Source organism: Camellia sinensis, chromosome 3 (genome assembly GCF_055761805.1).
Source record: "Camellia sinensis isolate YWXY chromosome 3, ASM5576180v1, whole genome shotgun sequence".
NCBI classification, from domain to species: Eukaryota; Viridiplantae; Streptophyta; class Magnoliopsida; order Ericales; family Theaceae; genus Camellia; species Camellia sinensis.
Window position 1 is genome coordinate 145,736,768 of NC_138963.1, and position 60,948 is coordinate 145,797,715.

At 36.4% G+C, this 60,948-nt stretch overlaps 3 protein-coding genes and 1 long non-coding RNA gene across 47 annotated transcripts; 2 read left to right on the top strand and 2 right to left on the bottom strand.

Annotated features, from left to right (window-relative positions):
• Window positions 1-24,383: 24,383 nt before the first annotated feature.
• Window positions 24,384-43,708, top strand: LOC145821897 (uncharacterized). The gene is made up of 6 exons (XM_082918470.1): window positions 24,384-24,417; window positions 24,675-24,814; window positions 24,978-24,996; window positions 25,400-25,484; window positions 25,992-26,082; window positions 43,479-43,708. The coding sequence occupies exons 1-6, from the start codon at window positions 24,384-24,386 to the stop codon at window positions 43,515-43,517; spliced, it is 408 nt and encodes a 135-aa protein (XP_082774596.1). The 3' UTR covers window positions 43,518-43,708.
• LOC114302591 (uncharacterized) lies at window positions 29,611-32,506 on the bottom strand. 44 transcript variants are annotated; one of them, XR_014364598.1, is made up of 7 exons: window positions 31,926-32,504; window positions 31,731-31,828; window positions 31,075-31,263; window positions 30,891-30,988; window positions 30,745-30,810; window positions 29,984-30,081; window positions 29,611-29,864 (listed from the first exon to the last, which is right to left on the bottom strand). It is a non-coding gene; the product is annotated as an uncharacterized LOC114302591 (long non-coding RNA). The 44 variants fall into 44 exon arrangements; XR_014364596.1 differs by having other exon boundaries at window positions 31,930-32,502; XR_014364595.1 differs by lacking the exon at window positions 29,984-30,081 and having other exon boundaries at window positions 31,075-31,320; window positions 31,930-31,999; window positions 32,082-32,498.
• On the bottom strand, window positions 40,212-48,856 carry LOC114304814 (calcium-transporting ATPase 8, plasma membrane-type-like). Its single transcript, XM_082921100.1, has 12 exons — window positions 48,735-48,856; window positions 48,585-48,649; window positions 48,269-48,312; window positions 47,683-47,787; window positions 47,071-47,416; window positions 46,877-46,910; window positions 46,666-46,775; window positions 46,519-46,574; window positions 46,105-46,147; window positions 45,915-45,998; window positions 45,004-45,082; window positions 40,212-42,425 (listed from the first exon to the last, which is right to left on the bottom strand). Exons 7-11 carry the CDS (start codon window positions 46,744-46,746, stop codon window positions 45,038-45,040), a joined length of 309 nt encoding a protein of 102 aa, XP_082777226.1. The 5' UTR covers window positions 46,747-46,775; window positions 46,877-46,910; window positions 47,071-47,416; window positions 47,683-47,787; window positions 48,269-48,312; window positions 48,585-48,649; window positions 48,735-48,856; the 3' UTR covers window positions 40,212-42,425; window positions 45,004-45,037.
• A 1,222-nt stretch (window positions 48,857-50,078) lies between these two features.
• LOC145821898 (wall-associated receptor kinase 1-like) lies at window positions 50,079-52,241 on the top strand. The gene is made up of 3 exons (XM_082918471.1): window positions 50,079-50,640; window positions 51,078-51,359; window positions 52,222-52,241. The coding sequence occupies exons 1-3, from the start codon at window positions 50,079-50,081 to the stop codon at window positions 52,239-52,241; spliced, it is 864 nt and encodes a 287-aa protein (XP_082774597.1).
• Window positions 52,242-60,948: the final 8,707 nt, after the last annotated feature.

The following is a 60,948-nucleotide window of genomic DNA, read 5'->3' on the forward strand; positions in this document are numbered from 1 at the left end:
GGGTGCCCAGAAAAATTCGAGTCGGGCCGGGGCGGGCCCAGCCCATTGACAATGTGAATATTCATATTGATATGTTAACATTCACATTAATAGGAGTGTAAAATTGGCCCGCGTCCCGTGGCGGCGCGAAACCCACCCGCGGCCCATGGGCGGCCCAGGGCGGGCCTGATCTGGCCCGTTAACAATGTAAATATTCATATTAACATATTAACATTCACATTGATAAGAGTATAAAATTGGCCCGCGACCTATGGGCGGCCAAAAGCCCACCCACGGCCCGGAGTAGGCCCGGCCCGACCCGTTGACAATGTGAATATTCACATTTACATGTTAACATTTACATTGATAGGAGTGTAAAATTAGTCCGCGCCTCATGGCTGCCCGAAACCCACCCACGGCCCGTGGGCGGCCCGGGAGGGGCTCAACCCGGCCTGCTGACAATGTGAATATTCACATTGACATGTTAACATTCGCATTGATAAGAGTATAAAATTGGCCAGCGGCCCAGGTCAGGCCCGGCCCGGCCCGTTGACAATGTGAATATTCACATTGACATGTTAATATTCACATTGATAGAAGTGTAAAATTAGCCCATGCCTCGTAGCTGCCCGAAACCTGTCATGGCCTGTGGGCAGCCCGAGGCGGGCCTGGCGATTTTTTTTAATTTTTTTTACCAAAATTTTATTATTTTTCACAAAAAAAAGACACTAGGCTTCGGCACGGGTCGGGCCTCGGACCGAGCCTTGAATGGGCCTTAACCGAGCCGATGGGCCGGGCCGGGCTTCAAAGTGATAGCCCAAGCCCTAGCCTAGGGTCTCGGACTAGGCTCGAGCCTGGGCCCAAACGAGCCTTTCCTGGGCCGGGTCGGGCCGGTCCACGGGCCAAAAAATTAGGCCCAGGCCCTAGCCCTAGCACAAGGGTATTCGGGTTTTTGGACGGGCCGATGGATCGAGCCTCGGGTCGGACTGGTGGGCCTGGGCCTAGCCATTTTTTTTTAATTCTTTTTAATTTTTTCTACCAAAATTTTATTATTTTCCACAAATAAATACATTGCGCCTCGGGCAAGCTGGGCCTCGGACGGAGCCTTGAATGGGCCTTAAGCGGGCCGATGGGCCGGGCCGCGCTTCAAAGTGATGACCTAAGCCCTAGCCTAGGGTCTCGGACATGCTCGGGCTCGGACCGAAACGAGCCTGCCCCGGGCCGTGGGCGGGCTTCGAGCAGCCCACGGGCCGCTGGCCAATTCTACATTCCTATCAATGTGCATTTTAACATGTCAATGTGAATATTCACATTGTCAACGGGCCGGTCCAAACCTACCCCGGACCGCGGGCAAGCTTCGGGCAACGGAAAAATTTTACACTCTTATCAATGTTAATGTTAACATGTCAATGTGAATATTCAAATTGTCATAGGTCGGGCCAAGCCTGCCTCGGGTTGCGGTCGGGCTTCGGGCCGCCCACGGGCTGCGGACCAATTTTACACTCCTATCAATGTGAATGTTAACATGTCAATGTGAATATTCACATTGTCAACCGGCCAGGCCGGGCCCGGCCTGGGCCGCCCATGGACCGTGGGCGGGTTTCGGGCAGCCACGAGGCGCAGGCTAATTTTACACTCCTATCAATGTGAATGTTAACATGTCAATGTGAACATTCACATTGTCAACAGGCCGGGCCCGCCCGGGGCGGTGGACGGGCTTTTGGCCAGCCATGGGCCGCGGGCCAATTTTATACTCTTATCAATGGGAATGTTAACATGACAATATGAATATTCACATTGTCAACGGGCCGGACTGGGCCCGCCCCGGGCCGCCCATGGGCCGCGGGTGAGTTTCGCACCGCCATGGGACGCAGGCCAATTTTACACTCCTATTAATGTGAATGTTAACATGTCAATGTGAATATTCACATTGTCAACGGGCCGGGCCCGCCCCGGCTTGCGGGCGGGTTTCGGGCCGCCCACGGGTCAATTTTACATTCCTACCAATGTGAATTTTAAAATATGAATGTTCACATCATAAAATTGCTAACCGTTCAAAAAATATTTATAAGGGTATCAAAATTAAATATTAGGGCATAAGTGTCCAAGAAAATAGTGTAAATTAAGAAAAATGACTTTATGGAATAAAACTATACATACATGGGACTAAATGGGTTAAAAAATTTCTTCATGGACTTCTTGGGTTAAGACACTTCTAAATGAGATTTATCAATAATTTACCCTTTAATTTGGTTTAGTTTGGTAAGGTAATGATACATACGGAAGATTTTTTAAAATAAACGGTTTGATTATCGAAATAAAATCCGTGGTGAAGTCCATAGACCTTATCATAATGGTAAAGTTCAAATTTTTATCCTACTCATCAAAAACTAAACCGGAAAATTTGATCCAATAGAAGCCCTTAAATCTTGCAAAATTCCAGTTTTCCCTTAATAATGGATTGTGTTTCAAGTAAATTAGACCAATCTCTGCTCTTATTAAAAAAATCAAAATTTTCTTGGTACAATAAACGGTTATGGCCTCTCTCTCTCTTGACTAACGAACTACAATTATTGATCATATTATTTGAGAGGGTAATTTATATGAAAATTGGGCCAAGCTGGGTAATGGGCCGTTATGGGCCACAGTACAAAGGGCGGAGTAAAAAAGGCCATGAAGTTACTCCGGTCCAAAAGAGGCTTGAAGTTACTCCGGTCCCAAAGAGGCTTAAAGTTACTCCGATCCCAAAGGGCTTATGGTAAGCTCGGTCGTCACACATGAAGTTATCCCGGTCGGGACCACGGTGTTGGTTATCCCGGTCGAGACATACCATGGTTAGCACCAGGTGAAACTGGGGTAAGAGCAGTGAATGGAAGAGCCGAGCTAAGGTTAGCTCGGTCTAGTCTGCGGTTTAGCATAGCCATGCTTACCTCGATCATATTAGAATCCGACAATGGTAGAACCATCTCACTTGGTTTAAGCAGTGAGGGGGGGTGTTGAAGGATAATCATTATCTTTCAGGAGTATGAATCCTAGAAGGACTCTACATGGAGGAGTAAAAGTCCTACTAGGATTGTGCCACGCGGAACCTATAAAAGCTCACAACATCACCTGTGGAGAAGTAACACAACTTTGATTCTCGAATACACAGAGCTTTTGTCTATTTGTCTATTTTTCTGACTTAGGCATCGGAGAGGTATCCGGCACACACCCTCTGACTAGCTCACGTTTGTGTTTTCAGGGAGTACAGCGACGTCGTACGAAGGAGCACGAACTTGATTAACAGGATTATATGAGAAGGTTTATTCCTTTCCCGTACAATTGGCGCCGTCTGTGGGAATAACAGACAGAGCATAACCTCTTGATCAAGTTTCCCTCACCAAGTTGAATGGCGCACAATGAAGATTTACCGTAGTCCCCCATCAACGGACAAACACCAGAGGGGGGTGCAAGGCGCGAAGGCCTACCTATTGTCCCTCCTATGGCGGACTTAGAGCCACAGCGACAGAATCCTAGGAGAGATGCAAGGGGGAGGAGGCGGACTAACAGTCCCCGTCACTCTCGTTCACAAAGTCCTGACAGATAAAGGGGGAGGATTGATCCTCAAGTTCAAGAAGGCCGCGTGAAGGAGTAGGACGAATTGATACGTCGGATGGCGACGGACATGAAGATTATGAAGCGCCAGATGAAGGGAAAAGAAGTGGCGACAGGAGAGGGGCGCAAAAGCAAAACGCCCCCTTGCCACTCAAAAGACCATGGTAGGCATACCATACCATTACAAGAAGAAAGTAGAAGCCTTAGAAAGTAGAAGCCTCAGGACAGCGCGATAGTCAATCCAAAACCTCCAGGACTCGTTGCTCCAGGTCTGCGAGAACGAGGATGGAGAGGTCGTATACTGAGGGAAGCACCTATCGACCCTCGCACACGCACCAGACATCATCCAGGCAGTCGGAGATGCCTAGATCGTCCGACTTGCGAACTATGCTAGAAGAAAGGGAAGAAAGGGCACGATAGAAGGAGGACGCTAGGTCGCGCGACCCTCGCAGAGTTTCTGCCCTTCAACGGTTGGCTCCTCGGACGCATGGAAGCGTCGAGGTTGGAATGCCATTACCATGCCCTGCCTACGAACCAACAGACAAAGCATTAGCAAGGCTGCAGACCTCGCCGTTCGTCCCGGCAATTGAAAACGCACCCCTACCTTCAGGCTTCCTTCAGCCCAAATTCACCACATACGAGGGGAAGACGGACCCCTATATTCACCTAAGCCACTTCCACCAGGTTATGGCGGTATATCGGCGAAACGAGGCTTTAATGTGCATCCTCTTCTCGTCGAGCCTTGGCGATCTAGGCTTGACTTGGTTCGAAAAACTTCCAGAAGGCAGCATAGCCTCCTGGGCACAATTGGCGGAGGCGTTCGTCACAAGGTTCAGAACAAACACCAAAACCCCGGTGGAGATTGACCAGCTACTCTCCATCGACATGGACGAAAAGGAGACACTAAGATCTTACAATAGTCACTACTGGGAGACATTCAACCAGATTGGGAACTGCCCCACCAATCTCGTCATTGCACAATACAAAAGAGGCCTTCCAGTCAGGAACAGGCTAAGGGACTCAATCACCATGACACCGCCCCTCACCATGGAGGCCTTGATGGAAAGAGTGCATCAGCACATTAGAGTGAAAGAGGATAGCGCCCGTGCCAAAACAAAATCCGGCACGACCGCAATACCAGAGAAAAAGGCCTTAGCTAAGGTCAACGCGGTAGACCGTCCGAGTAAAAACGGACGCGACAGGCGAGACAATGGAGAGGACCAGGATAAAAGATGTTTGAGAGTCCGCACTGCCATAACCACAGTATTCAAGAAATTGATCTATCGGATTCTAAGTGAAATACGCGATGAGCCTTTCGTCAAATGGCCAGCTAAGCTAGGAGAAGCACAGAAAGACTACGACGAAAGATCGCGATGCACTTTCCACAAAGAAAAGGGGCACCGCACTGAAAATTGCATGCCATTGAGACAGCATTTGGAGGAGTTGGTGGCAGCCGGTCACCTGGATAAATAAATTGAAGAAGGGACGCAACCAGCCTCCCAGGACCATAATAGCCCCAATGGAATGCCAATTGACGCCCCACCTCAAGGCGTGATCAATGTAATACATGGAATATTCGAACTTGAGCGTGTATGTGAGCTTAGAAAGTCGATCAAGAAGGCTGAGCACTTAAGGGATGTACTAAGTGCTCAACCTACCACCAAAAAGGAGAGAACAAACCCTACGAATGTCATCTCCTTTTCAGACAAAGACTTGGAAAGAATTTTTTGCCCTCACAACGATGCACTAGTCGTCACCCTCCGCATCAATGGTTACGACGTCAAGCGAATTTTAATAGACCAAGGTAGCTCGTGTGAAATAATGTACTACGACACCTTCAAGCAACTGAAATTTGAGGACAAAGACTTGGCATCAGTTGTATCCCCTCTGATCGGATTCAACTCAATGCCAGAGTGGCCAGTCGGCAAGATCATCCTTCCAGTTAGGGCAGGAAGCGTGACAAAACAAATGGAATTTTGGGTGTTGAAAGTCCCTTCCACTTACAACATAATATTGAGAAGAACATGGCTGCATGCCATGCGAGCAGTAGCTTCATCCTACCATCAAGTAATGCGATTCCCCAATGAAGCCGGGGTAATTGAAGAGGTCTATGGAGACCAAATTATGTCCAAACAATGCTTTGTCACGGTTAATGGCAGCCGCGCTGTCAAGGGATATGTTTATTCGGTGGAAGAACCTGATAGCAATGAACTGTTTGCAGATATCGGCAAAGCAGCCGATCAAAAAGCGGTGGAAGACTTGGTAAAGGTAAGTATATATGAAAAGAACCCGGACAAGTTCTTTTTGCTCGGTTCGTTGTTGTCCAACACTAAGAGATTAGAGGTCTTGGAATTTTTGACCTTTAACATCGAAGTGTTCGCCTGGACACCATACGATATGCCAAGCATTGATCCCAACTTCATCTGTCACCAACTCAATGTCCACCCATCAGCCAGACCAATCATTTAGCGCATACGCAGATTGGCACTCCACCACGCCGAGATAGTGGCGGAAGAAGTGGGAAACCTGCTGGAGGCAAGAGCAATCAGAGAAGTACACTACCTCAGATGGATTTCCAACATAGTTGTGGTGCCAAAAAAGAATGGCAGATGGCGTGTCTGCGTCGACTATAAGACAGTCAACAAAGCAAGCCCAAAGGACAACTTTCCCCTACCACGGATAGATCAACTGGTAGACCTAACGGCAGGGCACAACCGACTTAGCTTTCTTGATGCGTACAGAGGCTACCATCAGATCGCCATGTACGAACCAGACCAGGAGGTCACGTCCTTTACAACTCCAAGAGGACTGTATTGCTACAAGGTCATGCCCTTTGGCCTAAAGAATGCAGGGGCAACATTCCAGAGAATGGTCACCAAGATGTTTGAGCCGTTGTTAGGCATAACAATGGAGGCTTACATCGACGACATGGTGGTCAAGAGCAAAGACGAGAATGACCATCTAAGGGACCTAGGTGAGATGTTCCAGATTCTGAAGAGGCACAAGTTGCGCCTTAATGTATCCAAGTGCGTGTTCGGTGTAGGATTTGGCAAATTCCTGGGCTTCCTAGTGACCAACTGGAGTATTGAGGCAGACCCCTCCCAGATCAAAGCAATTCAGGATCTGGAAAGGCCTAACTCAGTAAAAGAAGTGCAGCATCTCACCGGCATGGCAACTACACTCAACCGATTCATTAGCCAGTCGTCAGACAGACTACGACCATTTTTTCAAGCATTAAAAGCCAAGTTCCAGTGGGATGAAGAATGCGACTGCGCTCTGGAAAGCTTGCAAGAATACATGTCTTCACCACCACTGCTGGTGACCCCAATACCTGGAGAAGAACTCTTCCTGTACATGGCAGTCTCTCAGCACGCAATTAGCGCAGTGTTGGTCCATGCGGAAGGAATCCAACATCTGCCCATCTATTATGTCAGTAAGACATTGCTGGGTGCCGAAACAAGGTACTTGCCACTGAAAAAACTGGCCTTGGCCTTGATGATGGCCTCAAGGAAGTTGTCGCACTACTTTTACGCCCACACCATAGTCGTCCTCACAGCTTTCCCATTAAAAGCTTTGTTTGAGAGGGAGAACTTTTCTGGGCGAATCTTGAAGTGGGCAGTAGAATTGGGACAATTCGACATCAAGTTCCAACCCAGAACCGGATAAAGGCCCAAGCTTTGGTAAACTTTGTCACAGAATTCACCCCAGGAAGTCATCATATCTGCCTAGTCGACCTGACTGACACAACCAAACTAGGGATAGAAGTTGACGCCGGAATAGCGCAACCCCCGGTGCAGGATACTCAGTCAGACCCCAAGGCAGACCAAAGTAAAGAAAGTAAGGAAGAAGCAAACCATGCTACACCAAGCCAAGACTCACCAACAAATAAAAACTTGGTTCAATCAGGTAACGAGGGGCAAATAGCAAGCATGAACCTTGAAGAAAACACCAGCAACATTCTTGACCCCACGGCATCATCCGATCCCTCCACTTGCTGGAAATTGTTTGTTGGAGAGATGTGGAAGCTCTTCGTGGACGGAGCATCCAACCGGTATGGTGCAGGACTTGGCATGGTCCTCATCTCACTAGACGGCCTAGTTGTGGAGCAAGCAATCAACCTTGGCTTCCCAGCATCAAACAACGAAGCGGAGTATGAAGCACTTCTTACAGGTCTCAAATCAGCATTCTACATGAAGGCCACCGAGCTAATGGTCTACAGCGACTCACAGCTGGTGGTAAATCAAATTTCTGGCGACTACGAAGCAAAGGATGGCAGAATGGCTAAGTACCAAGACTTAGTCAGAAACGAGATCAAAAGATTTGAAGTAGTACGGATAGAACAGATTGGCAGGGAGGAAAACAGCAGAGCAAACGAACTAGCAGGCTTTGCTTCAATGGCAGATACATCCATCCCTCGTCCGTTGCTAATTGACTACTTACCAAGACCAAGCATTGAAGACCCCGAAGCAGAAAAGGTATGTTGCGCCGAACTAGGCCCCTCATGGATGGATCCCATCATACTGTTCTTAAAAGACGGCGTCTTATTGGAAGAAAAGAAGGAAGCCAACAAAATTAGAGCAAAGTCGCAGCGATTTTGGCTCTCCCCTTCTATGGCATTATACAAAAAGTCATTCTCAGGACCTTATCTAAAGTGTGTTCACCCCAGCAAAGTGGAAGCATTCTTGTTCGAGATACACGAAGGTGTGTGCGAAAGCCACCAAGGAGGAAGATCATTAGCTTACAGAGCCATTTCGCAAGAATACTGGTGGCCATACATGCAGGCAGACTCGGAGAAGTATGTGAAGAAGTGCAAGAAATGTCAGAAGTTCGCACATCAAATACATCAACCAGCCAGAGAGCTCCTACCATTGACCAGTCCATGGCCCTTTGCAATGTGGGGCTTGGACATAGTAGGACCACTCCCAACAGTACCCGGAAACAGGAAGTTCTTTCTTGCAGCAACAGACTACTTCACAAAGTGGGTGGAAGCAGAGGCACTGGCATCAATCAAGGAAAAAGATGTGAAGAAGTTCGTTTGGCAGAATATCATCACTCGGTTTGGCATACCTAAAGCCCTAATATCAGACAACGGCACTCAGTTTGATGACAGAATCTTTAGAGGCTTTTGTGAAGAATACAAGATAGAGTTCTATAATTCTACACCGGCGTATCCCCAAGCAAATGGCCAAAGCAGAGGCATCAAACAAGGTTGTCTTGGATGGATTGAAGAAGAGGTTAGAAAAAGCAAAAGGCAAGTGGGCTGAGGAACTGCCTCATGTTCTGTGGGCTTACCGTACCACACCTCGGCGATCAACTGGAGAGACACCATTCTCTTTAGCCTATGGCATGGAAGTGGTAATCCCACTGGAAGTTGGCCTCCCTACAATTAGAAGCGAAAATTTTGATCCAGACTTGAATGGAGAGGCCATAACATTGGAACTCGACCTCACTGAAGAAAGAAGAAAAAGAGCGCTAGTTCACATTGCCTCATACCAACAAGTGTTATCCAGGAAATACAACAAAACAGTGCATCCAAGGCAATTCAAGATCAGAGATTGGGTGCTACGCAAAGTAATGGGAAACACCGTGGTTCCGGGAGATGGCAAGTTAGGGCCCAATTGGGAAGGACCTTACAAAGTGGTCGGATTAGCTGGCAAGGGGGCATACCACTTAGAAGATAAGGACGACAAAACAATTCCCAGACCATGGAATACTGCAAATCTCAAGTTATTTTATTTTTAGCTTTTTTTAAGTATGTGTAATTTTTCTCTTTCTCAATAAAACAAGTAGTTTCTTTTCAGTATAGTTGTTTCCTTCTGTAAAAGATTGTTTTAGTTAGGGGCATTAAAAACATAGTTGGCTGGAAAAACCAATCTAGAGGTTGGCTGAAAAAACCAACACCCCTCCTAAGCCCAGGATAAGGATCCAGGTTGCAGGACGTTTGGTTGGAATAACCAAACACTTTACTCTAGGTTGGCTAGAAAAACCAATCTAGAGGTTGGCTGAAAAAACCAACACCCCTCCTAAGCCCAGGATAAGGATCCAGGCTGCAGGATGTTTGGTCGGAATAACCAAACACTTTACTCTAGGTTGGCTGAAAAAACCAATCTAGAGGTTGGCTGGAAAAACCAACACCCCTCCTAAACCCAGGATAAGGATCTCGGCTAAAGAGTGTTTGGCTGGATTAAACCAACTCTTAGTACTCTTCAGCCGAAGTAAGGATCTCGGCTAAAGAGTGGTTGGCTGGATTAAACCAACTCTTAGTACTCTTCAGCCGAGGTAGGCATCTCAGCCAAAGAGTGGTTGGTAGCTGTAATAAATTTCAAAGTATAGGACCGAGATATTTATCTCGGCAATGTTAGTCTGTGTACAAAAGTGAATGCAGCAGGTATAGCACAAATCGAACAGAATGACGCAAAGTTTTTTCATTCAAAAGCAAGGAAAAGGTACAATAGTTGGGGACTCAGCCCGGTTACAAACCTTTTTGTCCAACAAAAAGAAGAAAGAAAAAAAAAAACAAAATCAGTCAAACAGATCATCAAGATCAGCATCAATATCAACACGGAGCCCGGTTTCAGACGGTAGCACAGCCTCGGTTGAGAGCTTGGTGTCAGCTGGAAGCATGGTTTCGGTCGGCAGCTTGTTAGTCAAGTCTTCCACCATTGGCTCCAACCGAGATGATTGATCAGTGGGATCATTGATAACCGGGGTGTCATTGGGCTCAGTTTCTTTATCATCATCCGAACCCTCAAGGAATTATTTCTGAAGGGTAGCAGCGTACTCCGCTAGTGAGCTCGGTATGAAGTACTGAGGAGGATTGAACACCTCGGTCTCAGGTCCATGACCGAGCTGCACCACGGCCCAGCGCTAACTGCACTTAAAAAAGAGATCCTTCGCAGCCTCACACTACTGGACGTAGAGGGCTTCGCCTTCCTTAAAACCCCGGAGTTCGGCACCCTTCACACTTTCCTTCAGCTTGGTGATCTCGGTGTCCTTCTTCTTCTCAAGCTTTGCAAGCTGACGCAAATACTTGTCTTTCAGCTCGATTGCAGCCTTTTGTTTTTCAGCTTCAGCCGAGTTAACAAGACTGGTCAGGCGATCGTTCTCAGTTTTTAGCTTGGCTATCTCCTTCCTGGCCTCTTTCAGCTCGGCGTTTTTCTCGGTTACTTCGGCCATGGCTTGCCTTGCGGTTTTTCGAAGCTCCAACACACGCTTGTGAGCAATGTGACTCTTATGCATGGCCTGCAGAGGAATGGGAAGACTTGTAATCAAACCGAGAGAAAAGTTGGGCAAATTAGGAAAATCAGCATAGGAAGCTACTTACAAGCACCATGGATTTTGTGGCCGAACGGATGGCCTTTAGCTCAGTCAAATTTTTATGGTGCTCCATGTCTGCTGGTAGGCAAACACTCTTGGCAAGATTGAATGCCATTAAGTGATCTTTTTCAGTGACCACTGAGTCAGTGTCCTGAATAGCTCAGTTCTGAAAAGTGATTTTGGGTACCCACTTGGAGGAGCTAGCCCGGTCGGACTACTCCGGTTACGAGCTCGGTGGAGGGCTTGGTGGAAGAAGGGTTTCATCTTCATCAACTAGGCGTTGCTCGGTTTGGGTAGTCCGGGCACGCTTGCTTGGGCGAGATGAGGAAGGCTGTTGAGATGGAAGGGCCACCACGGTCTCCTGAGCCTGGTTAGACGGTGGTACCTCGGCTTGGTTGGTTTCGGTAAGAAGGGCCCTTACTCTGTTCCTCTTTGCCATCTCTTCTTCGGCAGTAGTTCGGACCAGGTTGATCTCAGGCAAGGATGGATCCGGTTCTGGAGAGGCTTCCAGCAAGAAATCAGTTACTCTGGCTTTTCATCGACTGCTGTATCTGTACGTCGGTTCAAAATTCAGCAGCTTGGCCCAACTTCTTTCAGGATACCGTAGTGTGGCGCGAAGTGTGTTTAGGTTGGGGTAACTGTACAGTGACTTGAGGTGGGCTGAATCTGCATAAAGAAGACAACTGTCAGTTTGGTTCACGAATAAGAAACCGAAATAAAGGGAGGCAGGCAAGGAAGCCGAGGTAGTTATACCGGGGGTTCCTTTCTTCCAGTTTATATTGCGGCCTAGGATCTGGGCTTGGTGGTCTTCAAAATTCCCAGATACCTAGAAAAAATCGTCATCATTCAAGTCTTTATCCGGTGTGTCCTTTATTATTTTCTCTCGGCGGCGGCGTATTCTTAGATAATAGACCCAGCCATCTTCTTTTGATCCTAGGGAATATTGATGGAATAGTTCGGCTAAGCCGAGGTTAATGCCAGCTCGACGGTTTAGCTCGGCTATACCATTTATTATGCGGTTTGAATTTGTCAAAAGTTGGGTGGGGCATATCCTAGTTTGCCTAAGGAATTCACAAAGTAAAGGGTGTACAGGGAATCTTAGTTCGGTTTCCATAATGGACAGGAGGGTAAAAGGTACAAAACCTTGGTTTTCCCATGGTATGATATTTTGTTTGGCTAAAGTGAGATGGACATCGTCAGGAATATTATACCCCCTTCGGAATTTGGCCAAGCCACCCGGTGTGTCTACTAGAAACCTATATTTACCCATTCTCTATTAAGTTATAAATAAATTAAACTTGTGTTAGCTCGGTCCGAAAAAGGCGTTGAGTAGCTCGGTGAAGCGCTCAAAGGAGGGCCTGGGCAACCTAAAGTCTGCAAAGTGAAAAGAAAAGTGTTAAGCACAGATCATGGGACCGTGCCAAAAGAAATAAAGGCAAGATAAATATAGTCCTAGCTCGGTTTGTAGAAGGGATTTGGTATCTCGGTTTGTGCAAGGGGTTTGTTATCTCAGTTTGTGCATGGGTTTTGTTAGTCCGGTTGATCCTCTAGGGGCAGCGCTCTTAGTTCGGTCTGAGCTACGAAGGCTAGTCTAGCCCCAGGTTATAGCTCGGCCGTGGTCGAGACTATCAAGCACACTATCACGCAGACTTAGTATGGTTTGTTAGCTTGGCAAAATTAAATCAAAAGATGTTTTACTTGTTGAAACTACTGGTACAGTGTTAGTTCGGTTGGTAAGTCTGGCTAAAGTGACGTCAACTACAAACAGCTTTTTAGTTCGGTTATACTGTGATTTTGGATTAAAATCAATGTTTTTCGGTTTATTCATGGAAAATTGGAGGTTCTATTACATGGCTTTTCAACGAAAGAAAGGTATGTGTTTTGAAAAAAAACACACAAAATACATGTATTATAAAAGCAAATGCGAAAAACGACAAAAACAAGGCAGATTTGAGTAAACTTACCAGGTCAAGAGGAAGAAATCGAAGATGGAATCAACGGCAGTGAAGAACATGAACTCAGCAAAGTTCAGGGTCGAGAAGAAATAGAAGCCTAGAAAGAGAGAATGAAGGAAATGAATAGTAGGTTGATAGATTCAAAATGAATAGTGTGTTTTGTGTAGAAGGAAGGACAAAAAAAGAGCGGGACTGTTCAAAAAGCACGGAGTATGAAGACGGCGTGACAGCTGCATTGGGCCAATCAGAGTGGGCCACGTGTCATGGGAATGGAAAACGATTTTGTGGCTGTGATTGAAGAGACATTATGACCAGACAGGTAGAGCCCGGTGTAAATTTAGTTCGGATGGAAAGGCTCAAGTGCTTAGCTCGGTTGTGCGACTATAGTTTTGTAGCTCGATTGGAAGGCTGAAACTTTTTTAGCTCGGCTGGTAACAGGTAATCCCTATCATGCTGTGCAGATGGAATTAAGGGGCAATTGAGAGGGTAATTTATATGAAAATTGGGCCGAGCTGGGTAATGGGCCGTTATGGGCCACAGTACAAAGGGCGGAGTAAAAAAGGCCATGAAGTTACTCCGGTCCAAAAGAGGCTTGAAGTTACTCCGGACGCAAAGAGGCTTAAAGTTACTCCGGTCCCAAAGGGCTTATGGTAAGCTCGGTCGTCACACATGAAGTTATCCCGGTCGGGACCACGGTGTTGGTTACCCCGGTCGAGACATACCATGGTTAGCACCTGGTGAAACCGGGGTAAGAGCAGTGAATGGAAGAGCCGAGCTAAGGTTAGCTCGGTCTAGTCTGCGGCTTAGCATAGCCATACTTACCTCAGTCATATTAGAATCCGACAATGGTAGAACCATCTCACTTGGTTTAAGCAGTGAGGGGGGGTGTTGAAGGATAAGCATTATCTTTCAAGAGTATGAATCCTAGAAGGACTCTACATGGAGGAGTAAAAGTCCTACTAGGATTGTGTCACGCGGAACCTATAAAAGCTCACAACATCACCTGTGGAGAAGTAACACAACTTTGATTCTCGAATACACAAAGATTTTGTCTATTTGTCTATTTTTTTGACTTAGGCATCGGAGAGGTATCCGGCATACATCCGCCGACTAGCTCACGTTTGTGTTTTCAGAGAGTAAAGCGACGTCGCACGAAGGAGCACGAACTTGATCAACAAGATTATACAAGAAGGTTTATTCATTTCCCGTACATTATTAAACCCTTAATCATGCAAAGTCACTTTTTTTTTTCTATTTTTTTAAACCATGGATGATGGGTTAGTAAATTGGAATATTTCCAATGAATCCAAAACCAAGGATCAAACAGATAATTTGTTATTGAAATACAAACAATTATGGCTTCATTTGGCTACATAAATTGGGTTGGATTAAAACTAAATTAGTCATTAAAAAATAAAATAAGTTAAAAAATTAATATAACAAAATATTATATTTAAATCATAATTATTTTATTTTTCTTACAAAAATTTAAAAACTTCAATCCAAATAAATTTTTTAATACCAAATTAAAAAATTCGAACTAGTCAATTCAAAAAAAAAAAAAATTCAAATGACAATTATGGAGTGTTTTAGAAAGTTAATAAAAAGTTGGTAAAAAAGTTAGTTTTATGACTTTTTTTAGTCTATTTTATCTTTTTATGAGTAAAAAATATAAAGAGTGATATGACTCAAAATAAATAAATAAATAAATAAATGGCTAAATGCTTGGTTTGTGTTTGAGAGATGTGTTTTAGAGATAAAAAGTACGAAAAGTTGTTTGGTTTGGTTTTTTTCAAAAGATGTTTTGAAAAATTATTTTGAGAGAGAGTTTTGGAAAAAGTGATTGATTTGATGTGTGTGAGAGAGAGATTTGTTTGGAAAACTTGTTTGGTTTACAAGTTTTGAGAAATTTTTTTGAAAAAATTTGTTTGGTTTGATTACTTTTAAAAATTTATTTGTAGAAAAAAAATTTCAAAATTTTTTTAAAAATACAAACCAAACGAACCCTAACTCTTTTTTTTGCGCTTCTAAAAGACCCCTATATCTGTTGTATGGTTGATGTCATTTCTTATGGATGACCCACTAGTTGTTTAATTCATGGCTGATAGTACAGACATGAGGGGCACTATGGACGCAGTGTACTATCACACCATTGACTTGTTGGAATGGTTATAAAATTCTGGATAAAATCAGAATTTTTTCTTAAGTTCGGTCTATTTTTTAGGTGGGCCCCGAGTGTCGATTTACTCGAGTCAAAGTGGTAACGCGTTCTATGCCGCGTTGTGATTCACGTGGTATATTTGGTTGCTCAAAACCATTACCGAGTGAATGGGAAATTGAAGCCAAAGTGTGCTCCATGGAAATGGAGTTTTGGTGGAAATTCCTTAAGGTTGTAAATTGGCTTGTCCCACATTGATTTGGTGGGAAGTTTTGAAAGGGTTTATAAGGCTTAGGGTGAGATACTTGGGGTGTGCCCCAAGGGGTACCCAAGTGTTTTAGAGGGAGAGGTTATGGGCAAAATGGGCTAAGACCCATTGGACCCAAAAATCACCACGTGCCGCCGTCCGTCCGTCCGGCCGGTCGGGCGGGCTGGGCTTGGGCACGGGTGCGTGGTGTGTGGTTGGGTTGGGCTTCTAATCTTTTTTGGGCCAAAAACATTTGAATTTAATTTTATTTTTTATTAAAATAAAATCCAGAATTCAAATTAAATTAGTTTGGATTTTTTGTTCATCCAAACAGGGCCCTTCCCGGTTTCAAACAGAAATAAACTGTTTTGGAATTAATGCACACCCAAACAGGGCCCTTCCCGTTTTACTATCTGTTTGAATTCAAAACCCAACAGGTATGATACCTGTTCAATTCAAAACCAAGAGCTACATACCTGTTTAATTCAAAATGAAGAGCCACCTTCACATCTATAAATAGGACCACCCTCATTTGATGTTTGCATTCAGAAATTTCGTATTTCACTTCTGTTTTCTATTCTTCATCTTGCTGCATTTTATTTTCAAAAGAAAGAGTGTAAACACTTAGTGTGTTCGTAAGGCAAACAATTAGTAGTGCTGCTATTGTTTGTGGAAGATCATTTCATCCTGGGAGATAGACGTCCGAATTCTGAAAGCACCGTGGAGAGGACGAATCTGTCTTAAGGAGACAGTGTTAAACACTGGACTTGATCAGAAAAATAATTCGAAGAAATTAAATCAAGTAAGTTATTTAATTACTTTCAGTGTTGTTTTTATTTGTTTATTTATTCAGATTTTAATTTTGTTTTTGTAACAAAATAAAATCTGTTTTATTTTTTATTTATTTATTTTTATTTCGAGTTTGATTTTTGTAATCAAACATATTCTCTCCTTTTCTTTATTTCTTTATATTCTGGTTGTTGTTTTGTACACAACAGAATTAAATCTTTTTAAATACAGTGAAGATTGTCCTACAATCTTAAGACAGAATCTTTTTTTGGGTATCTTCATTGTATTTAATTTTCTGTGTTTTCAAATTAATATTCTGGTTGGAAAAACAAATAGTGATTTATGCTATTTGACAGATAGTAGTAATATACTGTCTCTTTTCTTTGACAACTACTAGTAGTACGATACTGGTGTCATTAACAATTCAGAATATTATTTGGTATTACAGAAAATTCTTGTGATATTTTATTTTTCCTAGTTTTAGTAACAAGGAAAATAAAATTATTTTGTTGTTATAATTATTTTCTGGTTTTAGTAACTAGAAAATTAATTTGTGTTTTAATATTTTCAGATTTTTGTAATCAGAGATTATGGCTACTACAACTGAAACTGCATCTGGCAGTGGTACTCCTATTGTTACACCTACATCGGTCCCTATCCAGAACCATGTTCATCATGGAGAAAAACCGGAAAAATTTAATGGTACCGAGTTTAAGAGATGGCAGCAGAAGATGCTGTTCTACCTTACAACTCTTAATTTGGCCCGGTTTCTCCATGAAGAGGCTCCAGCACTTAAAGAGGGTGAAAGTGATCGGCAAGTTGTTGCCGCTGTAGATGCTTGGAAACATTCAGATTTCCTGTGCAGAAACTACATCCTAAATGGCCTTGACAATATGCTGTATAATGTATACAGTCCTCTGAAAACAGCAAAAGAATTGTGGGATTCTTTGGAGAAGAAATACAAGACAGAAGATGCCGGCACGAAGAAATTTGTCGTCGGTAAATTTCTGGACTTTGTTATGGTAGACTCCCAAACGGTAATATCTCAAGTTCAAAGTTTTCAAATAATTTTGCATGATATTCATTCAGAAGGTATGTCTCTTAGCGAGTCATTCCAAGTCGCAGCTTTAGTGGAAAAGTTACCACCGGCTTGGAAAGATTTCAAAAATTATTTAAAACATAAACGCAAAGAGATAACTATGGATGAATTGATTGTAAGATTAAGAATTGAATAAGATAACCGAAAGGCTGAAAAGAGGAATGGGAAAAATCCCATTGAGTCCAAGGCTAATGTGGTTGAACAAGTTCATAAACCACATAACAAAAAGAGGAAGTTTACTGGAGATGGTCCTAAACAAGGCGATAGTAGCAAGAAGTTCAAAGGAAAATGCTATAACTGTGGCAAAACTGGACATCGAGCTTCTGACTGCCGCCGCCCTAAAAAGAATCATGGAAGTACAAGTAAGAAGACCACCAATCAGGCCAATGTAACAGAATTGGATTACATCTCTGACGGAGTGAATGACATCAACCTTTCTGCTGTGGTGTCTGAGGCTAACTTGGTTGGAAATCCCAAAGAGTGGTGGGTTGACACTGGAGCAACTCGTCACATATGTGCGGACAAGAAGATGTTCACTACCTACAATGAGGCTGCAAATGGTGAACAACTTTTCATGGGAAATTCTTCTACTTCTGCTGTGGCTGGACAAGGGAAAGTAATCTTGAAGATGACATCAGGGAAAGAACTGACCCTCAACAACGTACTACATGTACCTGACATCCGGAAGAATTTAGTTTCTGGGTCTTTGTTAAGTAAAAATGGTTTTAGGCTTGTATTTGAGTCTGATAAGTTTGTATTAACAAAGAGTGGTATGTATGTTGGTAAGGGATACATGAGTGATGGTCTCTTTAAGTTAAATGTAATGACAGTTGTACCGAAAGTTGCTATGAATAAGAATAACACATCTTTTGTTTATATTCTTGAGTCAAATTTATGGCATGGTAGATTAGGACATGTGAATTTTGATGCTTTGCGTAGATTAATTGGTTTAGATTATATACCAAAGTTTGAAATTAATCCTAATCATAAATGTGAAATTTGTGTAGAAGCGAAACTAACTAAGGCTCCATTTAAATCGGTTGAAAGAAAAACCGAACCTCTAGAATTAATTCACACTGATGTATGTGATTTAAAGTTTATTCAAACTAGAGGTGGCAAAAAGTATTTCATAACATTTATCGATGATTGCACAAGATATTGTTATGTTTATTTACTTAGAAGTAAAGATGAAGCCTTAGAAATGTTTAAACTCTACAAAACAGAAGTTGAAAATCAACTTGGTAAAACCATTAAAATGGTTAGAAGTGATAGCGGTGGTGAATATGATGCACCATTAAATGAATTTTGTGCACAACATGGCATTATTCACCAAACTACAGCCCCTTATTCTCCACAGCAAAATGGAATTGCTGAAAGGAAGAATAGAACCCTAAAAGAAATGATGAATGCCATGTTACTAAGTTCAGGCTTACCACAGAACTTGTGGGGGGAAGCAATATTGTCTGCTAATTATGTTCTTAATAGAATACCCCACAAGAAAACCAAAAGCATTCCTTATGAATTGTGGAAAGGTCGACCACCTTCCTACAAATACTTAAAAGTATGGGGGTGTTTGGCAAAAGTTGAAGTACCTGTTCCTAAAAAGACTAAAATTGGACCAAAAACAGTAGATTGTGTGTTTATTGGTTATGCTCAGAATAGTAGTGCATATCGGTTTCTGACTTATAAATCAGATATACCTGATATAAATGTGAACACTATTATAGAGTCAAGGAATGCTGTGTTTTTTGAACATGTCTTTCCTTACAAGAAAGGACAGGAATTAAGTTCACAGAAAAGAACTTATGATTGTACACAAAGTCAAGAGACTAATGACAATCAAACACAAGAGACTAGTAATAGTCTCGACCAACAGGATTTAACTAATGATGAACCAAGACGAAGTAAAAGAGCGAGAACATCAAAATCCTTTGGTCCAGATTTTCTGACATACTTGTTAGAAAATGAACCTCAAAGCTTTAAGGCAGCAATGACAGGTCCTGAAGCACCTTTGTGGAAATAGGCTGTTAATAATGAAATTGAATCCATTATGCAAAATCATACTTGGGAATTGGTGGATCTTCCACCAGGTTCTAAACCTCTTGGATATAAATGGATATTCAAGAGAAAAATGAAAGCAGATGGTTCAATTGACAAGTATAAAGCAAGACTTGTTGTTAAAGGTTACAGACAAAAGGAAGGTCTGGACTATTTTGACACATATTCCCCTGTGACAAGAATAACATCCATTCGCATGCTTATTGCTATAGCAGCGTTGTTTAGTTTAGAAATACATCAAATGGATGTTAAGACAGCTTTCTTAAACGGTGATCTAAATGAAGAGATCTATATGGAACAACCCGAAGGGTTTGTAGTATCAGGGCAAGAAAAGAAAGTTTGTCGACTTGTAAAATCCCTTTATGGATTAAAACAAGCACCTAAGCAATGGCATGAAAAATTTGATCATGCAATGCTTACTAATGGGTTTAAGATAAACGAATGTGACAAGTGCGTCTATGTTAAGAACACTGACCAAGGATATGTCATAGTTTGTCTTTATGTGGATGACATGCTTATCATTGGAAGCAGTCAAAACATGATCAAATCAACTAAGCAGATGCTTAACAAAAGATTTGATATGAAAGATATGGGGGTCGCAGATGTTATATTAGGAATGAAAATTACTAAAACATCTGACGGATATGCATTATATTGAGAAAATTCTTGATAAATTTATCAAGGATGATTTGAATTTAGCTAGAACACCTGTAGACATCAGTCTTTATTTATCGAAAAATAAAGGTGATGCAGTGTCTCAGTTAAAATATTCCCAAATCATTGGAAGCCTAATGTACCTAATGAATTGTACTCGTCCTGATATAGCTTATGCTATAAGTAAATTGAGTAGGTACACTAGTAACCCTGGAGAAGACCATTGGAAAGCGATCATTCGTGTTCTTAGATATCTAAGATTTACTCGTGATCATGGTTTGAACTTTACTCGATATCCAGCAGTACTCGAAGGCTATTGTGATGCCAATTGGATATCGGATACTAAAGATTCAAAATCCACTAGTGGATATGTCTTTACTCTAGGAGGCGCTGCTGTTTCTTGGAAGTCCACGAAACAAACGTGCATCGCACGATCCACAATGGAATCCGAGTTCATTGCTTTAGACAAAGCAGGTGAAGAAGCAGAATGGCTTCGTCACTTCTTAGAAGACATTCCAATGTGGCCAAAACCTGTGCCAGCTATTTGCATTCATTGTGATAGTCAATCTGCAATAGGCAGGGCACAGAATCACATGTATAATGGTAAGTCACGACATATTCGTCGTCGACATAATACCGTAAGGCAATTGTTGTCAAACGGAATAATCTCAATAGATTATATAAAATCTAAAGAGAATATTGCGGATCCGTTAACAAAAGGTTTGACAAAAGAGCTAGTGTATAGTTCATCGAAGGGGATGGGATTAAAGCCTATTACATAAGAGTCGTCATAATGGTAACCCTACTTATATGACTGGAGATCCCAAAAACTAAGTTCAAAGGGACAACTAAGTTATGTATGGCTCGCCAGAAATCACCAAGGGATTAAAATTCCTACCCATTCCTATGGTGAGAGTGATATCTGCAACATATGTTGTATGCAGAGGTATAAGGATAAGCTTTGCTTTTAATGATTACTTATATCTTGATTAAGACATAAAATCAAGACGAGTATAAGGAGATACTCACAATAAGAATCACCTATATGAGTGTTGAACTGGGGCCGGTTCTATGAGAATGCAAAGGCTAAATTCTCTAGAAACACTTATGAAAACCAGGCGCGTTCAAGGCCAAAATGAACACAACAGTGAGAACCACGATGTGTTAGAAGATATTTTGTGTGAAATCTATTGTCTTGGCTTACACAAACGGCTGAACAATTCAAGGCATCGCGTCCATTGGTTAGCCAGTAAGTCCGATAGGTTATCACTAGGGAAGGTTCAAAGCCGAAAACTACCTATCCTGATGCAAGATATTTTCGACTTATACTCTTTCGTTAAAGTCTGCATTTTGTTGTATTTCCGTTGTCATCAAATTCCATTCATGTGGGGGATTGTTGGAATGGTTATAAAATTCTGGATAAAACCAGAATTTTTTCCTAAGTTCGGTCTATTTTTTAGGTGGGCCCCGAGTGTCGATTTACTCGGGTCAAAGTGGTAACGCGTTCTATGCCGCGTTGTGATTCACGTGGTATATTTGGTTGCTCAAAACCATTACCGAGTGAATGGGAAATTGAAGCCAAAGTGTGCTCCATGGAAATGGAGTTTTGGTGGAAATTCCTTAAGGTTGTAAATTGGCTTGTCCCACATTGATTTGGTGGGAAGTTTTGAAAGGGTTTATAAGGCTTAGGGTGAGATACTTGGGGTGTGCCCCAAGGGGTACCCAAGTGTTTTAGAGGGAGAGGTTATGGGCAAAATGGGCTAAGACCCATTGGACCCAAAAATCACCACACACGCGCGCGCGCCGCTGCCGCCGTCCGTCCGGTCGGTCGGGCGGGCTGGGCTTGGGCGCGGGTGCGTGGTGTGTGGTTGGGTTGGGCTTCTAATCTTTTTTGGGCCAAAAACATTTGAATTTAATTTTATTTTTTATTAAAATAAAATCCAGAATTCAAATTAAATTAGTTTGGATTTTTTGTTCATCCAAACAGGGCCCTTCCCGGTTTCAAACAGAAATAAACTGTTTTGGAATTAATGCACACCCAAACAGGGCCCTTCCCGTTTTACTATCTGTTTGAATTGATTCAAATCTGTTTGAATTCAAAACCCAACAGGTATGATACCTGTTCAATTCAAAACCAAGAGCTACATACCTGTTTAATTCAAAATGAAGAGCCACCTTCACATCTATAAATAGGACCACCCTCATTTGATGTTTGCATTCAGAAATTTCGTATTTCACTTCTGTTTTCTATTCTTCATCTTGTTGCATTTTATTTTCAAAAGAAAGAGTGTAAACACTTAGTGTGTTCGTAAGGCAAACAATTAGTAGTGCTGCTATTGTTTGTGGAAGATCATTTCATCCTGGGAGATAGACGTCCGAATTCTGAAAGCACCGTGGAGAGGACGAATCTGTCTTAAGGAGACAGTGTTAAACACTGGACTTGATCAGAAAAATAATTCGAAGAAATTAAATCAAGTAAGTTATTTAATTACTTTCAGTGTTGTTTTTATTTGTTTATTTATTCAGATTTTAATTTTGTTTTTGTAACAAAATAAAATCTGTTTTATTTTTTATTTATTTATTTTTATTTCGAGTTTGATTTTTGTAATCAAACATATTCTCTCCTTTTCTTTATTTCTTTATATTCTGGTTGTTGTTTTGTAAACAACAAAATTAAATCTTTTTAAATACACCAAATCCAAATAATTTAAGAGAAAAAAAGGAAAATGCATGAGACGCAGTGGAGGTGCTAGGGGGTCTCTCTTGATTGGTCAGAAAATTATTTTTTATTTTTTTTTTCCTTTCTTCTCCATTGGCAGCCCCCCACGTAGAGGTGGGGGGAGGGGGTGCTGGGGTCTTGGCCAGCTGAGGGTCTCCAGCAAGACCCAGAAAAAAAATGTCTTCAATTCATCCCCCCAAAATATGGTAACTAGCCTATTTTTATGAAACGTCTCCAATTCATTCTCCTAAAAAATGGAAACTAGTCTATTTTTGTGAAGGGTTGCGCTTTCTTTCCGTCCGTGATCGGGTTAGAGGATATTATTAAATTTATGAAGACTTATTATGAGTTTCGTTTCGATAATTTGAACCGTTCATGTATAAAACTCGTAGAGTATTATATGTATATAAAAAATTACGTTGATCGAATATCGATAGCGATTTTATCGGATCAGATTTCTGTCAACCGTTTTGTTAGGTTTTATTTCTTGGCAATCCCGTTTGACAAAACTCCTTTGAGTTGTAATTTTTTTCGCATTTTTTATTTCAGTGAGGCTATGAGTGTTTAGATGCGAATCCAACCCGAATTGTGTTTTTCAGAGAAGTTTGTGATGATAACGCGTTCAAGATTGCCACTTCGCTGATTATGATGGGGATCGAGTTGCCCGGTCAGCTCGCGGGGGTCCAGGGGGCAGCGCCCCTTGGCGGGTCCGGGGCAGCGCCACGGCGGGGTCGAGGGGCAGCGCCCCCGAAGCAAAATGCAAAAATGCATTCCAAGTTGCCTGTCCGATCATGTTATTTTTTTTTCCAGTTTTTCCAGTTTTGGCCTTCCCGCTCGAGCGGGGAAAGGGGCGCTCGAGCGGGGATTGGAAGCTCTCAGCATCTCTGCAGTCGCCTGTAAAAATACTGGAAGGTGTGATTTTACGCTCGAGCGGATTCTCCTACGCTCGAGCGCATCTCAGTTTGTTCGCACGCAGTTTTTTGGTCAGTCCGCTCGAGCGGGCTGTGTTGAGCTCGAGCGGAGATCGCGGGACAGATTCTATAAATTCGCGTGTTGGGTCAGATTTTTAGGATAACTTCTCCAGATCTTCTTTTTGGTTTCTAGGGTTTATATCTGGGGATACTTTGGGAGTTTTCTTTGATGTTTTTATTGAGTATTCAACTCATGTTCTAAAGAGAGTACATCAAAGGTTGTGTTTTGTTCTACAAAAGAGAGTGTTGTTCTTCAGTTGTGTATTCTGAAGAATTCGAGCCTGAAGCTGTGGTGGAATCCAGAGTGGCTCATCAGAAAGACAATTCCGTGGTGAAAATGGGGTTGGAAGAGGCACATAGAGGTTGGTTCAATTAGGCGTTGTGGATTCGCTAGGTAATTGAGAGTATACCTGTGTAATTCCTTTAATTCTTCTTAGTGGATTGTTCTTGTGGCTGTTGCCCGTGGTTTTTTGATCACAGTTGGAGGTGTCCAATTGTGGTTTTTTCCACGTTAAATCACTGTGTCTCTTTGTCTTGATTATTTGATTGAGATTGTTATATTCTGCTTAAAATTGTTACATAATTACAAATCAACATCTAGGGGATTTCTAGATTTTTCACGTTTATTTTTTCATTACCCTTTTTTTTTATATACAAAATTGATTTGATCATATAACTATCGATATTCGATCAACGTGATTTTTTACACACATATAGTACTCAACGAGTTCTATATATTAAACGATTCAGATTATCAAAACGGGACCCGTGGTGAGCCCCCACAAGTCCAACAGTACCCTCTAGTCCAATTAAGGACCGGAAGGAAGCCAATCCCTTTTATGAATGTATATTATAAGTAGGGCTGAGCAAGGAATCCGTAAAATCCGTAATCCGATCCGGTCCAGTCCAATCCGATAGGTTTGGATTGATTTTTTGAATCCGTGGTTCGGTTCCGGATTGAAAATTTCAAAATCCGTAGACCACGGATCGGTTCCGGATTGAACCTCACGGTTCCGGATTGGAACCGATCCGGACCATCTAGAAATAACCTATATTTTTATACTATATGCCTTCCCACACCATATAATTTCTTATATGATATAAAAACTAAAATGTGACCTAAACCTAATCCAGCGGCCTCACTCATTCTCATTCATGCCTCTCACTCTCATCTCAGGTCTCTATATCGATGGTGTCTCTTTCTCTTCTCTTTCCCATCTCAGACTGAGTTCTCTCTCAGACTCTCACACTCTCATCCATCTCAGTTCAGATCGGTGTGCTACTGCTCGCCTCTCTCTCTCTCTCTCTCTCTCTCTCTCTCGGTGTTCTCATCTCTCATCTCTCTCTCACTCTCTCTCGGATCGATGACTATTTTTATTCATTTGTATGCTTGTGTGTTTTTATTAATTTGTTGCTTTGTGATATGGCTCATATCAGTGGTATTGTTGCTGCTCAGGTACATTTCTTGTTCTTGTTTTTATTTTATTTTTTTATTTTTATGAATCTGATTTGGTTTTGTTTTATTCAATTGTGTAGATCTGCGTGTGGGATTTAAAAAATAAAAAATAAAAATAACTTTGAGCTTTTATGATGGTGCTCAGTGAGAGATTATTGGATCTGGATGTATTACTGAGTTTTTCATGTTCTTGATTTGCATTATTGGATCTGTATTAAAGTTGGGGCTTTAGAGTAGGTTAAATTGTGTAGTTTGGATCTGGGTTTTGTTGGTTCTTCTTTTTGTTCTTTTGTTACTTAGATATTGTTTGCTTGAATGAATTCTTAAGACTGTCATTTGGATCTTCTAAATTTCATTTCTTTAGTTCTCTGATTCCCTGTTGCTTTTGTTATATATTTTGCAGTTAAAGGTCAAGGTTTTGAAGTATTTTCAAATTTTAGAATATATAATTCTATTATATTTTGGAAGCTTCAACAGCAGAATGAAATGTAAGTTCTAAGCCACTTCTTTTCGAAAGATCTATATGAAACAAGGTCAATTGGGTTCTTTATTTAGTTTATTATTATTATTTTTTCATATCCTTTTATAATAATGTTATACCTACTTTTATTCATTGTATAAATTCTATTTAAAATTTACTCTTTTTTTTTAATTATATATTATTGCTAATTCTAAGACTTATTTAGTGTTTAATTGATAGGATTTGATTTTATACTCTCTTTACATTTAGAGATTAATGATACGAGTATTGATTACCTTTATTGCATCCCAGTTTGTGTATTTTTGTTAGAATGTAATTCAATTTGGATAATATCTGTTTCAACCCAATAAACTTGGCTCTTTGTTCAGAAATCTGGACTAATGAATAGATGGTTAGCATTGGCCAAGTTCATATGTTCTTGACTCATTGTTTCATGTGAACTTCTTGTTGTTTTTATTAATTTGTATGCTTGTGTGTTTTTATTAATTTGTATACTTGTGTGTTTTTATTCCAGGCTTTTGTCCATTGCAGAAGAGACTTTAACAAAGTTTCTTTCAAAGGCCACTGGAACCGCTGTAGAGTGGGTCCAAATGCCTGGAATGAAGGTATGGCTGTAACTTTGGAATAATATACGATCTTTTATTTGAAATACCTGCATTATTATTTTATTTTGTATTTCAAACAAATTAATCAGTATTGGTGAAATTGAGAGGTAAAAATAATTAAATTGATCTTTTCATGTCAAGTAAAGTACAAAACACAGTGATAACATTTGAGACACCTATAGCTGTTGGAAATGTTATCACTGTGTTGGAAATGATAACATTCGATAGCTATAGCTATTGGAATGAAAATGTAATGTCTATATTTTTTTTTTGTTATTTAATTATTTAAATCCGTGGTCCTAAACCGATCCAATCCGTGTTTCAACGGATTGGTTCGGATTGGTTCCACAATTTAAACGGATTGGATTGGTTCCAATTTTTCAAAAACCGCAGATAGCGGATTGGTCCTGGTTTTCTCCCAATCCGGACCAATCCGGTCCATGCTCACCCCTAATTATAAGGATTTGATTTATTTTCGTTTTAAAAATATAATTAATGAAATATATTAGCGAGAATTACAAATTATTATTTTCAATGAATTTTTTTTTTACCTTTTTACTTTTTTATTTTTATTTTCTTTCTCTATTCTCACAAATTACTATCAATCGCCACCCAATATTACCACCAGCGACTCACCGAAAAGTTGTTATAAAATTTGTTGTCACCAAAAGCAATGCCAGCAACCTACGGTGGACAGATAGGTGAAAAAGCGGAGAGATAGATAGACACATAGATAGATAGATACACATATAGACAAATAGACAAATATGTGAAAGTAACATAGTCTTTCAAATTTTGTTAAAAAAAACATAGTCTTTCAAATTATTATTATTATTATCATGCTTAAAAAATAATAGAGATTGAAACAACTCTCCCGAAAATTTCAAATATGCACTTTTAGCCGAGTGCCCAAAATAACCTTGAATTCACAAGGTGAAAAAAATTGAAATTAAATGAGTTGCCTCCGATTGTATTTTACATCTCTATTTAGAATGGATTAATTTTAATCATTGTACAACACAAAATAGGTAACAAATTAAAAAAAATAATATTGAAAATAGTAAATTTGAGTTAAGCTTAAATTTGAATACTAATTAATCTATGAGATGTACTGAAGCAAGGAAATCAAAATTCTTAAGCAAAGTTATAATTAAAACAAAAAAAAATAACTTAAAAAAATAAAAATAAATAAAATAAAAATTGAAACCTAACACAAAATCAATGAGTTGTGTTTAACTAGTCGCATCTGAAGAAACTACCAAATTTAAAATATTTTTGAGTTTGCTTTTCCAAATTGCCAAACCTCAATAGTTTGAAATCAATAATCTTAGCTTGACTTTTTTTTTTCTTTTTTTTTAAAGATTTTTACCATTCCAGTCTGTGGTACTAGTAAGTCTTTAATTACTTGTCCTACATTGTTATTTTTATTTATTAAAATAATCCAGTCAGTCAATGAGGACATTAGTTTTTTAAATGACAAATTACATTTACCACTTGAAATTTGAGTTTAATACATATTACTTTCTAACGTTTAAAAAATTATATTAACTCATTTATCATTGTAATTATTTAGATGAAATGAAAATATTGAACTTATATACACTCTCTCTTTTCTTTCTTTGCTTTACTTCCTCTATTTTTTTTTTTCAATGTAATTTTTTCAATTTTTCTAATAAGAGTTGTTGCCTTTTATCTAAGCAGGAGTATTTGTGAAATGAGACTATTAACCACAGAGATGAAAATATAATTTTTAAAATATTAAGGGATAAAATGTAATTAGGTCAAATCTTAAGAGATGCTAAGTGTATTTCACCCATTTTAAAAGTGGAAACTCTTCAATTAAATTGTACTAGAAACTCTTTAATTACTTGTCCTACATTATGTATATATTCAATGAAATGGTTGACGAAGTCACGGAGGGTATGTGTTCTTTTGATAAAGTCATGAGTCATGAAGTGAGTACATGCATCATGTGAGTTTTGAATAAGGCACAAAAAGTGGTAGTAGAAGCACATACCTGCTCCTTTTGACAAAACGTTTTGATCTCAGAATTATTAGTGCGTTTAGTTTTAATTTTTTGAATTTAATTTTTAAAAAATTTAATTTTTAATTTTTCGTATTTTTTTTTGTTTTTAATGAATATTTTTAAAATTTTAAGTAATTTTTTTATTTTTTTAGATGCACCTTACTTATATGTATCTAAAAAGTAAAATATTTGTGAAAAAATATTTTAAAAAATTAATAAATTCATAAAAATATGAAAAATATATTGAATTTTAGTATTTTTTTTTTATATTTTTGGTATTTAGTGAATTTTTTAAAGATTTTTTTTACGAAAATTATAATTTTTAATTGTATTTATGTTAAGTGTGTCTAAAAATTTTAAAAATTTCTTAAAATATTAAAAAAAATTCAGTAAAAACAAAAAGAATAAAAAAAATAAAATTTTCTAAAAAGTATTTTCAAAAAACTAGAAACAAACCTAATGACATTTCCTCTTTATATAAAAGATAGATTTTGTAGAGTGTGGGAAATATGTGTCTATCACAAAAGCCAGCTAGAGCTGGAAAAAGACACTCGAGACCCTTTCAAAATTCTATACAACTTTTCTTGGTGGTTAGGTTGGACCCTCTCTAGTCTTTTTTTGACCTCTATCTATTTTTAGTTTGGATTAGTGTAATGAGATTTTAATTCATTGTGCATTCAATGTTTTGTCAAATTTTCATGGACTATGGCACTACAAGAATTAACACTTTTGCCGACCAAAAAATTGGTCGCTAAAAGCCCATTTTTGGTCGGCAAAAGTTATCCGCGACCAATTCTTTTGGTCGCTACTTTGGTCGCCAATTGAGGGTCGGCAAAAGTAATTCGCGACCAAAATTTTGGTTGGTCGGCAAAAGTTGGATTTGCCGACTAATTTTTTAGTCGCTAAATATATCATTACCGCGACTAATTCATTTTGTCGCTAAAACATTTTGGTCGCGAAAAGTGATATTTTCCCGACCAAATATCTTAGTCGCCAATTGACACATTTCGCGACCAAAAAGTTTGGTCGCCAATTATCATATTCAACGACCAAAAAATTGGTCGCCAATTGTGACATTCCACGACCAAAAAATTTGGTCGCCATTTGTTACTTTTCGCGACCAAAACTTTTGGACGGCAAAAGTGAGTTTCCACGACCAAGAGCTGTTTTGGTCGGCAATAGATGTATTTTTTGCGACCAAAACTCTTGGTCGGCAATTGTCATTTTTTGCGAAAAAAAATTATTTATTTGTCGTGACTAATAAATTGGTTGCCAAAGCAGGAAAACAATACACCTGTAATTCCTAATAATTCATTCAATCCATTATAAACCTATAATTTTAAAGCATCATTCAAATTAACTGAATCATTAACATTCGACACAATACAACTATTCTAAGTTCTCATTCACCAGTCACATCCATGTCGAATTGTCCCTATATGGCCTTCTATAAATTCATGTATATGATCAACTACTTCTCAATTAAATGTGTAAACAAGAAATGCTTGAACCATAATGAATCTTCTGTATAAATTATTCAAAGAATATAGATTACAGAATCTCTTTCATAGAAACAAATTGCATCATGCATAAAAGAGATGCTGTGTAAGGGAACAAAAGCAATTACTATGAGCTACAATCAGCAAGTAAACTAGCCAAAACACCAAAATTAGCAAGAAATAACTTACAGACATTTTTTCTTGTTCATACTCTCTGCCTCAATGAAGTAACAAGAAGCCCCATAAATTTCTTGCATCTGCAAATTTGTAAGTAGGTAGAGATCAGGGATTTCACCAAATATTAATACAACAAAGTCTAAGGCTCTAAGCACGTTTTTCATGTATAAAAGATATTTCATATAAGATGTGTATTTACAAGACCAGCACAGGAAAGGGGTTTCTGTTTTTGTAGTAGTGCTATTTCATTTGGTGCTAAAGAATCTGGGGCATTACCAGACTGCTGCAAATTCTCACCTGAAATACATCATCTTGTTATAGTAAACTCTCATAAAAAACATATTGACTCACCACCATTACTCAATCCTCATAGACATGAAATTGAAAGACCTATAAATACTTTAATTCCCTGAAGAAAAGCCAAAATCTACAATAAATATATGTTCTCTACAAATTTTCCTCCGTACACATTCATTTGTCCTAGAGCTCTCTTTGTTTCAATTAAATAATATCATAGCAGTTATCCTTCATGTATGCCAGATATTTAGCAATATCATGAAACGATTTTACCATCTATAATCTGAACACAGTCAATTCTGGTTCAAATCTTTAAACTACCAATCTCAAAAGGCAAAAATAGAAGCCTCAAACCCAAAAAGGTAACGCAGGACAAGGGTTGTCCAATTGAGACGTCATGTTGCCATTCCACAAGTTCAGCAATGAAGATATTTCATATGCAATTATTGAAACTAAACTTGAAAATTTATGGCATAAATTCAAATATAATTGTGACAACATGATATCCATGGTATATATTCCATAAACTTTCAGTCTAAGTTGCAAATTTGAAAGATTCTAAAACGTAAAGGGAAAGATCTAATCAAGATACTGTCTCTACGATCATAATTACAACAAGAAACAAATATAGTGCATCTATCAAAGTTGAACATGTTGACAAACCTCCATAATTCTTATTATCTGAGTCAAAAATTTTATCTGGCTAAACAAATAACATACCAGGTACACCTGCGCCAAATCAAAAACATTTATCCTTATTCTACCAGCATAGACATCCAAAACTTAGGTTATGGAAGCATACACCAAACCTGCTAGTTCTCGTGCACACTCCTTATCTAGCTCACAACAGAATTCAAAGTCGGATTGCCAGGAAATGTGGTATATGCACATTTGGGCGTCCTTCTCACTGTTGAAATTTTTCATTCCAATTTTAGGAAAATAGAAACAGAAGTTGTGAAAGAAGGGGAAAACAACAACAACAATAACACTTACTAATCCATACGTCCCCATCACCGTGGTTAGTAGTTGAGTATAATAATCAACAATCTGTGCCTTTGTGACAACACCAATTGCCGGCTTGTCCATTAGAACAAGCCAGTGCTTAGACTTCCCCACAGGAAAGAGTGCTTCCAGATAATGTATTCAAAGGAGAACCTAACTGAACCTCTGAATTACCATAATCTATTTTTGCAGAGTTAAAATCCAGGTCAGGCCTAACAGATAACACCCCAAGTAAACCTACAAGAGTTGTGTGCATAGAAAAAGAAAAACTATTAATCTAACACTAAATTTTGATAGTGAAGCCTCCTAACATTACAATAACATTCAAACAAGCAGAAAACCTAAGCATTAATTTCTCCCAATTGATCATGGTGTTTCTAACTTTATCATGAGGTAAACAGCTCACTAATGCACAAGAATACCTAATGATAGAACAATTAACAAGAAAAACATCAATTAAACACCAACCGTGTAAGAAAATCGAGCAATACAATAGGCAATACTTACACGGTTGTATTGCTCAATTTCAATATTTAACTATACTAGGCAATACCCCTCCTTGACTAATTAACATCAAACTGGGCATTTAACCGTGTAAGAAAATCGAGTAGTACAACAGGACAATCAAACAATAAACCCAAACTTACCAGTGAGCTCATAGGAAGTTTCTTCATCAATGTCACAGCAGAAACCGAAATGGGTATCCCAAGAAGCATCATATATACACATCTGAGCATCTTTTTCACTGTTGAAACCACAATTGAGACACTAATTAGACACACAACCAAGAAACTGAAAATTAAATTTATGGGTTTATACAAACATACATAGTTGGAACATACCCACCTGCCCAAAACACTTTGTAGGGTTTCTGGCCGCCGTTTTTAGCGTATGAGAGGAGTCAACTCTTGCTTGTCTACACAACACAAAGACGAGTGGGATGAGAAAGGGATGAGTGAGAGGGTTTTGAAGAGTTTAATCGGCTCCAACTTCTCCACCTAACACAGAGACGAGAGGGATGAGCAAGAGAAAGTTTTGAAGAGTTCAATCACAGCTCCGATTTCTTTACAGGGATGAGACAGAGGGATGAGCGAGAGAAAGTTTTCAAGGGTTCAATCGCAGCTCCGGTTTCTTTACAGGGATGAGAGAGAGGGACGAGAGAGAGGGATGAGCGAGTTCAAAGATCCCTCCAAAATAAGGGGGAAAACATGTGTCCCTCCAAATCCTCCAAAATTTGTAATTTTATAAATCATGGAAAGAGAGGGAGTTGTAATTTTATAAATCCTCCTAAATTTGAAATAAATTTTTTGGTGATTAAATTTTTTTTGACATAAATTTAATTTTGATTTTGACAAATATTAATATCAAATAATTTTAATTTTAAAATTTTGACATAAATTTAATTTTTTTTGACAAATATTTTAATTTTATTTTCCATTCGGCGACTACATTGTTTTAGTAGCCAAAACTCAATATACGGTGACTAAATATTTTTAGTCGCTAAAAATAAGTTTTTTGGCGACCAAAATTTTGGTCGCCAAAAGATAAAAAATAATTTTTTATTTTCCATTCGGCGACTACATTGTTCTAGTAGCCAAAACTCAACATACGGCAACTAAAATATTTTTTGTCGCTAAAAATAAGTTTTTGGACGACCAAAATTTTGGTCGCCAATTCCACAACCAACTTATTTTTGACATTACGCGACCAACTTATTTTTTGGTCGACAAAATGTGACCTTCCGCGACCAAATTTGTAGTTGGTCGCCAAAACCATACCACTTTCTGCGACCAACTCATTTTTTGGTCGCTAAAATATAACCTTCTGCAACCAATAATATTTGGTCGCCAAAAATAATGATCATTCGCGACTAATTAATATTTGGTCGCCAAATGTCATTTTTTCGCGACCAAAATTTTTTTGGTCGGCAAAAGTGGTCGCCAAATGTGTAAATTCTTGTAGTGTGGGTCCATCCATGGCATTGGCCCCCCAAAAAATTTATTTAGGGTTGCATGTTTGGTGAAACCGTTTTTTTTTTTTCTGGGGTACAATTTTTTTAAGAAATTCGGGTTATAAATTTAATTTAAAAAATTTCATCTTTAATCTTTTCGGACTATAAGAATAATAATTATTATATTGTCCCTACTTATCTGTCCATCTGTCCATTATTTCATCTATTTATTTAGCCTCTGTTTGGCAAGATGGTTTTCAGGCTTTTTTGACTATTTTAGTCACAAAAAACAAAATAGGCTATTTTAGCCATAACAAACAAAACATCACATCCAACCTATAATCATTACATTCTTCTCTCACAAAAAAAGTCAAAAAAGCCAAAAAGCCAAAAAGTCCTTCCCAAACCAAGCTTTTTAGCCCAGGCTAAAATAGCCAAAAAAGCCAAAAAGCCAAAAAGCCAACCTACTTCCCAAACCAAGCCTTAGTGTCGACTATATATCCCCCATATGTTCACTTACTTATCTAGTGTCATATATTTGTCCATGTGTTTCCTATATGTCTATATATTTATATGTTCATATCACCACTAGAACCAACCGCCGATTGCAACTACCTGCAGTAACTTTAGCAGTGACTAGTAGTTTGGCAGCAGTGCCAAAACAATAATTTATTTTTTAAAAAATATTTTAAAGTTTCAAAAAAACATTAAACTAGTAGAATATTTTAAAATACTTTTGCAAATTTAGTCTTACAATGTTTTTGTTCAAATTCATCAACTCCACATTTAAACCAACTTCAATCCAATGTATTGAGATAGAAAAGAGCTGTTTGTATTAATGTCCAGAAAATGATTTTTGGGTTAGTACGCACCATGAGGATTACGTTCAAAGCGTAATGATCTACCCCATGGCATGTCTCGTATGTGTGGCTATCAAAATAACACTTAGGCATCGTTTTGGAATAGATTATATTAGTAATTTTTTGATTTTTTACGAAAAGATGTGCAGAAAAATAAAAAAAGTGATGTGACAATTTATAGTGACTTTTTGACTTTTTAACTAAACTGAAAGTTTGCCAAACGAGGTCTTAGAACCATTGCTTTTTTTTTTTTTTTTTGTATATTCAAACTTTTTTAGAAGTCATTAAAAAAGATTTTCAATTGTGATAATATATTTAATTTCATTTCTTACTTTATTTTTTTTTAAAAAAAAAATTTCCTGGCATAAAACATTAGAATTCACATAAAAATGCACATAAAAATTACTCACTTACATTTAGAAAATGTAGAAATATAATATAAAAAAAAATTTGAAATTCTATGTAACATATTTCATATTATGACTCGGATCTTTTAATTATTTATTTTAAATAAAAAGCGACGTAGTGAGGTCAAAGGTCCCACAATGAAGTCTTCCATGCTGGTGACAGAAGGCAAATGTTACGAAATAGTCCTATACCAACAGTGGGCTTTATCACATCCCATCTTGTGAGGGATGCATGCGGAGATAATAGTGATCGTTGTGAGGATTATCCTTTTCTTTAATTATTAACTAGCGTAAAATTTGTACTATACAAGAATAAGTAACAAAATGTGAAAAATAATATCAAATATATTAAAAATTAATTACATATTATAATGTTAATTTTGATAGATATTTAAATAACATATATGAATGATTTCACTATGTTTATGGATATGCAGGACTAATTAATTTTTTTGAAATACACTCAATCGAATAAATTCAATTGAAAAGGAAAGGTAAGAGTGAAATTCTATAAATATAAGATGAAGATAAAAAAAAATTAAGTTTAAATTTGAAGATGAATATAAAAAGAGAAAATTAGATAAATTTTCGAAGAAAAATAAACTCAACTGAAAATTAAGAGTGAAAGTGAATTTCATAAATATAAGATAAAGATAAAAAAATCAAATTTAAATTCGAGCATCAAGTATAAAAATATAAAAATAGTCTTATACCAACAATAGGCTTCATCACATCCCTTGTTGTGAGGGATGCATGTGGAGATAATAGTGATCATTGTGAGGACTATCCTTTTCTTTAATTATTAATTAATATTAAAATATAAATGAGAGAGTCGCAAAAGTAATAAATATCTTTAATAAAAGTGAAGAAAATAGAACAAAACTAATTTATAAAGTATTTTTTTGGTACGTATAATTTTATTAAATTTTATTTATGGATAGTTTAAATTAAATATAAGTCTTTTAAATAATAAATTTTAAAAGTAATTATATATAAAGGTGTATTGATGTGATATTTAAGAGAAAAAATGTGTCACATAGAAGAGAGAAATTTAAAGGTAAAAACTACTTTTAATAATATATATTGGGCAAATTATATTCAGTGTGATTCGTTTTAGTTTTCTGAATTTAAACTTTTAAAAATTGAGTTTTTTATTTTTCGTATTTTTTTGTTCAAAATTTTAAGCAATTTTTTTTTTACTTTTTTAGATGCACCTCACTTAGATGTATCTAAATAGTAAAATATTTGTGAAAAAATATTTTAAAAAATGAATAAATACACAAAAATACAAAAAATGTACTGAATTTTTGTATTATTATTATTATTTTTTTATATATTTTTGGTATTTAGTGAATCTTTTAAAGATATTTTTCACAAATATTATACTTTTTAAGTATATTTATGTTAGGTGTATCTAAAAATTAAAAAGTTTCTTAAAATATTAAAAAATTCAGTGAAAATAAACAAGCAGAAAAAACAAAAAAGTAGAATTTTTTGAAAAGTGAATTCTGAAACTGAAACCAAGCACAGTGATTAGTATTCCCTATATTTTGATTATTATGTTATTTTGATCCTTGTAATTCAATTGATTCGATTTTGACCTTACATTTATAATTTTCTCTCAATTCAGTCAATTGAATACAACTGTTAGTATTTTTTAATAAAAAAATACACACATAAATGACATGTGTCATGATTTTAAAAATAAAATTATAAGTTTGATTAACTCAATGAATTAGCCTCAACTAATTCAGTAATAATTTTTAATCAAAAACATTAACGATATGGGTAATTCTTAGGTATGCCTTGCATACCATACGCAAGGCATATATGGGAGATGTTTAATTGTGCAACTCCCTTAAGATTGTACACTATATGCAACCTAATTATTAGCCCTTATATTACAAAGAATTGATTAAGATCACTGAATTGTTTAATGGTAAAAGATTAGAAGTCGGGGCAATCGTTAGTTTGGGTTATATAGTGGTTGCCCAACTTTCCAATCTTTTACCGTTAAACAATTCAATGATCTTGGTCAATTCTTTGTAATCTAAGGGCTAATAATTAGGTTGCATATGGTGTGCAACCTTAAGGGGGCTACACACTTAAACAGCTCCCTAGAATCCCATGTTTTTTAGGGTGAATTACGTTAACGGTTTCTTTAATTTGAGATTTGTGTCATTTTGATTCCTGACCTTTTAATTGTGATATATTTAACTTTAAATTTTAAACCTCGTTCTAAAGTAGTTTTAAGAGCTGTTTAATTTATTATTATATAAATATTAATAATAAAAATTATAAATTTTTTAATTAATATGTAATTTATTTTTTCTTACTTCATTGCAGTGTAATTGTCCCTTTAGTATTTACACCCATAATGTTTTTTAGATGAAATACTAATGAATAATGACACTCAACTATTGCGCCACCAATGGCGGGATAAGAACAAAACCTATGAATTTTTTTTTTTTTTTTTTCCAATGCTATGGACAGGACAAATGCTATGCAATTATATACTTTTAAGAAATTATGCTGATTTTTTTTTTGGTAAAGTTAAATAGAATAAAATTAATATTAATAGTATGAAAGTACAAAAATCATATTTCATTTATTTATTTATTTATTTTTCCAAATCTCTATCTAAATCTACGAACCAAATATAGTGTAGGGGAGTTTAGTATAATTAAATGAAATGTCTAAAATTTATTATATTTTTTTTTCAAATCTCAAAAAAGATATACGCAATTTACCCAAATAAAATGAAAAACTTTAGAAACTCCAAGGAGAATGTCGTCTAGGTGAGATGGAAAATAGGTTGAGGATCAAAGAGAGTAGCCATATTGTGAAGGATGGAATTAGGAAGTAACTTGTGAAAATTATATGATGCTTTTAATTTTCGTGGTGAGAGCGACCCAGTCTTTGCGATTTTTTATTTTATTTTTAAATATAGTTATGTTATCACTATTCAATAATTATTTATTATTATTTTTATTATATATGTGTGGTAAGGTAGTTAATTCATCATTTTCATACAAATTTTTTATTCGATAGCATTATCACATGTCACTTATGACATGAGTGACCCTCAATTTTCTCTCCACTGAAATGGGAAGACGTATGTAGTATTCTGACAAGGCTATTGTGTCGTATCACGTGGTGAACTAAAAAATTTGTTGGATTTAAATTTGGGAGAATTTCAACACCACGGACAAATAGAAAAAATTACAAAAATATATAGGGTGGAAGTGATTTTGCGATAAGGTATAACCGAAAGACTGTAAAGGTGCAAGTGTAACTAATACCTCTTCATATTTATATAAAATGAAATAAAAAATTCTGTGTCACTAAGATATGATTCCTTTTTAAATTTATCTCCAAATCGTGTGGAACTTTCCACCAAAACATGCCACTTCATTGAAAAGGACAAGCGAATGATTTGAAACAATAAATTGAACGTTGTGGTTTCAAGAGTTAGTTAATTTTTATCTTAACGATACCCTTTTTGTCTTAAAGTAGTTTTATTTCTTATTACTGCTCTTAAATCTTTATAATTGCTTAATTTAGGAATCTGGTTAAAAGTTAATTTTTGACTTTTAACCTATTTTGGGTCACATTACTTTTTTATTTTTTATATATTTAAAAAAAAAATCAAAAAACTAACTTTTAACCAATATCTCAAAACAAACCAATATAACTCACTTTTCCAAATCTACCGTGGGGCCAGCTCACATGTAATAAAAAAAAAATAGAACAATGATTTAAATAAAAAATGATATAACGATTTTAAAAAGTATTATTAAAATATATACTTTTATATTTTGTAAGTTTTTATAATAAGTGACAATTTGTAATTACGTACTTGCAACTCCACAAACATTCATAACGTTTATTACAAAAATTTTATTAACTTTTTTACCATGTACTCTTTTAAAATTTCACACTATAATTTCTCTTGTATTTTTGTTTGACACAATAAGATGAAAAATATTTTTGTACATTACATATTTTGCAATATATTTTTAAATAACTATACATATACACTAGTATATAAAGTGAAGGTTGGAGTTGATATTAATGTCTCATTTTTTGTATTTTTAGAAAATATCTCAGTAGCAGCTATATGAGCAGTATACTCAAAATTTAGTGTGTTTTTTTTTTTTTTCAAATATCTTAATTGTTCGTCTTTTCATATTTATAAAATATTTTCATTTTAGATTTTGAATTCAATCATTCACTTCATAATCTTATTTTTTAAAAGAAAAAACGATCATATAGGGGTCCCCAAATGGTCTATGGACAAAAAATCTGATATTACCCAACCTAGCCCACTTGACCCATGGTCCGTCCTAGCCTGCTTGAATACCCATCCCTGCCCAATCTATAAAAGATGATTTAAGATTTTGAACGACGATTTGTAACCCGAGCTTGCCATAAACTCGGCTTGTAAGAGCCTGTATGGGTAAGTCTAATGTTTAGTTTGATTTTTTTTTTGTTCTCATGTTTAATGTTTATATATATATATATATTTTTTCAATTTGTAGGTATTATATGTTACTGTAAAAAGATTTAAAAAAAAAAATCAAAGTACTTGAATTATGTTGGAAAGTAAACAAGAAAACTAACTAATGAAAATATTAAAAATATGTGAATGAAAAATGTGCAGAACTTAATAATATAAGTGTGATTTGGCTTGTAAGATTTGGGGTTATAGGTGAGATGTGATTTTAGTTTTTTAAATAGGCCCAAACCGTATCAATCTGTTGATTAGTCAAAACCCGAAAATTTCGTTAAAATATGAGATTTAAACACAATAATTGTAAGATGATAAACCCAGCCATCCCATTGATGACCCTACACGCATCACGTGTACCAATTACTTCTAGTATATATTTATGAACATACACACAAGTAATTCAATTAAAATATATGAAGCATTATTTCAAAAAATATACATATATACATATATATATTATTTTGTGCATTACACAAGTCACCGGCTAATATTAATATTATAACGTTTAACTAATAATTTTTAGTCTTAAAAAGTGAGAAAAATAAATTTAAATAAAAAAAAATTATATGTTGATAATATTATTAAAATAAATTACAATTTGTTATGACGTTAGTTATAGAATGTTGTGTTTACATTAGGGTATGTATGGTGTGAAATTTTTTTTAAGGTACACACTATAACTTATATTTTAAAAAAATGCTCTTCATTTTTTTCTCAAATCATAATTTCATATTTTTTAAAAATCATTGTTACCATTTTTATTTTATTTATTACATGTGAGCTAAGCCTCACAATCGATTGGAGACCACTTTTCCTTATTCGATTGGGAAATGGAGAGACAAGAAACAAAAACCACGTTGTTAAGACAAAAATAGATTGGCTTATGAAAAGACAGCATTGCTGTTGTTTCAAATCCTTTGGCTATCGTGGCTTGATCTCATCCATTCAATTCCTTTCCAATGAAAGTGGCCATTTTCGTGGAAAGTTCTACACATCTGGAGACAGAATTTCTCCATAGAAAATATGGATCCATTAGGATCATGTAATTTAATTTATGTAATATTTTTAGTAAATGACAAAGTACAATGCAACAAAGATATTTGGCCTAATAGTTATGCAAAACTTTTTATAGTATGAGATTTTAAGTTCAACTCTTATAGAGAGGAGTTTAATATCCTTTGTGGAGGTTATTTATTTCTCTCCCATTATCTCCCCCATTATGGGGGTGTGGTGATGATTTATTTGGTCGTTGGGCTTGGGCTTGGACTTGATGGGCTAGTATATTAGTTGTGTTAGGTTTTATTGACTTTCTAATTATTGTGGACTAATAGTTTATTTGATAATTTAAATATTCTCATATTTGTAATTACTTTCCTATTGTTTGATAATTAGAAAAAAAAAAGAATAATGCTTGGGACCCCCTTTTGGGGGTCACCCCCTCACCCCCTTTGCCACGTGGCAGGGGGTGATTGGTGGAGCAGGAAAAAAAAGAAAAAGAAAAAGAAAAGGTAACCAATGAGAGAGAGGGGGGGTCAAAGGGGGTGGGAGAAAAAGGGGGATGAATCATTACTCAAAAAAAAAGAAGAAGAGAAATTGCAATGCATAGCACAAATAAAAGTCAATCTATCTTGTAAAGGAAGTAAATATAGACGAAGTAGAACAAATCAAGAAGACATAAGAAAATTCTATTAGCATATACTACAAAAAAATGTCAATATATATTATTTATCCGGCTCAAATATAAATTTCATAACAAAAGTTAAATGTTCAGATATAAATTTCTAAATAAAAAGTAGTTGCTTAAATATAAACTTTTGAACATAATGTATAAATGAGCAATTTATTTTTATTTTTATTTATATATTTAAACAACACAAATAGTGTATACTAAAACTTTTTGTAATGTGCGAAGAAAATTACGTTGTTTGTGAAAAATATTTGGAATGATTTTTTGAGTTTTTACGAAAAAATATACAAAAAAATATAGAGAAATAAGAAATTTTGAATTTTTTTGTATAGTTATTTGACTTTTAATTTTTTTTTTTTTTTTTGTTATTATTGTAAGTTACCAAAACAGTCCTAAGGACAAATACAAGAGAGGGTACTAAACAAACAGAGTAGTCTTGCAAAACAAAGCAGCAAATCCATCTATACTATTATATATATGAGCATATGATTTGGTGTCTAATAGTTCATTTATACTATTATATATGTGAGCAGATGATTTAGTGTCTAATAGTGTAGTGGTTTCTCCTTCTGTCACGTGACAAATTTTTTTATCATAAAATAAAATAATATTATTCAAAGGCGTGAGCAATAATTGAACCCAAGACCTTAGGTTTTATTAAGAACACTCTTACCATTTAAACAACATACATATTATAATATTAATTTATTTATTATTTATTTTTATGTTTACTTCTCTGAATTGCCCCCGCATGCCACCTGTTAGTATATATATAACTGTTTCAAAAGCAAGCTCTCTACAACCAACAAAAGCAAAAGTGAGGAGGGACTGCTCCAAGCCAAGAAAACTACTTCAAAGGTTTTTTTTTTTCATTTTTTCCTTTTGTGAGGTAAGCATCTGTACTATTCAATTGATCCAATTCTAGTGTTTGCATCCCATTTGTGTGACATCGTCGTGGGCTTGATTTGGTTTTGGTTGTATTGCATGATCTCTCTCTAGCACTATCATTATTTGGTTTCTAAATGCTTTACGTTCCATCGTATGAGCATGATTTGTCTTTTGAAGTTGTATGCTTTGATTAGCGTTTAGGATCATGAACAAGCTCTTTTGGGTTAAGTTTTGAGAATATATATATATTTAAAATAAAAAAAAAACTAGTTTGGTAAAAGAAAAAAAAAATTAAGAACTCAATATTTTCATATAATTTTCTCTTTTTGGGATGAAAACAATTTCAAAAAATTTAAAAATATATGTTTTGTGTTTGTTTCTGTGAAAACTAGTATGTAATCACTGCTGGAAAATAGACTTTTAGTGGCGTTTAAAAAACGCCGCTATAAGTGGCAAAAACGCCGCCAATTCCTTTTGCGACGCTAAGCACCAAACGCCGAGGACGTGGCCGTCGCTATAGCTTTATGGCGTTTTAAAAACGTCGTGATATTAGTATAGGCGGCGTTTTTAAAAACGCCGCCAAATGTCCTACCAAACGCATGCTGACGTCACTGACCATATTTAGCGACATTTTAGAAAAACGCCTTCATATCTTTTTTTAAAGATAGATCCGTTAGTAAGTATAGTTTAAGAGGCATTTGTAGAAATGCCGTCATATCTCTTTTTTTTTTTTTTTTTTGAAATTGTGCTAATTTTATTTGATTGAACTAAAAAAATACCTGTAATAGCACTAATATAAAATAATAGCTCCCATTCAAATAGTTATAATGAAGCATTAATTCACTTTCTCATTCAATTAATATCCAATCACCATTATCCACAAAATTAACATATCCAAAATCCAGAAATCATGTTTTAACATTAACTACAAACTAACATATATCTAAAAATCATGCCTTAACATTAACCACAAACTAACATATATCTAAAAATCATGTCTTAGCATTAAAGTTGTAATCTTCACTGGTCTACATGCCTGCATCAGAACATAAACTACAATCAGATTTACCAAAATAAACACAAATTGAAGAATTTGTACCCAATACTTATAAACAGTACTTAAAACTTGAAGAAGCACTAACAAGAAGATTTTATCACATACCAAGAAGCACTAAATAAATACATATAAAGAAAAAGGAAAAGATTTTATCACAATTTCTTCAACGTATGATCAATTTCACACGAGAGAGTATTCATGAACTCGAATCCAGGCAAGAGGCTACAAGTAAAAATTATACAAAATAACGTAAAAGGAAAAGAAAAAGAAAAAATATTTTTTTGATTAGAATGAACATTTCACAACAAAATAAGAATTCTAATTATAAATAACTATTTTTATGGGCTGTATGCTCTCCTTGAACTTATAAAGTGTGGTAGTTCACAACTGAGATGAATCAACTGCTGAGGATACATACTATGCTTGTACAATCAAAATCATACAAACATATGTGCACTGAAGACACATATTAACAAGGCCCTAAAACATAATATGAACTAATACCTTCTTGAGAATTATGTCAAGAAGTTCTGCCCCTGATTTTGAATCAAATTCATTTTACTCATGAACCTTACCATTCATCAATTTAATCTCTACTACACAAACACATTTGGGGTAAAGTATAAGTTGACAAGATTGGGTTCATAACATTTTTGTCTATATTTTGTTCACAACTTTGTTTTCCCTCTCTTAATGGACATCTTAAATGAGTTTGATTTTTGGTTCGAGCTCAAACTCGGCTCCTTTATGTAATTGGGTTGATTCAAGCTAAGCTCAAATTGCTCAAATACTTGATGAGTAGAGTTTGATCTCGATTCTTCAAGCTCAACAATTTTCAGCAAACCAAACCCAAACACCTTAAAGCTCGGTTCGTTTGAGCTCGATTTGACTCAGCTCATTTATAGCGGGTTGATAATTTAGTAAATGAAACCATAGAAAAGAAAAGAAATTCACCTCAAGGTGATCAGCAGTATTAACGAGGAAGGAGTTGGGAAGTGCCTTGACATTAACCCATTTACCATTGTGATGCAGTTGCAGGCCTCCAATTTCATTCTGGATAAGCATGGCTAGCAGGCCATGATCGGAGTGCGGCAGCAAACCCATTGCGAGTTCTGGCTGTGGACAGGGAGGATAGAGGTTTCCGACGAAGATTTGCAGACCGGATTCTAGATCCATTGCCTTCTCAATATAGCATTCTTCCAATCCCAGGCTTTCTGATATGCCTCTGAGTAACTCCATTGCCACTTTTCGGGTTTGTTTGCTATACTCTCTTAAGAGCTCACTGCAAAAACAATATGAAATTTCATTGTAAAGATCAGTGCCGTATACAAGCTATCAGTAACAAAGGTTGTAATTGGATTAATTACAGTGCATCATATGTCAATAAGATGATAATACTTGGCCCATCTGGAAGATTCAATGGGATTCTAAGATAAAATGGATGTGCTATTTGAGAAACGTTAGTGACACTGATTAAGAAAATTAGTGGCAGTGAGTGATTCGTCCACTTCCTCTCTTTTGTCTCTTTATATTTGTCATTTTGAAAAGTACATGGATTCTCAATGATTTCATCCAAGTTTTGAAAGTCACATGTATGCAGAGAAATAACAGAGAACAGAATTTATAATCAGGGTGTTAAAATGAAACAAGCTACTCGAACTTGATTCGATTACATACACTACAAAATATAAGTTCTTTGAACTCGGCTCATGATTAGATACGCTTTTTAACAACCTACTACTCACCTAATCAACAATCCTTCTCTCACGATCACACTTTTGCAACTCATGACAAACTTAACTCTGGTACCACTTGTCGGACCGAATTACACCATTCTCTTAAAATCATAATGAGCAGCAAGATTTGTACCTGAAACCTATAGGTTTGTTGGGAAAGTGAAACTGAGGATGCACAAACACCTTGAGAAAATCCCTCCAGGAGAACACTTTGTCTGCTTTAGAATTGAAGCTGGTGCCGCACCTGATCGGATCCAACACATGTTTCCCTTCAAACTCCCTCTTCTCCTCCTCCCTCAGATCAAAAAACCCGTTACACGCATCAACCATCTCCTTCATCAAGCTCTCCGGCACACCATGGTTAACCACCTGATCAACCAAACACACAAACATGAAAAGTCAAGCCATGAATAATAAATGTGAAAAAGAAAACCATATTACATATCCAGGTAAAGGAGTAATCTGGAAGCAACAGGGGGAATTGTGTTGCAATTACAATAGTTGTTACCCCAGATGAGAAATAAAAACCTTTTTTTTTAGCTTTTAGGGTGTATTTTTAGTTCAAGATACGTCCTACTACTTGGAACCAAAGAATTAGTAGATCTATTCCGGTCAAATTGGGACTGAGCAAGGGTTTTGAACTTAAAATCTATGATCTGATCATTGAGTCAATTCCCAGATTATAATTTCCTTGCAGCAAGTGATTGAGTTCAGTAGTTTCCCATATATATTTTATCGACTCTAGAACATAGTAATATATAGAAAAGAAATTGTTTCAAGAGCCAGCAGATATACCGAGAAGAAGGGAGGGAAAAACCTACCATAAAGCCACCTGTCTCTGTTTGCCACCAAGTGTCAGATATGGGGCATCTTGAATCTCCAACTATATTGAAAAACCACCTGTTAAGATGAAAAAGAAAACGTGTCATATTTCTTGTGTTCAAAAATGTAATCCAGCAACAAAAGTAGAGCTTGTAACCTCCATGCACTAGGATTTATAGGCTCACCTACACTACTGACAATGAGAAAGAAGAAAACAAACACAAAGCAGTTATGCAGCAACATGAAAATTGTCGAGTCACTTTTCAAAATAAATTAATCAATAACATATGGAGAAGAGAATCTGTTAGTTTCCCCGGATTACAAGGCTGGCATTATAGAGAACAAGAAGGTTAAGAGAATCTTTTTATTTATTTTATTCTATTTGTGGGTTTGGTATGGGAATTGGAAAATTTGATATCAGCTCTGTGAGTCCAACCATACTAATTTCTGGGTGAGTGAAATAAGCTGCTGGAATGCTCAAATGGTTGAGCACGTGATCTTTTCCACTGACTTGGAAAATTTGATATCAGCTCTGTGAGTCCAACCATACTACTTTCTGGGTGACTTGTTCAACAACTATATGAAAAAATCAAATAATATACAAGTAAATACATAAAACAAAACAAAACAAAATGTTTAAATATTCACTTAACTTTGGCTTCCACTTAAACCAGTGAGGCATAGGAATATCTGATTTGATTATAATCCTCCTAGGACCTTTCCTACTTTTGTCATGTTAAAGAATCAAAGTAATACACTGATGAAGTAGAAGATTAAAGAGGCAAAGATCTTTCTTCAAGTGCATTAAAAAATTAAAGAACTCAATGACCAGAAAATCAAACTATGAATGGGTCAATGGAATTGGAATATTGAGCACTAGATGTTTCCAAAGTAACAGCATTTAACCCACCTGATTTAACGTTAAGGTCCCAGTTTTGTCACTGCAAATGGTAGTAGCAGAGCCCATGGTTTCACAGGCAGAAAGCCTCCTGACCTGAAGTTCAATATTTGTGAAACATTTAAACATGTACTTTTATGTGTGTATGTATGAATATCAATATCATATGAAGCGACTCAAAGAAAAGATAAATCGCACATACCAAGGCCTTGTCTGACATCATTTTCCTCATTGAGTAGGCAAGGCTGTAATACAGGTAGGGGAATGCACTTTAAGAAATTAAAGAAGCATAATCTTTGAACTAGATAGTAAAAAAGAGACTGGAATGAGCAGGAAATATGCAGCAAAACTAATGATGGCCCCAGTAAGCAATGATGCTGTCAAACTTGAAGATGCTACAAGGACTAAAGTAACTTAGAAGAAAACATGGAAAAACTAGGAATCAACGACATGTCCTCCAATAAACTTCAAAAAGAGAGTGGCAAGAAAAGATAAGCTCTACCTAACACCAATTTTGCTCAACCAACTCCAGATACTTGACAATATTTTTGATCAATTGAAATGAGTTAATAAAATTAGAATGACAACAAAATGACTGGAAGAAGGTCAAACTTACGTTAAGGTAGCGGCTAAGGGAAGCCCTTCAGGCACTGCAACAACCACAATAGTGACCTAAAATTCCTTCAAGTATTAGTAAAATACTCAAAATAACTATATATGAATATATACTAATTACAAATTATGTCTGTAAAACGGCACATACTGCAACAGTGAAAATCTTAATAACTCCATCTATGGCAGTACCAAACTTTAGTATGACCAGCCTTGAATTGAGGAGTTCCATTTGTGTTTTTGGTATGTCCAGTAAAGTATCTGCAGATACTCCAATTTATAAGTTTTACCAGTCCAAACTTTGTTTTTTAGAGAGAAATAGAGAATTGAGGAGAGAACTCAACAACTAAGATTGCAATTACCTTCTCAAAAGGACAAACAGAACAACTATAGCTACTGCAAGTCCAACGAAGCCAATAAATGATATTAGCCTAATTTGATGCTAAAGCTCAACATGATATCTAGTCAAGCTACACGCAAGTAAATCCGGACACTTGGTTGTATAAAAAAATAAAAAGGCATTACTAATAATATTTCAAATAGTTAGAATGCATACCTTCTTCATGGTTGGAGTCGGGTCTAAAACCGGGGTTAGGATGGCTTGTGATCTGGACCAGCTTCCAAGCTGTCGCTTTCCTTTCTCGGGCTTGAGGTTGGTGAATCCATTTGCACTGAATTGCAATACTTCCTGACAGCGAGCGAGCTGAACTCGACTGCACGACCGGTTCAAATGAACTGATGCTTTACGGTAATTATTCCCTCTAAGAAAATCAATCTGAGTGTGATCTACATACTTGTGCTTCAACAGTACCACTCTTTTAGCAGCTACATGACTTGTCAACCTCATCACCATGTCCTTCACAGTTGCAGACATTTTCCCCTTATTTCTTATTCAATCTTCCCTGCTTACACACACACACACACATATATATATATATACAGTACAGTTCTATTAGGAAGATTACATGACGTGTTGGTATTTGAGCAGATCAATACATCAACCAAGAAAGTAAAGTCCATTCTTGGTTCATTCCAATGACATATATTAACATATATCCCTGACAGGATCCCAATGATTATGCAGAAAGATGGAACACCAACAAATCACAAATGAATTTGAATAAAGGTATTGATTGATTTTTAAATTGAAGCTAATTAACTTGCATACCTGGTAGGTGTATGTGGTTTGTACAGAGAAAATGAGAAACACTAATCTAATCAATTGGGTGGTGGTGCCCTGTTCAGGCTCTCTCAGATCAGAGACGTGTGCCTTCTGTCAAAAACAAAAATTACAGTTGGTGCCTTTTTATTAATTTTATTTATTTATTTGTAATTTGAGTGTTTTATTCGTGAGGAGGAGGATGATATGGAAAATGGGTGGTTGAAGAAATTACAATTATGGCGCTAAATCGCTTTGAAAGTAACTATTGTTTGACTTGTGGGTAGATCATGTAAAGTCCCATGGAGTGGGAGGGAGTTGCTAATTCCACACCCATTATAGTGCACCCATCAAAAACTACTGGTTTACTTTTTAATTTTTTTGTGACAGTTCTATCTTAATGTATAATCATTATTAAGGTCAAAATTATAAAATTAAGGTCAAAATGAAGTAAGTATGGCATACAAAACAATTGACAAGTATAATGCTTTTTTGTGTTCTACTTCAGACGACAGATACTGTCCATAATATTATATAGAATGTAAGCACTATCCGAAATCAAAACAACTCATTAAACATTACAAGGAAAACTAACCACCCAGCAGTGATGCAGAAAAACCAGGAAGCAGATAAGCATACCTGAAAATTTTACACAGAATTAACCATTATGAGAATATTTCTTTCTGTAAAAGGGAATAACTCCTTAACATGTTTGAAAGATAATTTTCTCACAATAACTTCGATTATTTTCAGAGAGTAAATTCATTGCACATATAATGAATGTAACTAGAATAAAATCTGGTTTCATTCTCAACAGAAACAACACTGGAAACAGAGAAATTTGGGAGCCGAAGATCTTAGCCTCTATACAAATAAACACATGTAATATGATTAAAGAAAAGCGTGGTTACTTGAATGCAGTTGCCACTGGACCTATGCCGAAAACTGAAGCCACAATAATCTCCCTAATTAATCCCTGCGATGAAAAAAAATAACAATTACATCAAAAATTAAGCAAGAACAATCAAAATGTTGAGGTGGTTTTAATCGTTAAAAATCACCAGAATCTTGCTTGTGATGGTAGCCAAACCAATCCACGCAGCATGTTGAATCAAGCCAATGTCTACAAAATCACCCAAATATTAAAGCATTCTAGGGTTACAGACACACATTTATTTGTATATGTATATATATCGAGAGTCTAGGGTTGGGGAATAGTACCAGAGGGCATCGAATTGGTGTCATCATCTTCGACCTTGAACTCGGATTGGAATGCGTGGCTTGAAGAAGTTTCCACCGAGTCGACGGGAAGGAACAACTTCAGAGAGAGAGAGGGTGGAGCTCACCTTAGTAGACGATGGTGCAGATAATGGTGCAGACGATGGTGCAGATGGTGGAGACCGATCTGAATCTCTGACGCTCTGCGATGAAATCACTGAGATGAAATCGCTCTGAATCTCTAAATCTCTGAGATGAATCTCTGAATCACTCTGATAAGGGTTTAGAGAGGGTTGAGAGAGAGAGAGAGAGAAAGAGAGAGAGTGGAGCTCACCTTCGTTGGTGCTCGCTACCTCGCTCTGAGAATGAATAAGCGATGGAGCTTCGAAATCGCTCTGAGATTTAGAGAGAGAGAGAGCGCGCTCGAGATCCAAGTCTTAGGTGAGTCTCAGATTCAAAATTAGTGTTTGAAAAGGGGGGAGACCATGCGCGTGAATCACAACGCATTTGGAGGCGTTTTTCAACGCCTCAAAACGGTATCGTTTTGTTAAACAAATATGCTGCGTTTTATAAAACGTCGTTAAATATTAAAAAAAGTGACGTTTTAAAAAACGTCGCTAAAAAAACGTCGCCTAAACTCCTTTTTCCTGTAGTGAATTTTTTTGAAAAAAAATTCACAAGCAGATTATGAAAAATCAACCAAACAGAGACTGTGAGTATCAATTTTACCTTTAAGTATTTTATATTGCGGCAATTTAATCCAATTAATAAGATCTCTTTAGAAATTTAATTGAAATTGATAGACATATATAAACTTTTTAAAAAATCATTGAGAAATTGATGTCTAATTTAAATGGATATTATTATTATTCTTTTTTAATTTATCAGCGAATGTTTATCAACTAAACTAAATCAACGCAATATAAAATATTATAGGAAAAAATTAATACAATAGGAAGTACAACACTAAATTGATATAACCAGCAAAGTTAATTTTTTTTATTACGGTGAATGCCATCATACAGTTGTTAGACTAGTTGCAAATCACTTCAATAAGTTATGTTGGTTATTTTGCACTGATTTACTTTAATCGACTTGGAATACTTATTCTTCGTGATTGCCTAGAAATGTTTCAGAATTGACAATTTTGAATACAGAAAAGCTTTTTTCCAACAGGCAAGCTAGCCATGGCTTTCTCGCAAGGAATGCAATTGCAACTACAACCCATCATCATGATTCTAGTACTAGTACAAGTAGTAGTGGTGGTGATATTTTCATTATCAGCAGCAACAAAAGCAGCACCGCCAACAGAAGCAGATTTGAAGAATCATGGCTGCATGAACACTTGCGGGAATTTAAGCATCCCATACCCATTCGGCGTGAAAGAGAATTGTTATCTCAGCAAAGATTTCTTCATTAATTGTAACGATTCCCAGCCATATTTACGGCATGGCAATCTCCATGTTACAAATATATCACTCGACGAGGGTCAGTTAGGCATCATGACTCTTATATCTCGTAATTGTTATGACCGGTTAGGTACACCATTACAGAGCAACATTTATGTACAGCTCAACGCGACCAACTTCGCCATATCTAGTACCAAGAACAAGTTCACTTCTGTTGGTTGTGACACATACGCGTATCTCGACATGTATGAAAACAACAGTTTCGTTTTTGCAACTGGGTGTACGTCACGTTGTATGAACATCTCCTACGTTCCTGGTGATGGTTCTTGCTCTGGAATTGGTTGCTGCCAGACAGGGACGAAACCAGGATTTTATTACTGGAGGGGCCAGAAAAAAAAAATCACCAAATACACAAATACACAAATACACATATATGTACAATATGATATATAAATTATATATACATAGAAAAAAAAAATTAAATACCATAGAAGCAATTTCTAATAGGAAGAAGAAATTTTTTTTAGTGCAAAATAGAAAAAGAAGGCAAGATAGGAGAATAATAAGATATGCATGTTCTTATATTAGGGGGCCATTTTATGTATAAAATGATATATATATATTTTTAAAATGTTATGACAAACAATATTTTTCACAAAAACATGGGGCCATGACCCCTCATAGTCTTCTCCTAGTTCCATCCCTGCTGCCAGACCTCCATCCCAAAACGAGTCAGCTAGGTTGAAATTTATGCGTATAGCTTCAACAATCATACAGATGTATCGGACTTCAATCCCTGCGGCTATGCCTTTGTTGTTGAAGAAGCTGCGTTTAATTTCTCCAAAACTTACCTTCAAAATTTTACAGAAGACATGGTGCTGTTGGTGCTTGATTGGGGAATATGGGATAATGAGACATGCGATGAAGCTAAGAGAAATTTGACTAGTTATGCATGTGGAGATCATAGTGATTGTTATAACGCAGAAATTGGTCACGGGTATCTCTGCAAGTGTTCCAAGGGTTACAAAGGGCACGCGTACCTCTCAGATGGTTGCAAAGGTTAGTAGTATGAATTTAGCTAGCTTCATATTCATCATGTTCGGATTCAATTGCTTTTGATTATATATATACTAGCATATCACCCGTGCTATGCACGGATTATTCTTACAATTATCTATATATGTGAATTGTGATTTTTAAATATTTTTTTTCTTAAATGTCTTCTTTTTTTTCTTTTTTATATTATATTAAAGTTTAATATTTTGATAATAATCATATGTGTTAGATTTTTCAAGGAATTAAATGTCTTTTTTAATTATTATATTATATTATATTAAAGTTTAATATTTTGATAATAATCATATGTGTTGAACTTTTCAAGAATTTTTTTATGTTTTTTCTTAATGAATTAAAGTGTTGTTATGAGGGATAATAATCATATGTGTTGGGACTTTTCAAGGAATTCATATGTGTTGGATTTCAAAGAATTTTTTTTATGCTTGTTATTAATGCATTAAAGTGTTATTATGAGAGTAAGACTTGGGAGTTGGGAGAAGTTAATAAATGCTAAGATTTTTTTTTTTTAAATCAAAAAATTAGGAAATTTAGATTGGGAGATTGGAGCTCCCACAAAACTTGAGGCTAAAAACCCCCTTTTGCATAATATATACTAGCCTATCACCCGTACTATGCACGAGATAATTATAGATATTTATATTTGTTTTAGATTTTTTTTAATATATAAATTATTTTTTTTAAGATTTTTTATAAAAATAATTTAACAATTTTATCACTAACCATAGTATATGGGATAAGTTGAAAAAGGTACTGAAATAACTATGCACGGGTTGTATCTATAATTATTTGTATGAGGGGATTTTAAATGCTGATTAGGTAATTTTGACCAAATCAATAAATGCAGGCATGTTGAAAGACATATAGATTGAAAAAAGTTAATAAATACTAATTAGGAGATTTTGACAAAATCAATAAATGTTGAGGTTTTTTTTTTAATAAAAAATTTAGAAATTTTAAATTGGGATATTAGAGCTCCCACAGAGCTTGGAAGTTAGAAACCCCTAAAACCATTCATAAAAGCCTTTGGAGAATTTAATAAATACTGAGCTAAAACAAAAAATTTAATTAATGAAAACTACAATTTAATGGGCCAAAACATATATATATATATATATATATATATATTATATGTGGAATACACGCAGATATCATAATACACTTATACTATGGCATAATTTTTTATTGGGCCATGGGGGACTCAATTAATAAGTTTGGTGTGCATAGTCTTTAATTAAAGCATTCAATAGTAGAGGAGTTCACATTAGCCTATAGGCTTTGTTCCAATCATAGAGAATAGAAACTACAATTTAATGGGCCAAGACATACACATATATATATTTTGCACGTGGAATACATGATTGCAGAATTTTTCATTGGGCCATAGGGGACTCAATTAATAAGTTTGGTGTGCATAGGATTTAATTAAAGCATTCAATAATAAAGGAGTTTACATTAGCCCATAGGCTTTCTTCCAATCATAGAGTAGAGCATTGAAAAGGAAGTCAAAAAGACTTTGGAGAATTTGATAAATGTTGAGTTTTTTTTTAAAGAAAAAAATAAAAAATTTAGAAAATTCAAATTGGGATATTGAAGCTCCAACAGACCTTGGGGGTTAAAAACCTCATTTTGCTTAATATATAGTACCAGCCTATCACCTATGCTATGCACGGGATAATTATAGATATTTATATTTGTTTTAGATTTTTTTAATATATAAATTATGTTTGTTAAGATTTTTTATAAAAATAATTTAACAATCTTATCACTAACCATAGTATATGAGAAAAGTTGAAAAGGGTACTGCAGTAACTGTACACAGATTGTATCTATAATTATTTGTATGAGGGGATTTTAAATGTTGATCAGGAGATTTTGACCAAATCAATAAATGTAGGCATGTGAATTGAAAAAAGTTAATAAATGCTGATCAGAAGATTTTGACCAAATCAATAAATGCTGAGTTTTTTTTTTAATAAAAAATTAAAAAAATTCAGATTGGGATATTAAAACTCCCACAGGCCCATTTTCCTTAAAAACCCCCTTGAGTGTTATGTTTATCTAACTTCAATCATATTAAAAAATTAAATTATAAACAAAATGAGATAACTTCAATCATACAAATCACATTTTTTTTAATGCTATCTAACTACAATCACATTTTTTTCATAATAAAAAAAATAATTCAAAAAATGGACCATTAAAATAGTAAATAAAAAGATTATTTAGTAGCGTTGAACAAACGACAATCACATTTTTCTTTTTGTGAGTGTTTATGTTTATCCAATTTCAATCATATTAAAAAAATCAAATTATAAACAAAAGGAGATAACTTCAATCATACAAATCACAATTTTTTTAATGCTATCTAACTACAATCATATTTTTCTCATAATAAAAAAATAATAATTGAAAAAAAGAACCATTAAAATAGTAAATAAAAATATTATTTATAGCCATTGAACAAACTACAATCACATTTTTCTTTTTATAAGTTAACTTCAATCATATTAAAAAATAAAATTATAAACAAAATGAGATAACTTCAATCATACAAATCACAATTTTTTTAATGCTATCTAATCATCATCAATAATTAAAAAAATCAATCACAAATTAAGTCAATTGATAATTAAAAAACACAATAATTTATTTCCAAAAAGCATAGTGAGTTAAAAAGATCAATTACAATTTTTTTTTGAGTCAAAATACAATCTAATCATCATCAATAATTGGTATATTATGTGACCTTAATGAGTGCTATCCATTTTGTTTTTCAAAAAACACAGTGAATTAAAAATCAAATCACAAATTAACTGAATTGATAGTTAAAAAAACACAATAATTTTTTTTTGCAAAAAACACAGTGAGTTAAAAAAATCAATTACAATTTTTTTTTTCAAAATACAATCTAATCATTATTAATAATTGGTACTTTAAAATTCAGTTCAGAAAAAAATCAAATCAAATCAAATCACAAATATTTTTTTCATAAATAATTGTAAAGAAAAACCATTAAAGCAGTAAATAAAAGATTAAATCATATTAAAAAAAAGTAACCATTGAACAAACTACAATCACATCACATTTTTCTCATCATAAAAAAAAGTTAAATAAAAGAACCATTGACTAATTACAATCATATTAAAAAAATAGAACCATTGAACTAACTACAATCATTTTTTTTTTCTTCGTGAGTGTTTATATTTATCTAACTTCAATCATATTAAAAATAAAATTAAAATAGTAAATAAAAAGATTAAATAATATTTTAAAAAAATATTGAACTAACTATAACAATCATATTAAAAAAAAAAAAAACTATTGAACAAACTACAATCACATCACATTACAATCACATTTTTTTCTTTATGAGTGTTTATATTTATTTAAATTCAATCATATTAAAAATAAAATTAAAATAGTAAATAAAAAGATTAAATAACATTAAAAAAAAAACCATTGAACTAACTACAACAATCATATTAAAAAAAAGAGTCATTGAATAAATTACAATCACATCACATTTTTCCCATAATAAAATAAATAAATGAAAAAAAAGAACTATTAAACTAACTACAATCACATTTAAAAAAAAAAAGAATCATTCAACTAATTATAATCACATTTTTCTCTTTGTGAGGATTTATATTTATCTAACTTCAATCATATTAAAAAATCAAATTATAATTTTTTTATTCGTTAGAAAAATCACAAATATTTTTATGCGCTATCTAACTACAATATTAAAAGAGTAAACAAAAGAAAAAGTCAAGAAGGAGAAAACAAAAAGAAGACTTACTGTTTGCATACATGGTCACTGAAGTTGAAAGTGTAGAAGTGAGAAGTCAAGAAAGAGAAAACAAAAAGGAGACTCACTGTTTGCAATAAGTATGTGAAAAGTTAAAAGGAGTGTTTGTTGGAGAAGTTAAAAAGATTTGGAAGAATTTAATAATTGCTAAGTTTTTTTTTTTTCAAAAAAAAATCAAAAAAATTAAGAAATTAAGGTTCAAATATTGGAACTCCCACAAAACTTGTAGGTTAGAGATAGATATAAATAAATAGATAGATATAGATATAGATATTTATATTTGTTTTAAATTGTTTTTAATATACAAATTATTTGTTTTGGAAAAGGTACTGCAGCAATTATGAGAGAAGTCAAAAAGTCTTGTGGGTTGAGAGAAGTCAATAAATGCTGAGGTTTATTTTTTTAAAATCAAAAAATTAGAAAATTAGGATTAGGATATTGGAACTCCCACAAGCCTTGGGGTTAAAAATCCCATTTTACTTAATATATAATATAGACTAGCATATCATCCGTGCTATGCACGGATTGTGTTTACAATTATCTATATATGTGACTTGTGATTTTTAAATATATTTTTTTATTTTTTAAATGTCTTCTTTTTTTTATTTTTTATATTATATTAAAGTTTATTATTTTGATAATAATTATATGTGTTGGACTTTTCAATGAATTAAATGTCTTTTTATTATTATTATATTATATTAAAGTTTAACATTTTGATAATAATCATATGTGTTGGACTTTTCAAGAAATTTTTTTATGTTTGTTCTTAATACATTAAAGTGTTATTATGAGAGATAATAATCATGTGTGTTGAGACTTTTCAAAAAATTCATATATGTTGGATTTCAAAGAATTTTTTTTATGCTTGTTCTTAATGCATTAAACTATTATTATGAGGGTAAGACTTGGGAGTTGGGAGATGTTAATAAATGCTAAGATTTTATTTTTTTTAAATCAAAAATCAAGAGATTTAGATTGGGAGATTGGAGCTCCCACAAGGCTTGGGGTTAAAAACCCCCTTTTGCTTAATATATAGTACAGATAGATAGCCTATCACCCGTGCTATGCATGGGATAATTATAGATATTTATATTTGTTTTAGATTTTTTTTAATATATAAATTATGTTTTTTAAGATTTTTTATAAAAATAATTTAACAATCTTATCACTAACCATAGTGTATGAGAGAAGTTGAAAAGGGTACGGCAGTAACTATACACGGATTGTATCTATAATTATTTGTATGAGAGGATTTTGACCAAATCAATAAATGCAGTCATGTGGAAAGACATGTGGATTGAAAAAAGTTAATAAATGTTGATCAGGGGATTTTAACCAAATCAATAAATGCTGAGTTTTTTTTTTAAAAAAAATAAAAAATAAAAAATTTAGAAAATTCAGATTGGGATATATTGAAGCTCCTACAGGCCTTGGGGGCTAAAAAAATCCCTTTTGTTTAATGCATAGTATAGATAGATTATTTAGAGTCATTGAACAAATTACAATCGTATTTTTCTTTTTGTGGGTTAATTTCAATCATATTAAAAAATCAAATTATAAACAAAATGAGATAACTTCAATCATACAAATCACAATTTTTTAATGCTATCTAACTAATATGACATTTTTCTCATAATAAAAAAAATAATTGAAAAAAATAACCATTAAAATAGTAAATAAAAAAGATTATTTAGAACCATTGAACAAACTACAATCACACTTTTCTTTTTATGAGTGTTTATGTTTATCTAACTTTGATCATATTAAAAAATAAAATTATAAACAAAAGGAGATAACTTCAATAATACAAATCACAATTTTTTTAATGCTGTCTGAGAGGGTAATTTTTGGAGAGAATTGCACCGAGCTGTAAGATGGGCTTTATGGCCCAAAGTGTGAAGGACTCAGTAAAAGGCCGTAATGATATTCCGGCCCAGAAGAAACATAGTTACTCCGGCCCGGGAGAGGTATGGTTACTCCGGTTAGGAGAGGTGTAATTGCTTCGGCCCAAGATGGTGTAAAGCTACTCCGGTCTGGAGGTAACTTGATATTATTCCGGTCTCAAAGTTAGTCCGGTTGCGGTGTATTGTGGTTAGATCGGCCAGAGCTTGCTACTCAGAAGCTTGGTCTAAACGCATCATGGTTGAACGGGGGAAAGTCGAGATAAGGAGTTGGAGGAGAAAACCGAGCTAAGGATAGTTCGGTCTTCTCTGTGGCTCAGCATAGCCAGTGTTACTTCGGTCAAATGGTAGTTCGGCCAAAGTGAAAACCATCCCACTTAGTTTAAGCAGTGGGGGAGGGTGTAAAAGGATAAGCATTATCCTTAGGAGTATGAATCCTAGGAGGACTCTGCATGGAGAAATAAAAGTCCTACTAGGATTATGCCACTCGAAACCTATAAAGGCTCACAAACAACACCTTGGAGGAGGTAATTGAACACAATTTTTTCTGAGAACATAGAGCTTTGTCTATTTGTCAAGTTTTCTGACTTAGGCATCGGAGAGGTTTCCGGCACACACCCGCCGGCTAGCTCACGTTTGTATTTTCAGGTAACAAAGCGACGTCGTACGGAGGAGCGTGGACTTGGTCAACAGGATTATATGAGGAGAATTATTTCCTCCCCGTACAATTGGCGCCGTCTGTGGGAAGAACAGACAAGAACAAAACCTCTTGACTAAGCTTCTCTTTTCTCTCAAATCAATGGCACACATTGAAGAACTACCGCAGTCCGCCGTCGACGGACTAACTCTAGACGGGGGCGCAAGGCGCGAAGGATTACCCTCTGTCCCTCCTATGGCAGATCTGGAGCCCCAACAACATAACTCCAGGAGGAGTGGCAGGGGAAGGCGGAATAACAGCCCTCGTCACTCTCAAAGTCCTGACAGGCAAAGGAGGAGGATTGATCCTCAAGCCCTGGAAGATCGCGTGAAGGAACAAGATGAACTAATTCGGAAGATGGCGGCGGACATGGAAGCATTAAAACGCCAGATGAAGACTAAAGAGGTGGCGACAGGAGAGGGGTGCAAGCACAAGACGCCCCCTCGCCACTCGGAGAATCGTAGTAGGAATACTACACCCTCCCAAGGAGAGAGCAGAAGCCTCAGGACAGGCGACACTCATTCCTTATCTTCCAGAACTCGTCACTCCAGGTCTGAGAGGACGAGATTCGAAAGATCATACACTGAAGGAAGCATGTATTGGCCTTCACACTCACACCAAACCAGATCTAGACAAACAGAGCTGCCCAGGTCATCCGACTTACGAACCGTGCTCGAAGAAAAAGCACGATGCAAGGAGGATGCCAGGGCAAGGGATCCACACCGAGTCTCGGCCTTACAACGGTTGGCTCCTCGGACGCATGGAAGCGTCGAGGTTGGAATGCCAATACCGCAACCGGCCTACGAACCAACGGACAAAGCATTGGCAAGACTACAGACTTCGCCGTTTGTTCCAGCAATCGAAAACGCGCCCCTACCACCAGGCTTCCTTCAGCCGAAATTCACTACCTATGAAGGGAAGACGGACCCGTATTCGCACCTGAGCCACTTTCGCCAAGTCATGGCTGTGTACAGGCGAAACGAGGCCTTAATGTGCATACTCTTCCCGTCAAGTCTTGGCGACCTAGGCTTGACTTGGTTCGAAAAGCTCCCAGAGGGCAGCATAGCCTCCTGGGCCCAATTGGCAGAAGCGTTCGTAACGAGGTTTCGAACAAATACTAAAACACCGGTGGAGATAGACCAGCTACTCTCCATCGACATGGGTGAAAAAGAGACCCTCAGATCTTACAACAGTCGCTACTGGGAGACATTCAACCAGATTGGAGACTGCCCCACCAATCTAGCCATTGCACAATATAAAAGAGGCCTACCAGTAGGGAACAGACTAAGGGATTCGATTACTATGACGCCACCCCTTACCATGGAAGCCCTGATGGAGAGAGTGCATCAGCACATCAGGGTAGAAGAGGATGGCGCACGTGCCAAAGCAAAATCTGGTGCAACCACAGTACCAGAAAAAAAGACCTCAGCAAAGGTCAATACAGTAGATCGGCAGAATAAAAACGGGCGTGGCAGACGAGATAACGGAGAAGACCCAGACAAAAGATGGTTGAGAATCCGCACTGCCATAACAACGGTGTTCAAAAAACCAATATATCGGATTCTGAGCGAAATAAAAGATGAGCCTTTTGTCAAGTGGCCAGCCAAGCTAGGGGAAGCTCAGAAAAATTACGACGACAGATCACGATGCACCTTCCACAAAGAAAAGGGGCACCGAACTGAGAATTGCACGCCACTGAGACAGCACTTGGAAGAATTGGTAGCAGCAGGCCACTTGGACAAATACATTGAAGGAGGGACGCAACCGGCCCCCCAAGATCATAATGGCCATCCCAACAGAATGACAATCGATGCACCGCCTCAAGGTATCATCAATGTAATACATGGAGTCTTTGAACCTGAGCGTGTATGCGAGCTCAGGGGATCAATCAAGAAGGCTGAGCACTTTAGGGAAGTGTTAAGTACCCAACCTGCTACCAAGAAGGGGAAAACAGAGGCAACAAATGTCATGTCCTTTTCGGATAAAGACTTGGATCGAATATACTGTCCTCACAATGATGCGCTGGTCGTCACTCTCCGAGTCAAGGATTTTGACGTCAAGCGGATTCTGATCGACCAGGGTAGTTCATGTGAGATCATGTACTACGACACATTCAAGCAACTGAAGCTGCAAGACAAAGACTTGGCGCCTGCAGTTTCTCCCCTGATTGGATTCAACTCCATGCCAGAGTGGCCTGTCGGCAAAATAATCCTTCCAGTCAGAGCAGGGAGTGTAACAAAACAAGTGGAGTTCTGGGTATTGAAGGTCCCCTCCACATACAACATCATCCTGGGCAGAACATGGCTGCATGCCATGCGTTCGGTAGCGTCATCATACCATCAGGTAATGCGGTTCCCCAATGACACCGGCATAATTGAAGAAGTCTATGGCGATCAGATCATGTCAAAACAATGCTTCACCACAGCGAATGGAAGCCGAGATGCCAAAGGATACGTTCATTCGGTGGAAGAACCAGAAAGTAATGAACTATTCGCGGATGTCGGCAAAGAAGCTGATCAGAAAGCGGTGGAGGACTTGGTGGAGGTAAAAATAGATGAGAAGAACCCGGATAAGTTCTTCTTGCTTGGCTCATCATTGTCCAGCACTGAGAGATTAGAGGTCTTGGAATTCTTGACCTCTAATATCGAAGTGTTTGCCTGGACACCCTACGACATGCCAGGAATTGACCCAAACTTCATCAGTCACCAACTCAATGTCCACCCATTCGCCAGACCAGTCATTCAATGCACATGCAGGTCGGCACTCCACCACGCCAAAATAGTGGCAGAAGAGGTAGGCAACCTGCTGGAGGCAAGAGCAATAAGAGAAGTGCACTACCCAAGATGGATCTCCAACACAGTTGTAGTGCCAAAAAAGAATGGTAAATGGCGTGTCTGCGTCGACTACAAAACAGTCAACAAGGCGTGCCCAAAAGATAGCTTTCCTCTACCAAGGATAGATCAACTGGTGGACCTAACGGCAGGGCATAACCGACTTAGCTTTCTGGATGCATACAGAGGCTACCACCAGATCGCCATGCATGAACCAGACCAGGAGGTCACATCCTTCACAACACCAAGGGGGCTATATTGCTACAAGGTCATGCCCTTTGGCCTAAAGAACGCAGGGGCGACATTCCAAAGGATGGTCACCAAGATGTTC

What these genes read in the sequence shown, in the direction of transcription:
- LOC145821897 (XM_082918470.1), top strand. Translation starts at nt 24,384, where the DNA reads ATGTATATTATAAGTAGGGCTGAGCAAGGAATCC. An exon ending in TAGGGCTGAGCAAGGAATCC is followed by an intron (nt 24,418 to 24,674) that starts GTAAAATCCGTA and finishes AACCTAATCCAG; the next exon opens with CGGCCTCACTCATTCTCATT. An exon ending in TCCAAATGCCTGGAATGAAG is followed by an intron (nt 26,083 to 43,478) that starts GTATGGCTGTAA and finishes ATTGTGATGCAG; the next exon opens with TTGCAGGCCTCCAATTTCAT.
- LOC114304814 (XM_082921100.1), bottom strand. Translation starts at nt 46,746, where the DNA reads ATGGAACTCCTCAATTCAAGGCTGGTCATACTAAAGTTTGGTACTGCC. An exon ending in CCCTTAGCCGCTACCTTAAC is followed by an intron (nt 46,148 to 46,518) that starts GTAAGTTTGACC and finishes CCTGTATTACAG; the next exon opens with CCTTGCCTACTCAATGAGGA. An exon ending in GGACCTTAACGTTAAATCAG is followed by an intron (nt 45,083 to 45,914) that starts GTGGGTTAAATG and finishes TCATCTTAACAG; the next exon opens with GTGGTTTTTCAATATAGTTG.
- LOC145821898 (XM_082918471.1), top strand. Translation starts at nt 50,079, where the DNA reads ATGGCTTTCTCGCAAGGAATGCAATTGCAACTACAACCCATCATCATG. An exon ending in TGGTTCTTGCTCTGGAATTG is followed by an intron (nt 50,641 to 51,077) that starts GTTGCTGCCAGA and finishes ACAATCATACAG; the next exon opens with ATGTATCGGACTTCAATCCC. An exon ending in CCTCTCAGATGGTTGCAAAG is followed by an intron (nt 51,360 to 52,221) that starts GTTAGTAGTATG and finishes CAATAAATGCAG; the next exon opens with GCATGTTGAAAGACATATAG.